Below are 51,865 nucleotides of genomic sequence, written 5' to 3' on the forward strand. Positions count from 1 at the left end.
TCCAAGGACTGAGCCCTGCGGGACCCCACTGCCCTTCCAGGTCGATACCAACCCATCCACTACTACTCTCTGGGTACAACCCTCTAGCAAATTTGCCACCCACCAGACTGTGTAATCATCCAAGTCACAGCCTCTTAACTTGTTCACCAGTATGGGGTGGGATACCATATCGAAGCCCTTCCTGAAGTCTAAGTAAACTATGTCAACCTCTGTTCCTGCGTCCAGGTGTTTTGTAACCTGGTCATAAAAAGAGGCTAGATCAGTCAGGCATGATCTACCTGCTACGAACCCGTGCTGGTTTCCCCTCAGCATAATTTTTCCTGCTGGGCTCTCACATATATAAGCCTTAATAATCTTTTCAAAGACTTTGCCAAGGAGGGAAGTGAGACTGATTGGCCTATAGTTGCCTGGATCCTCCTTCCTCCCCTTCTTGAAAATAGGGACCACATTGGCCCTTTTCCAGTCCTCCAGGACCTGTCCTGTGTGCCACTAGTGCTCAAATATTCTTGCCAGTGGCTGTGCAATGACATCAGCCAGTGCCTTCAGTACCCTCGGATGGAGCTCATCCGGGCCTGCTGACTTAAACGCATCCAGTCCTTCCAAGTGACTGCAACATCTCAGGGTCAACGCTTGGTAGTCTGGTGCCCTGCTGTTGCCTCTCTACAATCCCATTGTGAGACTTGTCTTGCCCCTTGTTTAGGAAGACTGAGGCAAAGAACTCATTGAGGAGTTCAGCCTTGTCCCCCCTGTCTATCACCAATTGCTTTTGCCCATTCAGTAGTGGTCGTATTCCACCCTGGGCCTTCCTTTTACTCCCTATATATCTGAAAAATAATTTTTTGTTATACCCCAACAGGGCCATCCCCATTGGTGGTGGGGATGGCCCTGTTGGGGAGGGGGCCTGTGCTCCCCTGCCCCACTAGTCACTTATGCTTCCAGGACCATGACAGAGCTGCCCCTCAAGCCTTTGGGCTCTGAGACTCTTCCCAAATGATTTCAATGACACTAGGATCTGACTTTTAATCCCTAGGGAATTCTAGTTGTGCAAGATACCCAACACTTGTTCTTAAAAGAAATATTTTTTTTAAAGAAATATTCCTATCAATAAAAAGAAGGCAGAAAAATACAGAAGATGCTGTGACATAGATGTAGAAATGTTTCCAAGCAGAAGAGTTATTTTGCATTATCATAGGGTCCCTTTAAATGCTTAAGTTTTAGTTAGCTTGTGTATGTGCCGCCATTCCTTGTTGGGTATCAGCAGAGCTGCTAAATGTGCATCATATACCCTCTACTGCTAACAGCATTATTTTTCTGTTGCAGGGGTGTCCAGCCCACAGTATGCATTCCACAACTGCTACACAACTGATCAGGAAGGTAACCAACAGACAGGGCAGGGAGCAAAAAGCAAGAACAGCAGATTAGGCAGGTGAAGGGGGTTGGAGTGGCACTCAGGAAGGTGCAAGTCTTAGCTAGTGTTATGCTTGCCACAAAGATTGGTCCCCACGGCTCTATTTATTTGTATTTCTGTAGCATGTAAGGGCTTCATTCCTGGACCAGGAAGCATAATGCTCAGTGACATATGAACACAGAGAAAAGAGGTGGTTCCTGTCTCAAATTGCTTGCAATTGAGAGAAACTATCCTTTTACCTTTGGAGTAGGAGCCTGAAATATTAGAACAGGAAAATCTGTGTTTTATCCTGCTGCTATCATCCAGTTCTGGGTGTGACATAATGAGAAATATAAAGATTTATTTCAAAATTATTTGAAGCAATCTGGACACCAAAGAGCACTTGCTCTTTGGACTGCCAGGTAAAAGAAGGCCTTCTGGATGACCAAGATTAACATATCAGACCCACAGATATTAAATATAGACACCTGGAGAATTAAGGTAGAGGCAACTCTGCTTAGTGCTCTTAATTGGTTCCTGGAAAACCATGTGTTAAGCGAAACTAGCTTTAAGAGAACCTGAAAGTATTTGATGACTCGATAGCGACTGCAATTGCCTTTAATGGCCCAAGATGGAGACCGCGAGCATTATAACAAAACTTGCTGAGTGCTAAGTGAGATCAGGTATCAATTTAAAATGAGCGTTATAGCGAAAGAGCGTTAAGCGAGGGTTGCCTGTACACAAGATGGGAATTAATGAAGATTGTGGAATCAGTGAAGGGCCTCTAAGACAGCGCTAACACACAATAATAATAATATAAAGATTTTGGTGTTTAACATGCAGCGTTGTAATCTGGAAGTTTGATCTGTGATCACGGGAAATGTCCCCTTCCAAAATTCTTCAACCAAACCTTTAGTTTAGATTTTTGGAGGAGCAAATAGTTTCCTACGTGTTAGAACCCACTCAGAGAGTCTTCAGGGTGTGCCTCTAACTTTTGCTTTAATCAGTTGCACTTCAGTGGAGGTTTGGTTAATGTTACAGACCAGAGGTGCTCATTCTTCCAGCCCCACAGGCTGGATGAGTGGCATGAGGCTAGTCTGTGGGCCAGATCTAGATTACAGGGTCCTCATGTGAGTCCAGTCCCATGTGCTAGATCCAGCCATGTGTTGACCCCATTGTTGATTGGTGATCTGATCTAGCACACAGGGCCTTGTTATCTGGTGCATGGGGCTCCCTATGTGTCCAGAAATTTGGCAGCAGGGGAATAGTAATAAACACTACTCCCACACTGTCAAATTTCTGGACCCATGGGGAGCCCTGCAGACTTGATAACATGGCTTAATTGGCTGGAAGCCGTGCACCACTGTTCCAGAACACGATGTATCTATGCTGATGGTAGAAAGAAGACATAGTACCTGAGTTTATAATCTTGGTTAAAATATTAAGACCATAGTTATCTGAATGCCTAGATTGAAATAACCTGCTCTTCCTCTCTCCTTGTGTTTCCCATTTTGTTCTAGAAAAGCAATTTTCTATATGCTCTTTTAGGAGAAACTGACAGATTATGCAAGCTGAATTAAGGCAAAATATTTTGCTCTGGGAGTTAAGAAGTCTTTTTATTACTGCTTGTGTGACTCCTGTATCTGTGCCCAGGAATTATAGAGGGTCTGAGTCTCTACTCTATTACACTAGTTTTATGTCACTGTAGCTACATTGATTTCTCTTGAGTCATTCCAGCAAAAAACTGGTATGACATGACAATGAATCATATCTAAAAGCTGTTATGGAGCTTCTCTAATTAACTTCTGCCTCTAGGCCATTCCCAGGTCTGTCACTGGCCTGTTGGGAGGAGTTGGGCAAGTCCCTTTACCTCTCAGTTTCCTCATCTGTAAAATGGGGATAATGATCCTCACATTCTCAATAAAGTGCTTTGTGATCTATGGTTGGAAAAAATGCTGGTTAGAAGCTAGGTATGTTGTCTGGCTAGAACTTAGGAATGGTGGAGCTCAGACTTCTGTGAGCCCCAGAGATTTAGTGTATCTGTGATCAAAGGCCATTCTCTAATTAATAAACTTTTTTTAAAAATCTGGGTGTGCAACCCTGCCTCCACTGAAAACCCAGAAGAGCATTGTCATTGTCTTCAGTAAGGGCTAGGATTTTACCACAAGCCTCTGCCTAAAATCTTAAAGCTTGATTTTTTTGCTTGCTCTGGTTTTGCTCCACTGTAAGTCTGTTGAGTTCAGTGGGGCATTTCTCCAAATGAAATTCTATAGAAGGGAAAAATGCCCATTTCAGATCTTGGTGGATTGGCCATGGGGAATTGAATACCCTTCTGTGAATACAATTAAACTCTTCAGTTCATGGTTGAAGCAGGACAATAGGGAAGGTGAGGGAAGCTTGTACTGCTATTGTCTGTGTTGTATCCCTTCCGCAGATCTCTATAGCTTGTCTAGATGAAGAGCAGCAGCAAATTCCAAACAGGCTGGACCTGCTCACCTGCAGGTCCAAGCCACATATGGAAGTTCACCAGTGAAGTCACTCTTGGGCTTGCTAGGTGGCCTCCTTGAGCTTCCAGGTTTGGAGTGCGTCTGCGGAGAAGGGTAGCTGAGACTTGGCTGTCCCCTTGTCAGGAGTTGCCACTACCTCTATGTAGACAAACCTATGGTAATTATTCGCATTCTCCAGGGATGCAATGTAATAAATATTACATTATGTACATTATCATATATTATATTTATTAACTTGGTGTTCAACACAGTCAAGTTCTCAGCTACGCTGCTTATGTGTACATCAAGCAAAAAAATACTTTTCCTTCAACCTTCATGCTTACTGTCCTCCAGATTTTTTGTGACTCAGTCTTGTCATCCACGGGATGACTGAGGGTTCGTTCACATGAGAATTATCAAGTCTTCCAGCATGTACATAGAAGAAATTCATTTGACAAGTAAATCCTTCAGTCAACAGACCTGAGACTCATCTGTCCATTTCGTTAAGCTCAAATGTAAGGTTGATTGGACTGAGGTAGCAACTAACTATCTTATGTGCTTATGTTTCTAGAATGTATTCTTAGTATTTTGGTTAGAAATTGAAACCATCTGCAGTCTGTTAGGGATATTGTTTTGGAATTTCACCCAGAACTTGCACTTCGTTCTATATTTTGTTCACAAGCATAAATTAATCAACTTCTCCTTTATGGCTGCAGCTGCCTTTTGATATCTTTGATATTTAAACAGTTCTTTTTTGGCATTGTTGCTATGAAACTGGCAATTAGCTGGCACCACAGCTGTGACAAGCATTACAAACAACAGCGGGACATATTTGCCCAGTGTCCACAGTGCCACCAAGTGGTTATTTATGCATAATTGGAGAAGGAAAATGCCTAAAATTGTCTGCTTGGTTAGACAGTAGAAGGCAGGGTAGATTTGCACCTTATAGACTAAATCACACATGTATATAGCATGAACTTTCATCAGCCTGAGCTCACTTCATTGGATGCTGTCAGTAGACAGTAGAAGTCATTAGATTTCCAAACTTGGGTATTGCATTTTGCAAGCTGGATGTGCCTGTATGTGTGAGTCTATAAATTTGTTTATATATTATATTGACTTAACACGGGGTCTAGTCTTGCATTTGGTGCGTATGCAGTCAGCTATATATCCTTATGACTGAATACGGATTAAGGAATTGGGCCTGCAGTTTGGGACCTTGAAATAAAAAGAGCTAGGCTTGATCAAGCTGCACTTTATATTTTTGTCATGCTGACTTGCCTGTATTGCTACAGGTGCTGGCACAGCTCCTAAGGCCATTGTGGGTAGCCACCTCCAGAAATGACACGCTAGAGTAGTACTTAGAGAACAGGGCCCATTTACATTTTCCTCGGAATTATCCAGTTTGTCATAGACCAGATGCTGGAACAGAATGACCATTAATTGAATCTGGGGTTAATGGAAGAGAGAGCAAGGGACTGTCACTCCCCTTCTCTGCTACAGGCAAAAAAAGCCTCTTCCTGTTTTCTGGGGAGGCACAGCTCTTCCACTTCGGCTAGTCCCAGGAGCACTAGTTGGTTGCTTTGTGTCAAACGTACATCTTCTGTTCCCTGCATTTACAGAAGGATAAGCAGGAGCCATGTTTACCCATTGTGAAGCCTACGTGCCAGTTGTTTCTTGTAACAATTCTAGTAGGTACATATTATATAACATCTGTCCGTGTTGGTGCCGTAGCAGGGAAGGGGGAACCAGGGAGCCCTTCTCCAGTGCTCCTATCCAGCAAGCAGCTAAAATGTGATGGCAAATGCTCCCTGAATGCAATGCTGTGGGGTTTTTTCATTGCTGGGACTACTATGTCCTTGGGGATAGATAAGGAGCACAGCTATGTTTCTTTCTCCCTGCACATAAGCCAAGAGGCTGTTTTGATCAAACGGGGAATGCCAGCTTACTCTGGTTTTATACTGGCAATAGTAATAGAAGCTGGTGAAAAATGTGACAGTTCTTATTAGTAATCATATTATTTGGCAATGTCTATTGCCTTTGATGGCAGAGAATCAAGAGAGAGAAAAAGAAAGATGGCTTTGATGTATTTGGACAATTCTTGTCATACCTTAAAGGCAACACACATTTGTAAAACATTACTGGGTTGTGGAATTTGGTTTTAAAACACTTACAGAAAATACCATGAGTGCCTGAGGCTAGCTGTCAAGTCTTTTTAATAATCACTTGGTTTATAGTAGCACCTAGTGACTCCACTAGGTCAGGGCCCTACTAGGCAAGATGCTGCACAGAGACATGGTGAAGAGACAGAGCCTGTCTGTGGAAGGGAAAGCACTAATTCTCCTCTTCCTCTTGCGTATGTTCCTTCCATATGCCCTCTCTTTTGGGCAGCTCCGCCTCCAAGGTATCAGCCTAAAGCTCCTTTCAACATGAAAGCTCCACCTTTCAACTGACCAGGCTGTTCTTTCATCATTTGCTTTGGGGTTGGTTCCTATCTCAGCCTTCCTTTGTCATGTGGGGGTGTAAACCCTGTCACACCATCCCATGGAGCTCACACATGTGACACAAGTTCCTGTGCACGTCCTTGGTCTTTTTTTTCAAAGCCTCGATTTCAATTCTAGTTCCTCTGAGGTACATAAGGACTGAGTCCGTATCTTAAAGAACCTTATTTTACCCATAGAAATCTTACCCATAACTTTTCATAGCATCTGACAAAGTAGTGTGTCCCCTACAAAAGCTCATGTCTCTCTGAACCCCTTAGTCTCTCAGGTAGCACCTGGCCCTGCCTTCTGCCTTATCCATATGATCAGTTCTAATGAACTTGTGTGAAAAATCTTTGTACGTTTGTAAGTCTTTGTAAGTTGCAGACTTAGTTTTGTACTTCTTCCATTGATCAAGGTGAAGGGAAAAATGTTTCATGGGCCACATCTACACTGCTGTCAGGGGTGTGATTACAGCAAGTGTAGGCAGATGCTGTAATCTGACAGTTGTAAAGATGAATCAGCATAGGGTATGCTTATGAAGTGAGGACTCAGTGTCTTCACTGGAGTGACACCTGTGAGGCAACAGCTAGACTAAAGCTAGCTCAGGCATGTCTCCACATGCTGCTATTACACTTTTGACTGCAATGTCAATGTAGCCTTATGAATGTTAAGAAGTCAGACAAAAGTGACAAGATAAGGGAGTTCCTCTACAGGAGACCATGACAGATACCAGGTGGGATATTCAAATACATTCAGCCCCAGCTTGAGCTGCTGTTCCCACTGAAAGGTGTTTTATCATTAACTTCAAGTGGAGCAGTTAGTTTCAAAAGATACAATCCAACACCTCAGCAGGGTAGTAATAAGGGAGCCAATGTGGACTCAGTGGGTTTACATTTTTATATGTAGTGGCCAATATACAGTTGAAAAAAGTGTTTTTCCTTTCATTTACATGCAGATAGTGTGAGATTTTTTAAAAAGATTGTTCCATGAGTCTAATTGTTCCAAAAAGCAGAATGTAACTAAATAAAAATACTGTATGCAACAAAATTAACGCATTTAATAAAATAAAGCATCTTTTTCTCCCTAACAGTTGTATGCCAAAATATGTAAATATACATCTGTTCCAAAAAAAGAGATAAAGCTCTTTGATTTTGTGGTGCATAATAATTATTCAAAACAACTAAATCACTCAAACAAATGTATTTGGTGGGTTTGAATTGATAGGCCAAGCAAGTTTTTTTTCCTTTGCTTCTCTGTCAAATGAGTCATAGATTGAATCTTTGGTCACTGTTTTTGCCGGCACTGGGATTTCTGAGATTCCAACATAATTTTTTTTGGCTATCCTTGAACTGGTAGTGATGGTGTACGCGTTGCTTCGGTAGCATTTCATGGAGGACATGCAGAATGTTTCTTTCATCCCCCTCCTGAAGTTTGCATTATACACAGAGTACAAGGTAGGTTTCGAGGCTGAAGAACTAAAGGATATCCAAGTGATAGCCATGAAAACTAAGGAACTCTTTCTGTAGTCTGTCTCCTGGGGGTGCCACAGCTGCACCACATAAAAGGGGAGCCAGGTCAATAGGAACACTAAATTCAACATCAGGAACATCTTGATGGTTTTCACTTTTGTCCTTGGAACAATATTCATGGTCCTCCGGACTGTCCTGCCATCAGTGCCTATTCTCCAAATGTACTTGATGACCTTTTGGTAAAACAGGAAGATGAGAATGGAAGGAATCAAAAACCCCACCAGGAGATGCATGATGCTGAAGATAGTTCCATCCCAAGAATAAGGGAGAAAAAAGTTGCAATGATTGTCCCAGCTGGAGCCATAAAAAAAGAAAGCTGGGGACACAAAAGCAGCCTCAAAGACCCAAGATGCTGCAATCATTTTCTTGGCTTTTTCTCTGGATACTTTGAAACTTAATGGGTAGACAATTGTGTAGAACCTATCTATGCAGATAGAGAGCAGCACGTAGATCTGTACTCCAGGGGTGAGGTACTGAAAATATCTCACTAGCTTGCACATAACGTTTCCAAGCATCCACCTGCCAGAGGTGAACTGGAGCAGTGCAAATGGAGCACTTGCCACACTAATGAGAAGGTCAGCACAAGCCATGGAGACCACAAAGTAGTTGGTGGTAGACTGAGTCCTCCTGCTCCTGTGGATCACTAAGCAAACCAGGGAGTTCCCAAAGACAGAAAACAGCCACAGTGCTCCAAAAACTAGGCTGGCAGCTACTATTTCCCCTGGCCTCAGTTCATAATGCAAAACTGTATTGTTCTTCTCTGGCCTGTGCTCCTTGGATGAATCTCTCATTTCATGGCTTGCCAGAGGCATGGAGGTTTCAGTGTAGCTGATATTCTGTAGTGGTAGCAATAATGTAGGGAGAACAAAAGCAGCTTTGTTGTTATCCATACCATGGGCCAACACCATAGTCATGTTTTCTGCTCAAGTTCTGCAGAAAGAGAAGCAGGAAGATTATTGCTGAAAGGTGCACAGGGGGAAAACTTAGTCTGAATTTATTTTCTGTCAGAGAAATTTAAATCCAGAAAGAATCATTTGATAATCTCACCTGACCTCCTGCCTCTCAGGGCTTGACTACACTGTGGTGATGGTACGTCTTGGCCAGGATGTGTCTGAACACACCCTGCTCCCTGTAAAAGCAGGCATGCTCTGAACTTTACATTTGCTGACAAAGGTTCCTGCAGGTGTACCTCTTGAGGCAGCTCTTGAGCCTATATTCTTTGGTGTGCTTGAGAATGGCTGTTAGGGATGAGTCCAGGACTGCCACACTGGGGTACAGGCCTGGGTGGTTGGGGCAAGGGCAGGGTATTTAGCTCCATCTTGGTCAGGACACACCACTGGGGTGTAGATTAGCCTGCAGAGGCCTTTAATTTTCAGCTTACATCAAGCCCAAAGACTGTAGTTAAGCCAAATATGGCAGTCTTCAAAAAACAAAACCAGCTAAACTTGAACAATACTCCCCTACACATACTCCCTCCCCTGGCCTTCCTCCTCCCAGATCTAGTGTGACATAGGTAAAGATCAAAGCAATCAGTGCCTGAAATCACTGTTCTGGTTGGGTATTGATTAGGTGAGATATTTCTAAATGACCCTACTGGTGAGCTAGACTTTACGATGCACAGATGGTAAGGGTTTTATGGCCTGGATTACAAGGAATCATTTCTGATATTCAAAGATGGGGGGAAGTTACATTATGTTTTCTCATTGTGTCCTAAATCTTCCCTAATCAGTATATTATAGGCCATAATCCTACTATCAGTCAATAGGAGCTTTGCTATACTAATGTACTGTGAGTGACAGGAGAAATGGGATTGAAGTTTGGACCTGAGTGCATAGAAAGCTACAGTAATGAGACCATCACAGAGGAGACAGTGACTAGTAAACACAACAAATGCTGAATGCTCCACACTTGGTATTTTATTCATAAACTGTCCATAGACTCACTCCTCCTAACTCCCTTGGCTGTAGGCTGCCCAGCCCACTCCTTCTTGTTAGCATTTTTTAAACTGCAGTTTGCAGAGTTGTGCAAATGGCATCCAGAAGTGTCTGAATTGATTTTTTTTTTGTTTCATGGCATGTTTAGGGAGGGGTAAAAGAGAACACGAGGTATAAATGCTGATCTGCCAGGGCCTGTACAGGGCTGGTTACCTAGATCCCTCTCAGGGGTCAGGGAGAAAAGACTCCTCTTTCCGCTCTGCTTGGCTGAGGAGATGCTTCTGCTTCCTGTAAAGACTCAAGGGAGAAGATTCCTATTGCTTCCACTCCCCTTTGGGAGAGGAACAGATGATTCTACCCTTTACTCTTGGAGGAGAGAGAAATCAATGGAGTACTATGAGTGACAGGAGAAATAGGGCTGTGTATGGCTGGGTGATGTGCTGAGGTAGTGAGTGGTACTGGGGAAAGAGCCTGAGACTATAAATAGGGTTAATAAATGGAGGACAGTCTGGGTGAGAAACTGACAGTGATCAAATATTGGGCTACACTACATTCTTCAGCAACTGGAGTCACTGGTACTTGAAGGGACCATCTGGACACCCTGGCCTTGCCTACCTTCACCAAGTTCCTGCCCCTAGTTCTTCTTCTTCCCTCAGTCATCTCACTTGAGGATGATCTGGCAAAACAAATGGGAGTTAAAAATAGTTCTGTAATCAGCCATAGGACCTTTGTATGTATGGAAGAATAAGAGAAAAAGGAGGAATAGGAGGAAAATGTGTTTAGGGGCAGCAAGAGAGACATGCTTTGTCTCTTGCTCATAGTATCCTTCCTTAGATTTTGCTTACTCCTTTTTATTCAGTAGGAAATGTAGGCATCTTTGAGTACTGTGTGTTATGAGAGCAATGTGCATGAAGGCTGATGTTTTGAGTATAATCAGGGACTCCAAAGTAGGACATGTGAATTTCTGCAGCTAGAACTAATGAGGCAGGCTATCCAGCTGAGAGCTGTGAGGGAGGGTAATATGTATAGTCACACACGGCATTTGAATGAAATCCTAAAGATGTGCACTGACCTTTTCAGGGATCTGCATGCTGCTTATCAAAACACACACCTGACATTTCTGGAGCACTGCCCAGCCCAGCACTCCGTCCTCAATTGTGTGTCGTGACTTTGCTTAGGAAAAAGAGAGTGAGTGGAGAATATGCTCATCTCTGCTGGAAAATCCTGTAGGTATATGACCGGGTTACTGACTGGTGCAGTCAGCTGTTGCACATAGAATATAATCACTGAAAACCTGAGATTTCTTGAGTAGCTGACAGCTATTTCAAACTGGGAAAAAATAGAAAAGCGGTGTCTGGTTTGGAGCTGTGATAAATGATTTTCTGTGTTTTAGAGTCTACATTAAAAATCAGCCCACCAGTTTATAGTTGCCTGAACTGATCATTAGAATAGTCTGCATTTGACCTCAGTATCAGGGGCTGAATTCAGCCATGTCAGTGGCTTGTTGCCTTTCTCTCAAGCATCTTTCTGAGTTCTGCTAGAGCTAGGCAGCCCCTATATTTTCCCCAATTCATAGCAAACCCCTGCCTAAGTGCCTTAATGAACAGGGTGGATTGGATTTGCAGAGGGGGCTTGATACTGTGAGGTGCTGAATGCTGTAGAATTGTATTGAAAATAGCAGGATGGGAGGGTGCCCAGTATTTTGCAGTCTTGGGCTGCCAGTCATTCACAAAGCTATGCTGAGCACTGTTGCAATGGTCATGGTTCAACCTTCAATGCTAAGTATAAAATTGAACTTAATAATAAATGCTTACTTTTGCAGATAGATTTTTTCATTTGCCTGGAGGCCCAGATGCATTGCAGGGGGCCAAACCCCTCCTGCACCCCTATTCCTGCACCATGCCTTGGAAATGGAGCCACTTCTGGGATCAAGCCACAGCAGTTATTCTCTGCTAATTACAGAGCACACCTTTTCAGGAGGGAATAGGTCATGACTTTTGTAGCTAAAACAAAGGGGTAAATTTTAGCTGGACAGAATTAAATTGCCCAATTTGGGATTTAGCTAAAGGCACCATACCAAAACAGCTAATCCTGAAAAAAAGAGCCATGAAAGCTTTTATCACATCAAGCGGCCACAGCCTGGGTTTCATATCTCACAAGGAAAGTAGCAACATCAGCACTGCAGTACCCCTACTGCTTTGTTGGGGCACTGATTCCGTATGGATCTTGAAGGAAGACAGGCATTTCTGGAGTCACTGACACAAGCCAAAAGTCACCTGACTTCTCCTGGCTGGTTCAGGGAATGACAATATTTCAGCTCAGGTTGAGGACCATTTGACTGAAATGAAGACATTCAAAAGGTGTAATGTTGGCTTTTGATTGCATATGTTGCAGTGTTAAGGAGGCAGCTCTGGACAAGGTGCCATCAGAAAAGGCCTATATTGTCTGTTGGACTGTTAAAATCTACAACACCCTTAGCTATGGTGCACATAATTTTCAGATTAGCCATTGATACAATGGCCAAGATGGCTCTGTGGGATCAAGTCACATCTCAGGATGGGGTCCTTTATACTTTTGCATTTCCTGAGCTGCCAGTTCCTTAACCAGGAATCCCCAGCATCCAACGCAGCAGCAGCTCCACCATTTACCCTAGTCAAAGTGAGAAGTGGAGGAACTGCTATAGTGGATTTACACCCTCAGAGCATCCTCCCAGGCTGGAGGGAAAATCCCTTTGGCAGCAATATTGGCTATTTTTTGCCCACTTTTTCCTGGCAGAGCAGCGATAAGCGCTGGCAGCACAGCCCACTAAATTGCATGTTAGTATAAACTGTAATAGGATAATGCTATGAAGTGGGATCTAGTTAACCAGCTGAAGAAGAATGCTTCGGACTAATATCCTTTCCCTTTCCTCTTTGCTCAAAAGTGTTACATTCAACTGTGGCTAGCAACTAACTGTGCAAGATATTGGGCTTAATACAAGAGAAATGAAATTCTATAGTCTGTTGTTACCCAAGAGGTCAAACCAGATGACTTAATTGTTCTTTCTGGCCTTAAAAAATTCTCTGTCTATGAAAACCACTCTTGTCTTATCTCCCTAGTGAGCCAAATATGTCAGAAACATCTGTTTGGGCAAAAGCCATCAAGAGAGCATATCCAATCCAGCGCTGTGTCATCCCTAAACATTCTGGGTCCTGATGTTCACACAGCAGGCAACTCTGTTGCTTTCTGCATTGATACATGGAGTACCACTGTTACAAAGAAGCTGTTTACAACCAAATGCCGTGTAGTCATGGATGCAGCTTTTAAATGAGTAGGATTATGCAGGACTTCACCAGTAGGCACAGCAGACAAGGAAGAGCTGTTTGGCCCAAGACACAAAAAACTGTCTGATAGGTGTCCTCAAAGACTGGAGAATGGCAAGAAATTGCTTTGTCGGTGGGAAAGGAGAAAAGCAAATTACTTTGGACAAGTGCCAGGATCCATTAATTCTTATTCCCCCAAATGGAGTTGGAAACTTTTGGTGTGGACCCTATATTTGTGGTTGCTACCTGACCAACAAAAATTGCCAAACATAAAATTACTATAATACTTACTGTCTGGAAGGACCTGACATTTTGGCACACATCACCAATGCACTGCAACTAGTTCTGGTATGAGTGGCTGCTGCCAGGAAGGGCAATGGTAGTACCCAATTATCTCTCAAGTAAAATGATAGGAGCAATGTTACATTGGATATGATCTGTGTCATGATCATATAGTAGCAGATGTATTCTGTAGAGTTACATACAATGCAGTTGGACAGTCATCTATTAGGGTCTGCCTATGCAGGTAGCTAGTCCAGGATAGATATTCTTGATATAACATTCCTGATCACTTCCCTCTGTGGAAGCTCTTATTCTAGAATACAAGTGAGAGAGAGGACTCAGGAGGAGCTATGACTGTAGCCTTGGGATTGGGAAGATTTAGGTCTCTGGCCCTGCTCTCAACCTTTGTCTATATTTTATCCAGTTGCCATTTCATGTAAAACAGGTTGCAATGTAAGCTGGACTGGCAATACAGATCAGTATGTTTTAGACTTGCCTGTAAAGAATTAGCTTACTGAAGGATGAGGTCATTAGAGCAGGAGACCAGGCTAATTTTAATAAATGCTAGGCATATACTCAATGTCCAATAATTATGTTAAACATATTTGGTGGGTAAGGATATTACTATAGCATAAACCAAGATTTTTTTTTATGTGGAGTGGCTGGGAATAGCCATAGTGACCTGAATATTTTCTTCATCATTAAGCTTCTCTGTTTTTCTGCCTTTCCCCTCTCCCCCTACTACTCCCATTACAGCAAGATATAAATGTCAAGAACAGCTAATTGCAAAGGGCAAAGTTTTAGCCAGAGGAGCTGGCCCCCAAAATGAACACACTACTTTTTCAGGTGCCAAGGGGTTTGTGTTTTGGTGGTGTGGACCACAGGACAAAGGGCAAAGACAGCCCTGAATCCTTAATCAGTTTTGAAAAGCTTGGCTATAAAGTGACTGGAATATAGAAAAGACCACATAAGTAATCAAAATTAGGATTTACTCCAGAAACATAGTAGTGTCCATGGTCTGCTTGTTTACTGTGCTGGCTGTTAATGAAGATTCCTCCTTCAATCCATCAGGGGTCTTATTTATAGAACTTTTCCACTATTTCCTCTTTTTTGAGCATGAAATATTTGTGGTTTTTTTCTTCCTTCAGGTACCCAAACATCTGAATAAATTATTTTGAAATAATACCTTTTTGAACATCAGAAATGACACTATCCATCCAGTGAGCTTCTTGATATCACACACAGGTGATTCTCCTAAAATAGCCAGTGCAGCCACATTATTTCAGACTTCTCTGCCCTGCTGGAAATTTTTGTTGTTGTTGCCTGGATACTGTGTACGAGTGTTTAGTTTACATAGTCTTGAGCAAATTTTTTAAAATGTGGGCAATAAAAGAATAGTGGCCATACAAGCAGATGGTGGTAGGACTAACAAATATTGTGGGCTGTTCCCGCCCTATTAAATCCCATCTCTTCAACTTACTTTCCTAGTTGGACATACACAACTGCTTTGGATGCACCAAAATTGGCCAGCGGAAGACGTCAAAGCAGCAAATTTTCCTCTGTTACCCAGACACATGTTGGGAGTAATTTCCTTGATTTCCTAAGAACTGTAGCATTAGATGCAGGGGTAAGCAATTGTTTTGGCTGGAGGGCCACTTACTGAGTTTTGGCAAGCTGTCAAGGGCCACATGGGTTGCCCTGCCCCCTGGTAACCATCTTGGGACTGGAAGTCTCATGCCCTCACCCTCAACCTTTGCCACCAGAAGTACCTCCCCTTGCCCCCAGGAGTACTCCTTTCAGCAAGGGGTTTTGCCATCTCAGACCCAGAAAAATACTAAATTATATTCTAAAAACTGAACATCTACAACATTAATTAATTTGATTTAAAAAATATTTTTGATTTACATGCGTTTGTGTAGTGTACATAGGTGATTAAAGAACAGCTTAAAATTAAGTCTTACTTTTGTATATTGTGGGGGATTGGGGGTCATGGGGATAGATTTGTGGGGGGCTGTTAGGTGTGGGGATGTGGGTGCGGGGGAGGGTGTGGGGGTGTGAGTGTAGGCTGAGGGAGCATGCGGGTGAGTATGGGGCTTGTGGGGGGGTTTGTGTGGGGGCAAGAGTGGCTGGGTTGTGTGAGAGAGTATGGGTGTGGGGTTCTCCGTGTATGGCATTGCAAGGAGGGGTGTAGGTGCATGTGTATGATGTGGTGTGTTTGTGGGACTCACCCTATGACCACACATGCACACACTCTCTCTCTCTCTTTCCCTCCCTCCCTCCCTCACTACACATACACACACACTGTGTGGAGGATCTTATTAAGGCTCCATTTAAAACCTGGGGGCTTTATTTAGCACCTAAGAATAATTTCTGTAATGAAATGCAACTCTGTATGCATATTTATGTTGTCAAAAATACCAAGATGATAAGTGGATCTTCAGGTGTCATGAGACATATAACATAGCTTATTCATACAGAAGATAAGATGTTTATGGTAGGAGCTGTATGAAATTAAGTCCAAACTAACCTAGTGTGCTGAGTAATGGTATATTTTGTGTGGACTTGTTGCCAATTGTATGAACCGTAGAAACAACTTGCTGCATCAAAATGGGAAATTATTTGAAGACATTTACTGAATGTTCTTAATAGAATCAGAGCCATTGTGGTCAACAGGACCTTCTGTATTGGCTGGAGGATAAGCAGAGGGATGGCAGAGCCCAGAGATCCTGTGGTAGATTGACAGTTTTTCTCTTTGTGTGTTTGTTTTTAGATTGGTGTAAATGCCTAGGCTTCATTCTATTTAACACTTAAGATGAAGTTACATTTACACTTAGACCCATGAAGGGCACTTAAAACATGAGCATCTGCATGTTAAAGCTTGTTAACTCATGCTAAAGAGTCCTCTTAGCATCTCAAATTTATGTTACTTCAGGTGAGGATTAACTCTGGGCCATGTTACCCAGTTCATGTTAGTAACTTCAGTCTGATTCATGGAGATAGAATGAGCACTTTGCAGTCCTTCATCATCCGAGGATGCACTGCTCCCAGCACCCCCTCTCCATCTAGAGCAGGGATAGAGTACAGGTGTCTTGGCTTCTAGCCATATCCCTGCTTGCCAGCTCTCTACTGGCAAATCTGAGCTGTGCAGGCAAGAAATGGTATTAACCCTTAGTGTGTAAATGCCCACAGTGTGTTGTAACTTATGGTCTAATTATAAGGTTTAACTTCACCCTAAGCCTGCTTTAGACTTATTTCTGGTAGTGTAAAGAAATGTAAAGTATCTGTAAGTTACATTTACACTAAATTTTAGGGTTCCTTATACTGCCAGAGAGTGTAAAGTATAAGCAGGAATCAGCCTACTAGCAGCAAACTACATCCCTCAGTGAGTTCAAAGAATGAATGCAACTGTCTTGAAACAGGGCTGTGTCAGATAGTGGTGGGCTGTGCCTATACTGCTTACACCCTGCACAGAGCTCAGCTCCTGAGAAGGGATTCCTACTCTGAAGGATGGGCTGGATCTGCTCCTGGAACCATTTTCATCCCTCAGCCACTACAAGTGGTGGTATTTCCTAAAAGCCATCCACCTATAGCATCCAAATGAAACATCACTCACAGTCAGTTGTGCAGGTCTATGCTCTTCCCTCTTCTTTCTGAATGAAATGGTTAACAGCATTGACACTCAGATTATCACTGGACCTCTGAGTTAAACCTGAGTTGAACACAGAAGGTCATGCCCCTTACCGCTATTGTTCCAGGAACTTTGCTGGCTCATCTCTGCATCAGTCACACGGTTCATATTTTTGATGTTTCCTTCATAACCATAGCAGGTAGGGACTGGCTTTTAAAATAAAAACTGCGATTCTTTGGAAGATATAGTTTCAAGCCTGTGCTAGTACAGCCTGTGGACTCCTTTTGAACCTTGTCTGATTCCCTTGTGTGCCATGCAGTTAGTAGAGTCCAAAGCTTTATATTTTTAATTTTATCAAGTGTCTGTGCTATACTAATATAAAAGATAATGCATCAAGCAGCTATTCCAAGCATTGCATTTTTCTTACCCGGCCCCCACAAAAAATCTTTTATTTTTCTAGCTCTTGACACTACAGTATAGGATAGCAAGTAGTAGGGTTGCAATGAACTGAGGAAAGCACTTTTTGCTTGAAAGCTTGTCTAACATTTCCTCCACCTCTATGGTTGGTCCAATTAAAGGTATCACCAAAAACCTGTTGTTTCTCACATATAATATAGCAAGGCAGACATGAAATGATAAGTCCAGTTTTTCCATCTAAAACTCTTTGGATCTAAAACTGAATAAGTTCAATTTATTAAATAAAATGGAACTAATTCTGATCTCAGTCTTTATAGTGTAAATTGTGAGTAAATTAACTGGAGTCGATACAGTTGTACTGGCATAAGTGAGATTGAAACTGAGTTTGCTGTTTTTTTCCAGACAGCTTTATACAGTGCAAGAGGGGAAGCTTTTGTCTGGAGAGAGATTTTGAAATTAAGTTGAGGATTTGGGGAATGTTTCCTGCTTTTTTTTTTTTTGTGATTCACCTCTCCTGCAGGGTTTTTTGTACAGAGGTGTAGCGATGTGGCTGGGGGAGCTGCCACAATCAAGTGGCTGCAGTGACAGGCTGTCACTGACAGCCATTTTTTCCACCCCCTTTGAAGTCCCAGAGCAGCTGCCCCTGTTGCCCGGCTGTTGTTACACCACTGTTCTTGCATCTTGCTCTGAAAGAGATGGATGCTATCTATTTATGGCTGGAGACACAAAACTAGACTGGATGGGGTACTGTTCCTGTACAGAATGGCACTTTCTATGTAAAATATCAATGTGTTGCACATATTACATTTCATAGTCATCTTCTGTAATCTGAAATGAGTGAGACATGGACACCATATGCTCTACTGGTAGGAATAGGTATAATTCCATTGAGGACAATGAAGCTGTGATTGTTTGCATCAGCCTGGAATTTGGTTGTTTATCATCACCAATACAAAAACTCACATTAAGTTACCAAAATGCTGTTAGGTCAGGGCTTTTTTCCTACTGTAATTTCTAGTGGTTTTTAAATAATACATTTATACATTATGAATGAATTTTTGATGACAACTTACTAGAAGTGAGAGGCTGCTAAGGATAGGGGACTGGTGCTGTATAAGCCCAGCTGTGCAGGGATTGGTGGGAGTTACAGTTTATAGTGCTCATTGCATCCTCCCTTCCACCTCCCACTCCTGTTCAGGTTTATGTCTCCTACCTGGTGAATGGGAGCTCCTGGGTGGGGGGAGGGAGGGAAAGAAAGAGTTAATAAGCAAGGAACCTGAGGCATGGAGAAACCTAGTGACTTGCTAAATGTCTAAAAGTCCAAGATATTTAAATTGGGTGAGTAAGCTGGCTGGCCAATCGATATGGGTACCTGAATAAAAGATTAGCTTTGTAAAAATGTTATATACCCAACAGGCTACATTTACTTTGATGGGAGCTGCTGGTTTGTACCAGGACTGCTGAAAATGGGATCACTTATATAGGTGCCTTCCCATGGCCTCAGAAGTATGCCTTCAAATTTCTATTTCTGCAAATCTCTGGAAGAATCAGTAATACTACAAACCATATATGCCTTTTTGCAAGCAGAAGGGAATGCTTCCTTTCCACAACACTGGAGAATCGATGTGCCAAAAGCCAGATGGATAAACTAAAAATATTGCTATGCATTCTTAGGGACCGTGATCCTGAATTAGAGCAATAAAACTCGCTCACTTAATTGGCTGCAGGTAAGCACAGGTGTTCAACTCTGTAAGGCTTTTCTAAATAGCTCCATCCAGTGTCCCATCACAGACCAGAGAGATAAATTGTTACTATTTTCAGGGAAAGGAGAAGAATAACCAACAAATGACAGAGAAATCCAAAAGCAAGTTTTAAAGCAACAGCAAAGGGAGAAAAGCAGTTCTTGGATATAAGAATGTTAATGAGAGAAAGAAAAAACAGATTTTTTTGCTTCATCTACATACAAGTCATTTCTCCTCCTGTTGCACTGGATCATGTCAGTTTTTTAAAAGAACTATAAATAAGTAACCTGACTTTAAAAAATGCTGAGTGTTTATCTGTTTCCATCAATCATTCCCTGTGGTGGCTTTCTTCTGCACTGTGCGCTTTGTTCTGTTCTCAGTATAATTGGTTGAAATTCAAGCCACAGAGAGCTCCTGACCCAGTGCATCAACCCTCTTGCTAAAGCCCATGCAGGCTTTAAAGATAGGATAGCAAAACTCTGACAAAAGAAAAGAAGAAATGAAAAAGAATACCTTTTACATATTCAGACGGAAAGCTCTCTCCTTTAACCATGACATTGTTCAATGTTCAGTGTGCAACAATCTACATACCTGTTTCCAAACATAATCCCAGAGGTGCACTCCTGCTTCTTTTTTCTTATTAGTAATCCCACTTAACAGTGCTGTTTGGAGGGCACCACTCATACTGGAAACTGCAAAGCATGTTCATACTGGCTCAGTAGCTGCCTCTGCCTGGATATATAAATCTGTCTCTTGGGGAGGGTGCAATATTTGTGCTTGTCTCTTTCCTTTGATGGAGAAAGGATGACGTTTTGCTGGGCTGGCTTGTTGGCACCCTTTGCTTTCTGAGCTCCTGGAATACATCACATGGGGAATGGATCATGTGGCTATTTTTTCCCCCAGAATCTAGCAATCTTGTTCCTCCTCCTTCCCTCTCACCCTGCCTTTCAAGCAAATTGGCAGCAGTCATGGATGAGATTCTGCCCTTGTCTGATCTTGAGACTGCCAAGTGATTGGGATACTCATCCGCTTGCCAGTGTCCTACTGCCAGCCTCTGGTTTCCATGATCATTAGGAGACAGAAACAGAGAAAGGAGAAAAGTCTTCTTCTGCAGCAGCAAATGCTAATTTCTCTGCAGTCTGCTTTTAAATCCAAGGCAAAAATGTTTCGGTTCTTAAAAGATGTTCAGTACCATGGAGAGCAGCACACTGCCTGCCTGGCTGATCATTTGTGCATATATTCAACAGCCATTGTTACACCGGGGATGTGATGATTTCATTAGCTTCTCTTTCTCTGTCAGTTTTCAAGGCAATGCAGTCACTAGATGAAAATGCAATGTAGCCTTTCCTATAGGTTCTTCAGAGCTGGAGTCTTTAACCCACTCACCTCCAATTGTACTGGAGAATGTCCCCATCATTTTATAGCCAAAATTTCAATTTTGTGGCATTCTTTCCCTGCCCACCCCATTTGCCTCCAAACCCAGTTAGGGGCAACCCTAGTATGGAAACCTGCAGCTGTTCCTGCTGTGTCTAGCTAGCAGTGCTGCTGACGTCCTGGTTGCTATGGTGCTGTGCTTTTTGTTAAAGAGGATGATTGCCTTCAGTGATGGTCACCATGGGACCCTGGCAATTGAAAGAAATGGAGAGAATGAATGAGGGAGGAGGCGAGGAGGAATATTTAATCAGCATCCTCTGAGTTGAATTTCTTCATTTTATCCTGTTGTTAACATACAGTTAGTTACATTCCCTTTAAAACATCAGAAATCCATGGTTCAGCCCACACTCTAATCTACCTTGCTGCTACATGGCACCTTTTCTTCAGCAGAAGGCATTGCACAGACACCATCTGCCTTCTGTTCACTCTCTAGTGCCCTCCGTGCAGCAGGATAAAGAAATTATTGCCCTTTCCTAAATCCCCATGTGCAGATAATGACAAATGATTGCCACAAGCCACTGTTGCCTGTGTGAAATATGTTGCTGTGACTTTAAGGGAAAAATAAATAATTTTGATTGCGTTTGGAGTTTTTCCCGCCTTTCATCTGCTGAAGGGATGCCTGTGTGGGCAGCTTCTATCCTGAAACAAGAAAATTCATAACCAAGGAAACTGTGGTGTGTGGCTTTTCATTGCCCATTAGCCAATGCTATAGGTGCTATTGTCAAAATAGGTATGTATGGCTATATGACTATAAAATGCCCCTACAAAACTACAAATAGTTTTGCAGCTTTGCCTGTCACAATCAGCAATACCTCTTCATTCATTATGAATCAGCTAGTGGATAGATGTTGTTTTCCATGTTAGTGCTACACAGCTGTGAATTCTGGGGGGAAGTTTCCTTCACCAGATTTGGAGGCATTTTTTTGTGTTTGTCCAAGGCATTCATAAATAAATGACTCTAACCACAAGTATGGGAAAGAGTGCTGCAGCCTGCCAGACTGGCAGGCACAGAATATATTGTAAAGATAAAGTAAAACTATATATACACTGGCATTAGCAGATTCAAAAGAAAGTAATTTTAGTTCACACATGCAGAGTCAACACGTTTGCATATCTCATAATATTCTGTGCCTCTTCCTACCCTATCAAAAATGTATTCATCCCATTATTCCCCCATGATGCCCCAAAATGAGACTTGCTGGGGCACAGGCCTTGTTCCATTCAAAGAGAAAGGGGTGAACTTCACTCATGAATAGTCCCAGTGATAACTTCTGACTAAGGATTAGTGGCCCAAGATAAGGGTCCCAACACTGGATACCTGGGGTGCGTCTGGATGAATGTGCATGTGTGGAGCGTGATGTTGCACATCATCTGCAGCACCACAGACTGCACACACTGTGATCTGAATAAAGCAGAGTGGTGCACATGGAGGCAGCATGTGCCACCCAAAACCGGAGCCTGGCCAGCTGGAGCCACACTCCAGCTGTTGGCCAGGTTCCACATACCAGATCGCTGCTGCTGGAGCCCCAGGAGGCTCCCAGGACTCCAGGTAAGGCTGCTGGGGCCAATCCAAGTGCTGGCCCCAGCCCCTCCTTCCCCACTGGGGTCAACCTGCTGTGCACTAGAGTGCATGTGCACAGGGGTTCTCTGGGTACAAGTAGTAGTGGCACAACTATGTGCTGCTGCTATTTGTCCCCAGGGAAATACACATGCATGCTCATCTGGATGTGCCCCTGGAGTCCATTCTTCATTCACCATAAACTAATTGCTCCAACCTATGGATAAGACCCATCCCTAATAAAGCTGCCCCTTCAGTATTACCTGCATTAAAAATGGTTCAGTTTGTGGTTAAAATTATAAGTGACTTTTACTTGCAGGTGTTTGGTTGGAGACAGAGTTCTTTCATTCTTTCAGTGCTCCTGTCAAGACAACTGGCTAAAGGAATATTTTAAAGTATAAAGGCTTTGAATTCGGTGTGGCTAGGGACTCCAAAGTTTTCTTGCTTCTGGAATACATTTGATGTTGTTACCAATATAATGTGATGTGTGTGTGCATATTGCCAAATATGCCCTATGGAGTTATAATATTGTGTTCTAATGAAACTTCTTGTAACATTTCAGACTATCAGATGAAATATAAAGTTAGGTGGGGGGCAATCATTTTATTCTTTTTGCTCACTATCTTCAATCTTATTGGTGTATTTCTCCTTGAACTGTAAACAGGGGAAGGAAATTCTTCTCACCACCTGCTTTCAAAGCACAACAATGAATGGGGCTCATTCCATTGGGAAATGGTTGGTGGGGATAAATTGGGCACTACCAAAATACAGGTAAAATATAGTATTTTTCTCCTTAGCCAACCTCCATTTCAGATACTGCATCTTATAACTTAGTTCAGTGATTATCAACCAGAGTGCTGTGGCACCGTGGAAGTCTTGAGATCCTTTCAAGGGTGTTGTGGAGTGCCATGCAATGTGTGCACTATTAGATGTTGCAAACATGATTCAGAAGAGGAACCCAGAGATTTCACATAGGAATCCATTGTGTTACAACTGTCCTACCCTGTTGTGATCTTTCTGAGTTTGCTGAAGAGTGCCTTAAATCTAAAAGTTTGAGAACCTCTGACCTGCTGGAGCCTTGGTGGACCATTGAGCTAGCTTGGTTAAGGTGGGTCAGTTCCTGCAAGCAAGGGCAGGCAAGGGATTGATGTGGCCAGCTGTCATATATTTCCCAGCCTGAATGATTAGCTATAGCTGTATTGGCAGGGGCAGCCTTCTGTGTGAGTCCAGATAGAGCAGGGGTTGGCAACATTTTTGGGCTGAGTGCCAGAAAACCCCACAATGTTTTAAAGATGTTGGCATGCCAGGGACAGACAGCAAGGATGGTGCTAGGGGCCCAGTCTTTGTCTTGGTAGTGCAGCCCTGGCCTCTTTTCTGCCATACTCTCTGAGGCATGCCTGCAGCCGCTGCCAGCAATGAGCTGGACTGGGGCTATGGACCCCGGTGCACCCACTTGCAGCCTTGTGGTTGCCTGCTGCAAGCAGCCTGTGCTCTGGGCAGGCTTCTGTCCATCCACCATGGCTTCTCACAGTACGCAGCCACAAGTCTGCAAGCAGCTACACTGGGGTCTGGAGCCCTGGCTTAGCTTGTTGCCAGCAGTGATTGCATGTGCACCTTGGGGAGCATGGCAGAAAATGGGCCAGGGCTGCACTGCACCCAGCTTCTTCCTTGCTGTGTGTCCCAAGGTGTGTGTGCAGCTGCCAGTGACCATGGAGCCAGGCTGGGCTCCAGACCCTGGTGCAGCTGTTTGCAGCCTGCCTGCCCCCTTCTGTGAGCATCCTGGGCTCCATGGTAGTGGCTGCTGTACACGTGCCTTGTGGTGTGTAGAAGGGAAGGGGCTTGAGACAGTGCAACCCTGGTCCCTTCCCTGCTGTGCACCCTGAGGTGCATGTACAGCCATCACTGCCACAGAGCCAGGCCTGGGCTCCAGACCCTGGTATACCATTTGCAGCCTCCTGGCTGCCTGCCAAAGCTGGCCCAGGCTCTGGGCAGGTGCTGTCTGCCATGGAGCTTGGGCTGCTTGCAGCAGGGCTTGCAGCCTCCTCACTGCCTCCCGTGAGCAACCTGGGTTCCGTGGCTGGTGGCAGCTGACCAGAGCCTGGGCTAGCTGTGGCATGTTGAGCAAAATGACCTCATATGTTGTGCCCTGGCATTTGTGTGGGGGGTTGTTGATCCCTGAGATAGAGACTGAAACTCATAATTTTGGAGCAGGTGCCATAACTACATGAACGCCATACCCTGATAGTTTGGACCAGTAATTCAGCTGATGACTAGCTGTGGTAATGCAGGGTGGACAGGGGAGAATAAAATCCTTAATGTTTGCATTCTTTCTATTTTTAAATAAGGAAATACAAATATGCCTTGATTGTTTACACTACATGGGGGGAGGGGAGGAATGCATTCTGAGAACAATTTTCACAGAAAAAGAAGAATTAATATATTTTATATGATGGGCATAATACTATTGTATCTCTTCTGTTACTGTACATTAGAATGTGGCTTACAGAATAGTATAACAGTAATATTGGGAATCACATTTAAAGTAGGGTTTTACTGAGTTTAATGAGACTATTTAATTTATATTATTTTATTCTATTGGCCTGCATAAAAAAATTGCTCCATTTTTCTACTCTGTGGTATTCCTCAAAAGGCGACTTTTAATTGCTTAAATTGAATGGAAATATTATTGTTAAGTTAATGACATCTCTGGGGTATAACAACAATACTGAGTTCCCACCCAGTGTAGCATGGTGTGTCCTAATTAGCAGTCTCTTTTTCCCAAGAGACAACCATGGCAAGAGCTTCAAGAGCCTTACAAACTCAGTTTGCTTTTCATTAGCATGTCTATGTGTGCAAGCTGTACAGTGCAGATTCATGTACTCTATGACTCTGCCAGGCCCTCCTGGTGCTTCTACTGGTAACAAATTCATGATGATATGTTAATTTTGTCTGCTAATTCCAGAACAGCTTTACAGCCATGCATTGGGTGCCATCCTTCAAGGTACCTGGTGGTGGTGGTGTTTTTGCAGAAGTCATGCACAAATACCATGCAGGTATTATAACCACAATGATTTGAGGCATGAAATGTTCGTAAGTGTGCCAGGCCTACCTGTACATATACTGCTTGGTTCAGGCAGCTTCTACAGCACAAAACACAGTGAATGCCATAGAAGGCTCACAAACTGATTAGATACTGCACTAAACACTAGCTGTTATCCATACTGTTTATCCAGAGAGGAGTTTACCTGAGGCAAAGAGTTAAAGGTATCCAGTTCCATTGACTTCAATGATGTACTAGTAACTACCACCCCTTCACAGGAAAGAAGGGAGACTGAGCCAAAAGTTAAATTTGGCCATGCTTTAATACAAGGCTGTCCAACTTCTGAGCAGCCTTCCCTGGTGTACCGGCTGTAGTGGTCTCTTTCAGACCCCCATGGCCACCCCACCCAGATGCGAGTGCAGGCAGCAGAAGCTGGAAGAGGGAATAGGACTTGGAGATCCTTGCAGCAGCAGTAGCCATGGTGAGGGACAGTGCCTGGACAGCCCTAGTCTAACAACTCCAATCAAATGAGCAGGATTCAGCCATGAGTAGAAGCGAATAGTGCCTGGTGCCTTAGCTGCAGTTTGTTACATACAGTTCAGGTTGTATCAAATTTTGCTGTTAATTATTCTGTTGCAGCCGGTCCAACTCTGTGTGAGTGTGTGTGTGTGTGTGTGTGTGTGTGTGTGTGGTGCAGATGGAGAATGCTTGTGTGGGAACCTGTGTGACACTGGGGTCTGATTTTGAAGGAGACCTCAATTCAATATGCCATTGTTTGAGTGCACATAAAGGTAGCCACAGTTTTGCAGTTGTGAGTGCTTTTGGGTGAGTCCCACAATTATTTTCTACCTCTATCAGTACTGGCATGTTCTTAAGATTCTGCAAAATTGCAGGCACAAACTGTGAGGGATTCTTAAAAACAGCCCCCATCTGTCTTTGCACAGTTTACAAAACGGGATATTGATTGCAGGTTGACCACTTGCCAGTTTCATTTCATAACCTTTTGCACTTTCAGGGACCTATTACCTCTGTTTGCTGTTTCCCCCTGCATCTCTATCACAAAGTTTTCCTGCATTTGTGCAGAGATAAAATCATGCTGCACCTTCATTTCAAGCTTATCTTCCAAAGTGGAGGCTGAGGGAGGAAGCAGGGGAAGGACTTTTGTTACCAGGTGTTTGTTGTATTAGACTTTTCCATAAGAGCCTGGGAACTGTTGGACTGCATCACACTGATGATCCATCAGTTCAGGAGTGCAATCTTTGGTCTTGACTAATCATAGAATCACTGAATCACAGAAAATTAGGGCTGGAAGGGACCTCAGGAGGTCATCTAGTTCAACACCCTGCTCAAAGCAGGACAATCCCTAACTACATAATCCCAGCCAAGGCTTTGTCTGTCTGGGTCTTAAAAACCTCCAAGAATAGAAATTCCACAACCTCTCTGGGTACCCCATTCCAGTGTTTTACTACCCTCCTAGTGAGAAAATTCTTCCTAATATCTAACTTAAACTTCCCTTGCTGCAACTTGAGACTGTTGCTCTTTGTTCTGTCATCTGCTAACACTGATAACAGTCTAGCTCCATCCTTTCTATTACCACCCTTCAGGTAGTTGAAAGTTGCTATTAAATCCCCTCTCAGTCTTCTCTTTCCCAGACTAAATAAGTCCAGGTCCCTCAACCTCTCCTCAGAAGTCATGTGCCCCAGCCCTCTAACCATTTTCATTGTTCCCTGATGGACTCTCTCCAACTTGTCCACATCCTTTCTATAGTGGGGGGCCCAAAACTGGACACAGTAGTCCAGATACAGCCTCACCAGTGCTGAATAGAAGGGAAGAATCACTCCTCTTGATCTGCTGGCAACAACCGTACTAATGCAGCCCAGTATGCTGTTAGCCTTCTTTGCAACAAGGACAAACTGTTGTCTCATATTCAGCTTATTGTCCACTGTAACCCCCAGGTCCTTTTCTGTAGTGCTACTGCTTAGCCAGTCAGTCCCCAGCCTGTCAGTCAGTCCCCAGCATAGGATATTCCATCCAACATGCAGGACTTTGCATTTGTCTTTGTTGAACCTCATGAGATTTCTTGTGGTTGAATCCTCCAATCTGTCAAGGTCTCTCTGAATCCTAGCCCTACCCCCCAGTGTATCTATTACTCCCCACATCTTGGTGTCAACTGCAGACTTGTTGAGGGTGCACTCCATCCCATCTTCCAGATCGTTGATGAAGATATTGAACAAAATCAGCCCCAGCACTGAACCCTGGGGCACTCCACTTGATACCAACTGCCAACTAGAAAATGAGCCACTGATTATCATGCTCTGAGCCCAATGATCCAGCCAGTTCTCTGTCCACCTTGCAGTCCATTCATCCAACCCGTACTTCCTCAGCTTGTTTGTGACAATGTTGTGGGAGACTATTAAAAGCCTTGCTAAAGTCAAGGTACATCTGTCACCTAGTCTTCCCACATCCACAGAACCAGTCACCCTGTCATAGAAGGCAGTCATGTTAGTCAGGCATGAGTTGCCCTTGGTTGCCCATGCTGTCTGTTCCTAACCACCTTCTTCTCCAAGTGCTTAAGAAATGATTAGTAAATGAATAAATAAGGAACAGCACTTTGGAAGAAGGCATCATGTTTGCCTTTTAATTAGGTAACTAGATTGTTTTATATTTTGGGGGTAGAGACTTCTTTCCTGGCCAGCTCTGGTGACAGTTTTATGCTCTGAAGCACATACTTTGTCTGCAGGCTGTGATTAGGAGACCTGCATAGTTACAAATATTAATATTAGTCATAACACAATCCATTATTTTATAAAATCTCAGTGACATTATTTGAATTATATTCATGCTGGAAGATTGCTGAGGCCATGAGCCTTATTCAGTATTTTCAACGAGGCTGAAACTGTTCTTATTATTCTGAGATCATTTACCCTATACAGGACATAATCATATACTTAAAAAAATTTGTCCTGAATGACCTATGCTCTTTCACATCAACTATTTCACAGTCTGTTCCCAGAGCCACATTTGCTGCTGATTATTTTGTAACTGTCTTGGCAATGCAAAGCCTTTCTTGCTAAGAGTGGATCTGTTTTGAATTAGGCATTCATTACTGTAGGGTCTGAAATAAATCTCATGTTCTTTTCCTTGGCACCTGTCACATTCCCGACTGATAAACTCCTTTATTTCTGTCAATGAGTTCAGTGATAAAAGCAGACATCAGGTCTCCCAAAAGGTACCTGACAGGATACAAAACGCCATGACATGCCTAAAGCACTTGGGTTTATTTTCAGTGAGGCACCATAAGGAAATAAATTACATATGACTAGATATATTTCTATTTGTAGTTAGCATTTCATACAGTATGTCATGTCTCCTACATTTTGGACCATTATCATGAAGATGTTCTTAATGGTATGTAACTGGCTTGTCAGCCAACAGATATAGTGGAGGTATCTGTAGAGCCGGACAGTAGGAAAGCTACTTTGTTGTGCAGTAAGAATGGGACAATGACTTGGCCCTTCATGAAGCTTTTCGATGGAATTCACTGGGGCCAGAATATGTCTCCTACCACTCTGCTCAGTGATTAAGGCATGAGTTTGAGCCTTGGTATAGACCTTCAGTCTTGAAGGCCACCCATGTTCAACCCAGCTGCCAATGAGTTCCTGGCCCTTCAAGGTGAGGAGCCAAAGGTTGCTGGATATGATACTAGACATATCCCTCTCTTGTGTGATTTAGGCTCAGGATAGGCCTTTGATTTTGACACAGTTCCCTCTTGGCTTAAGGATTAGAGCAGGGGAGTGAGACCATGCAGTCCTGAGTGCTATTCTAATTGCTGCCATTGATCTGAGGTGTAGCTTTGGATAAGCCCATTTTAGCTTCTCTATGCCAAATTCTGATTTCAGTGAGTGTGTCTATACAAGATGCTTTACTGTGCAGTAGATTAGTCTATGACACAGTAAAGCATCACTGTCTACATGTGCTCACATTTACTGCACAATAAATCAGTCCACTGAGCACTTAGCTACTACCTTTAAATACAGGTAGTAAACTAACTGCGGTAGACACCGTGCAGTAAAACACATGTAGATACTGGCCGTGAGCAAATTTGCTCCTAGTCAGCCCAGCTAGCAGGGGGCCGCTGAGGAAAGGGAGCTCTCTGTCCCTGATTCTGGTGCTGCTCGGCTCCCCAGCTCCCCCCAGGAGCTGGAAGCTGATCAGAGCCAGGACTGGGGAGCTCTTTGCCTCTGTCCCTGCTCCCCGCACTGAGCTGGTTGCTCTGGGGAGCAAGTGGGGTCTGGGATTCCAGCTCTTGCTTGCCCCTAGAGCAGTCAGCTCTGTGCAGTGGGGAATCCAGCTGGCTGCTCTGGGGAGTGAGCGGGGACTAAGAATTCAGCCCTTGCATGTCCCCTAGAGCAGCCAGCTCCATGCTGGGTGGAGCTGGCTGCTTTAGGGAACAAGCCAGGGCTGGATTTTCAGCCCCCACCTCCTCCCCAGAGCAGCTAAGTCCATGCCAAGCAAGGCAGCTGCCAGCAAACCCCATGCCTCCTCTTTCCACCCCACTTGGCAGGAGGCTTACCCATAGTTGCCCCACATCCCAGACAGTTCCCAGCAAACCCTCTGCCCAGCACTAATTGCAGTGAAATCAGATGGCCAAACTTACAGCTAGTTTCACTCTGGTCTGCACTTGGAATGAGTTTGGCCCAGACACTTCAGAACTAGGTCCAGCATGTTATCTATTCTATTTACTCAATAAATTTGCTGTAATTTTCCAGGTATAACTGGAGATTTGCCTTGAACTTGTCTCCCCCTCATGGCTACAACATGGAAAATAAATCTGGGGGTTCAGATAGCCCTCTTATCCTCTACTTCCCTTCAATTTTATTCCCCTTCAACCCCTTCTCCTGCCCTTTATTGTCAGACCCTGCTCTTCCTGAATGCATGAAAGTGAGGAGCAACTGTGAAAACAATGACTTTGAAATTAAACATAGTTGTAGTAATTTGCACATAATACCCATAGACTTAGTTCATCCAGAAATTATGCATGCTACCTTGTCTTGAAAGTGCAGCAAATTTGATTACAGGTACTCCATATACATACTTTTAAGAAACACTTTTTGGCATCAATTTGTATATAGAACAAACTATTTTTTTTGCAAATATATAAATTTATATACATACACCTAAACAGGTGCTATCCTGTCTCATGGTTCACTTGACAATCCACACATTTACAGCTTACCATCATCATACCTGTTACAATAAATGCAACCATGAATGAATCCATGCACCAGTGAGCCTGTGTGCCCATTGCCATCTTTTTTAACTGTTACAATCATGCAAACCACTTACGCATTCCCTGCTCTCCCTCTCCCACTTCTCCCCCCCTTGCAACCCCTCTGTTTCTTTCCCCAGTCTCTTCAGTGCTCTGTTGTCCCCCTGGCCCCATCTTCCTCATCATCTTCTTCATCATCATCTTCTTCCCTATCATCATCGTCAGTTTCTTCTTCATCTTTGTTGTCATTTTCTCTGGAGGTCCTGCCCCTGAACAGTCTGTGCCACAATTTCTTCTTCCATCAGTCTTCTGCTGTCTTTTCCCCATCTTCTTGTAATACAGCTGTAGCTCACTCACTGCCATTTTGACACAGTCCTTGACTGGGAGGTTCCTGTGTCTGTATATGAGCAGGTTTCTGGTCTTCCACAGGAAGTTCCTGAAGCAGGAGATGCATTGGCTGTTGGGGTTGCTTTCTGTTTGGTCAAGTGGCCTACCTCTCTGGAAGGGTCTTGATCCCATTGCCATCTGGAGAAGTTCACTTACTGTTTCTGAGACCTCCCTGGTGTATGGGCAGCTCCAGAAGAGGTGGTCAGTTGTTTCCTCCTTCCACCAATAGGTTTGCCTGGGACAGTTTGGTGAACCTCTTTGCCCCTCTCTGTGTCTTTGGGCTCACACAGGGGGTGCCTGTTGTGCTACCTGCCAGTTCAAGTCTCTGTGATCCTTCTGCAGATCTTTATGGAAGATTTGTTCCCACACAGCTTGACAGCTGTTGCCAGGTTGTATATCCATGGGTGACAGTCTGTCTCTTGCCCTTATCACCCCCTGCATTTTGTGGTGGTTTGTCAGTGTCACTGGGGTTTTATTGTAGTTTGGTTCCCAGGTCCACGGGTGCATGTTGAGTGGTGAGTACACCTGCCAGCATTGCAGCAGGTTCTCTGCATAGTATTTCACAAAGCAGGTTGTTGTGGTGTCTGCCCTGGTTGCCAATTTGTAGATCTGGCTTGTATATTTAGTCCAAAGAAACAGCAGGAAATCTGACATTCCTTGGCCCCCAGTCTTTTTCTTCTTGTACAGTGTGGTCTTTGCTACTTTCTCCCATCTGGAGTCCCAGAAGAAGACATCCCTTTGGACGGTTTGCTCTGAGGTGGGGAAGACCAGTGTGGTGTATAGAAGACCAGTGCAGTGTACTCATGAGCACCAGGCACTCCTCAGTTGTCAGAAGGTGTATGTTCTACAGTCCCAGTCTCTGCTTGACCTTAGCCTTTGTCTTCCCCATGCTTTCTGTCCAGTCAGCTCTGGTTGGAACCCCACCCTGAGGATTCTTACCCCCTCATGGGGGACAGAGACCTCCAGGGTTGACAGGTCCTTGAGTTCATCCAGTGCCAGGCAGTTGCTCTTGACCACATTGAGCTTGGCTCTTGCTGCTGCTCCATACAGTTGGGTGTGTTTTAGCACCCTTTCCACCAAGCACTTGTTCTTACGCAGGATGTTGAGGTTGTCTGTGTGGGCCGGGACTTTCATCTCTGCCCCCTCTTTCCTTGGAAGCCTCTAATTTATGGACTCCTGGGTCTCTTCTGAGCTGCTGGACTAGCAGTTCCATCATGCAGAGGAACAGGATCGGTGAAAACGGGCAGCCCTCTGGATGCCCAACTCCATTGCAGTTGGGGTGGTCAGGAAGCTGTTCACCAGAACCATGCTGCTCACTTCAGTGCATAGTGTCTTTATCTAGACAATGAAGGTTGGGGGGACCCCCCTCTTCTTCACCATTTCAAAGAGGTACCTCAGGCATACTGAGTTATAGGTCTTCTCCAGGTTGAGGTTCAGCATGGTGACATTCAGCCCTCCCTCCCATTGGTATGACTGCATCTCACAGCTGCAGCAGGTCTCCATGGACTGGCCTCCCTGGTTCTGCGCATGTCTGGGCATCATGGATCACTGCACTTATAACAGACTTAAAGTACTCAGCCAAGACTTTGGCCATCAGTTTATAGTCCAAATTCAGGAGAATTATAGTTTACTAGTTCTTCAACTCCTCCATCACCCCCTTCTTGTAAAGAAGGGTTATGAGGCCCTGATCCATTCCAGCCCCCAAGTGGCCCTCCTATATTTGTTCCCTAAATACCTTCAGCAGTTCTGGTTCTACCTGGGCCCAGAAGGTGATGTAGAACTCCTTTGGTAGGCCTTGTGCCCCAAGACTCTTACCATTCTTGAAGCCATGGAGAGTTTTGGTGGCCTCTTCTGGTGTCCACTCCTTCATCAGCTTCTGTCCCTTGTCCCCCTGAGGACCTTGGTGAGCTCCTGCAGGGAGCCCTGTATGGCCTCCTGAACCACTGGATATGCTATGTAAAGCTCCTGGTAGAAAGTCGCTGCCATCTCCAGCATCCCTTCATTTGACTGGTGCCGCACTTCTACTCCATCTAACAAGGTGGTCATAGCCTCCTTGGCTTTCTTTAACCTGCTAAAGAAAGCAGACCACTCCTCTGCCTTCTCCATCCTGGGGGCCTGGGCCTAGAAGTTCTTCTTCCAGGCCTGTTCCCTGTACCAAGCCCCAGTTTAGGTCTTCACCTCCCACATGGCCTCCCTCACATCCCAACCTGAAGCTGCCTGCTTGTGAAGGCTCTCCAACTTGTGGTTTAGGCATTCATGGTCCTTCTCTGGATCCACCCCTGCTGGCCTACTGTCCCCCCACCTCTGCCTTTACTGTCAGGAGGCAGTGGTCCAAGAAGCAAATAGGCATGGTTTTGGCTTTTGCTATGAAGTCTCTGCGCAATCTCATCTGCCCCTTGGGGTCTACCTGGGTGAAGTTTCCACCAGGTCCTTGGGTTCCTTTGTCCACATCCACCAGGCTGTGGTCACAGACAAGTTGTTTCAGTAGCCTGGAAGATCTGTCTAGACCCAGCTTGTGGCTTCTGCTTATTCTGTCTCCCTCACTGATGATGCCGTTGAAGTCTTCTGCAATCACCACTGGCTGGGTACTGGGCATTGCCATAGTCAAGCTTTGCAGGACACCTCCTCTCTTCCTTATTAGCCAGTTCATAAACATTTAGGAGATTAAATTTCCCTGCCTCTCTTTCAAAGTTGGCTTTGAGTAGCCTGCCTGCAATACTCTCTGTATGCTGTAGGACAGAGTCTCATTTTGTCTCCTTCCAGCATGATGGCCACCTCTGCTGATGTATTGTCATTTGACCCCAAACACATGGAGTGACCATGTGACCAGTGTTTTTCAAACAAAGTCCAAAATCAAAAGGCTTGTGATTTACCATACAGTTCATTGGGCTGGGTCCCACTAGAGTCAACAGTATTTCAAGCCATCACAGCTCAGCACTGCTCAGTATGTGTGTATATTCCAGATAACATCCAAAAAGGATCTATCTGCTAATTACTCCCCCACTCGTGACTGGAAACAGGTGTTTTTGTCATGACTGCTGGGATGCTCCAAAAATGTATCTGCAGATGAGGTTAGGACATCCTGGTGTGGTGATTAATGTGGCCCCTCATGTAGAACTTGGCCACATTAATCATATGTGACAGGCTGAGAGAGGGAGTGACAGAAGGATTATGGGTGAACTGTTTGGGGCCATGTTTGGTGATGGTCGCTAGACATTTTAGGTTGGCAAAGAAACAGGAATAATTGGAAATGGGAAAGAAAGGAGCAGTTCAGCTGCAGGAGTGAGAAAGTCAAAGGGTGCGTCTACATGTGCTATTAGCATGCAGCAATAAACTCCAGCACTTATTGTGCTGAATCAGTAGACTCTATTATAGGTGTAAAAATATAATTATATGACTATATATATTGTTACATATAATTATATAATGTTATAAATGTATTTTCCTATATATCTGGGCTGATATTTTATTTTGCATTAGGCTTTATCATCAACTGTTCCTCAATTTTTGAAAGCCATGTCTTAATTAAAATAATAAGACAAAAGTAATTGCCATAAACACCTCAGCTTGTCCTGAGCTTCATCTGGTGACATCCTCTCCTCCTTAAAGTCAGTGACTGATCTCCTTTCAGTGAAGTCAGGATTCTACTTGTGGACTTTAAAAAAATGTAGACAGGGATACTGTGGTAATATACACTGGAAGTACAGCATAGGCCAGAAATCTTCACATCTAATGCTGTCATTTTGACAGGTATACTTGCCTGGTTGGCTGCCAAATGACTGAGTTTGAGCCATAAATGGTGTGCTGGTTTTAGGTGTTCAGCATGTTCAAATTGTCATGGAGTTGTTGTGTTTTTTTGGTATTATCAAGCTTGCTTGATAGTAATTGCAGGGAAAGCAGTTTTCATCTGTTTCTTTCAGAAGCAGCAATCAAATGATTTTAACAAGGGGAAAGGCATCATAGTAAATACCACTTGCTTAGTTTTTTCCAACCTAACCCTACTCTTGTTGATGGGAATGACAATGCTCCTACCAATTTCAGCAGAGCAGGATCTTCCTTTAATAATTCACTAAGGAATACTGATCTTGGGGGAATTTTATGCAAAGGAAATCAAGTCATATTTTATTTTAAGGTTGTATTTATAGATAACCTGTATAGGTTTAATAAATGTCTTAATACATGCCTAATTCATTGTTATATAGACCCAAAAGGTCAGTATATTGATTGATTGTGATTGATTGATAATTTGATTGATGTAGCAAACTTCTCTTAGGTAGGTAATGAGGTAGATAAAATCTTTGTGACTGGAGCTAAATTCCTTTTCCCCCAACTTTTTCATTGTGTAAAATCCTTAAGATCAAAGATGTTTTATTCTACTCAAGAATGGGACCAACATGCTCAGGAAAGGATAGCTTCTATTTACCCACTTGGAAATCAGATGTCATCTGTGAAGCACTGTGTAAAAACACTAGCTTGATTCCCCTCATACTCTTGCTAGGGTCAATCAGATGAGTAGCTTCTTTTGAAATTATTGAGATGACACTCCTGCAGACAGAACTGGAATTAAGCCTTTTCTCCCCTGCTCTGGGGAAGCAGTAGTTGCACAGAGATAAGCCATCACAAATGGAAAAAAGGGCATAGACAAGGAATCCCTGGTGAGTGAGGAAACTGGTGAGTGTGATGATGGTCTGTCTTCTGAGTCAAGGCTGAGCTGTACTACAGCATGGTTTTAAGACAGATTTTCTGATTGTGGTTCAAAATTTGGGATGAGATGGAAAAGTCATTCCTACTCCATTGAAGATCCAGTTGCTTTGTTCAGGAAAGCAGGGGTGGTCTTCTGGATAAATACTGATTTGGGCAATAACCTTTTGCTTACTTAAAATTTCCCTTGTGGTTACACTGGTTCAACCTTTTTCTATTCAAGGCACCCTTCATCAGACTCTAGGGCCTAGGCACCTCTCAGAAAATGCCCACTCTTAGATTTCTCTCAATTTTTGACTACAGAAGAATAATAATTTTTCTGTTGCAAAGACCACAGAAAGAACGTAACAGGTCAGAATGTTTTCTGACACTCTGGATTCCTACTTGAAATCTCTGGGTTTATCTTCTGAATCATATGTGAGTGTCTGCACATCTAATCATGCTAATATTGCATGGCATTCCATGACACCCTTGAAAGGTTTTCACAGCACTGTGGCACCCTGGTTGAGAACTGCCAGTTCATGCTGTTTGTTGCTTCCTGTCCTCAACTCAGGCTTGGTATTGTGTGTTGCATTCTACCACAGTGGTGGCTGTGACAGGGGATGATTCTGGTTTATAGTTTGTATAAACTATATGGAATTGGGATGAAATAAGTGACAGAGTGCAAAGCTCAGCAAGTATAAATTGGTGCAGCTCTTTTGACTTACATAGATTTATGTTGATTTACACCAGAGGAGGACATAGCCCTTCAAAATCATTACAGTTAAAAAGCAACCCTAGGCTGTGGCTCTGCAGCATGCATGGGAAAATGATTTTCTGAAGACTCTTATTTTGTAGCATATGCATTATGTTATCAGGCATACATCTAGAACCAAGTACAGCTGGCTTTACTTTACCTGGGCTACTCAGGTAAGCGAGTCTGAGATTTCTTATCCAATGAAGAATGCAGATGCCTCCCACAAAACAATTATATCCTTAAGCTACTTTAGGTAGAAGGACTGTAATGTCCATGGCTGAAGTCAAGCTGTCTGTATTTGCAGTTTGTCACTTTAAGTCACTATCTCTCAGGCAGCCAGGAACCACCAAGTGGCGGGACCTGCTTGGCAAGGGCATAGCTGGGGATGCCCCAGTGGCTGAGTCTGTACTCCACCCTCATGCCATGAGCTAGTGGGGACCTCAGCTGGCTGCTCCTCCATGGAGCCATTGCCACAGGTATGTATGCGGCAAGCTTCACAGACACCCCGGTCTCTTGCCCCTTCTGCAGGCAGAGGGAGACCCTGGCACACATGGTACTTGAGTGTGCCAGGCTGCAGCCCCTCCACTGTTCTAGCTGAACTTCACCCCACACCTTTTAATTTTTGGGTACCCCATCCATGGCCCCACCAAGTCCTGGGACCTCCTGGTCAACCTCCTCCTAGCCCTGGCCAAGTGGGCCCTGTACATGACCGGGAAGGAGGCTCTGGCCAGGAAGGTGCCCGGGGACTGCGGAGCTGCTTTCCTCTCACTCATCTGTGCACGTTTCTGGGAAGAGCACCAGTGGGTGGTGTCCACCAGCTCCTTGGATGTCATCAAGGACCAGTGGGTGTGGCCTGGGGGGGCTGTGCTCGGTGTTCCCCTCAGGCACATTTATTTTCATGTTTTGAACCTTCGACCCACACGAAACTCCTTTCTTGTTTTTGCTTTAGTTGTCCCAAGAATTTAGTTGTAGCACTCATTCATTAGCCCCACAAGGGGCTACTAGTTAGCCAGCTGGGCCTTAAGGCCCACTCTAATTGGGTGTACAAATAGACAGGCAGCCTGGAACAGCAGTGAAGTGGCATAGCAAGTGCAGACTTGGTCTGTAATGGAAAGGTCAGTGGGTTGAAGCCATGGGATCTGGCCTCTTGAGTTAGCGACCGGGGGGGGCCCCCCAGCAGCTGATCCCGCTGACCAGGGTGAGGGGGAGGGCTGGTCCCCTGCTGCTGCTTTTGCTGGCAGCCCCACTCCCCAGCCAGTACATGCAGGGGGGACATTGGTGCTCCTGCCTTCCCGCCAGCTAAACAGGGAGTGCGGCTTGGCAGGGGGTGCACTGGTGCACGTGCACCCCCTATGCGTCACCCCTGGTTGAAACCATTCTTTGCTTTCTGTGCCATCCTGCTTTGGCATCAGATTAGATGATCAAGATGGCTCCTTCTGCTCTTAACATCTCTTAAAGTGGGTGAAGCTATGAGATGCTTGTGGCAAAATGCAAGTATGTTTTCAGGAATGCTGGTCTCGTGTCTCTCTTGTTAGTTCTCCATATTCCCATTTGGCAGATTGAGGCATAGGTCCCTCATCTACCTATTTATTCTGCATGCCATTAGAAACTGAGAGTGTTATCAACTCAGCTATTCAGCACAGAAGAACAGCTGATACCACTCTGCAGGAGCCTCTGGGCCTCATACTGTGGCAACTTGCAGATGGGCTCTTCTGCTTCCTTCAGGAACTGTTAACAGCAGAGGGAAGGATATAAACTGAAGGAAATTCTCATGGAGACATTTCATTGCTACCATGGACAATGCTTTCACATACAGTAAAATTACATGAGGTGAGAGAGAGAGAATGAATGCCAGGGACCTGCTGTTACTTTTTGATTGGGGTCAGCGTTCTTGTCACTGTTCAAAGGACATGGGAACACATGCTTCTTGCTCCACAGAAAGCTATCCCAAGGATGAATTGGAACAGAGGTATCTAAACTTCCCTGGCACATTGCACACCAGAAAACAAATGGGTGTGTGCAGACTTTCTCAGTAATAATGATAACTCCTTCTGCTCTTTCAGAACAACAAAAATTCACTACACTTTTCTTTCATATTATTTGAAAAATGTGCTTCCTTTTAAAAAGAGCTCTGAACCAGAGCAACTTATGGCCAGTGAGTTGGATCCAGCCCACGGAGCCAGCCTGTAGAACGGGTGGGCTTTTGTGGCGATGGGGGGCTTAGGCAGCATTTCTGCTGGTGGGGGGGAGGCTGTGGTGGGGAGAAGTGGTGGCAACACTGTGTGAAGTGGTAGGGGAAGGAGTGATGGTGACTGCATGGCTGCAGCTCTGGTGGCTGTGTGGACTGGCTTGGAAAAAGGCTGTGTGTAGAGCTAAGCTTTGTTAAAGTAATCGTCTGCTACAAATATTGTAAACATTTTATAAAACCAGATGAACTAATATTTTCCCTGAATAAACAGAAGTTGAGCAAACTCTGAGTCCCATCCACTCCTGGTCTCTGCCCCACAATGTTTTCAGTATTCCTATCCAGAAAAGATGGCCTCTGACAGGAGATTTACAATGTGTCCTGAAAGTCAGTGTGTTCATGTTCTGACAAACAGGGATGGGAAGGAAATTCCATAAACAAGGATGCCTCATTCTTCAGACAGAAACAGAGCCAGTTAACCTAAATGCCTTAGATGCCATGAGAGAAAGAAGTGGTTTCTGAGCACCCACTACTGTCAAGTCTTTATTGATTTAAGCTACTGGGGATTTGATTGCAAGATACTTACTTTACAGTGGTGTATATTGAAAACTATAATCATGCTAGGCTATACAACATCTGTATAGGAAATAGTATGCGTGAGCATGTGCATTCCAGACTTCTGATGGGGGAAACACATCCAGCTCTTCTCACAGCAAATCCAGTCCCTTCTATGTAGCTTCTTTATTCATCTGTCCATATGTTGTGCACGCACACCCTGGGTTTTCACATTAGATAGCTTAATACCTCTTGGCATTCATGAAACATTTATTTAGTAGGAAAAAGCAAGGCTGCCATCCTGTGGCCCAGAGCTATAGTATTGTGCTAATCGATAATATTTTACTGTAATTATAAAAAAAAAATAGCTAACTGTGTATGTGTGTGTGTGTGAGAGAGAGAAGAAGAGAGAGAGAGGGAAATGAGACATCTGTGTGGATGTAATCTGTGAATTCACATAATGGCTTCCTCTGGGTTCTGTTTTAGGCCTGAGTACTTGTGTAGGATTCCTCAGTGATAGTCTATAGATTGTGTCACCTCTTCCAGAGGATTTGCTGTCTCATTTATCAGCACTGTTCATGCAAGCACAGACATTCGTTGTACAAAAAAATTCCGAGGACATCCTGATCACACATCTCTGTTGTGCCCTAGGGCCAATAATGCTCAGTATTTTGAATTGCTCTCATACTGTATTTTCTTGAAGATAAAACAAACCTGGTTATAAGACAATCCCTCAATAAATAGATTCTATATATGGAAAATTTATAAAATTGTTCTAATTTTCCAGGTATAGAATCTAGTTATTGGAGGTTTGCCTTGAATTTGTCTCTCTCCCATCTACAGCAGGGAAAATAGATCTGGGGGGTCAGGGGCCTCCTTGCCCCCCAGCTTCCTCCCACTGCAGCCCCTTCCATTCCCATTGTACTCTCAGACCCTGTTTTCCCTGAGGACATGGAAGTGAGGGGCAAACTTAAAAATGCTGACAGATGAATTGACCATTTTATTTTTTAAAAAACTGATGCAAATATCACTTGTAGTACACAGGTACTCCACAGACGCACTTTTAAGCAACACTTTTGTACCTACTTCTATAAAGTACAAATCTTTTTTGCAAAAATATATATTTCTCTATATATAAATATATATCTTCACCTATACATTTAATGTCTTGTCTCATGACCAACACAGTTCACTTGACAGTCCATAACACACTTCTACAATTAACCATCATCATCCCTGTTATATAAGTACAACCGTACCCCCACGCGCCAGTGTGCTTGTCTCCATCTTCTGTACCCTTTACAATCAAAGAAACTGCCTCCATGCTTTTTCCCTTCCCTTCCCCTCTCCTCCCTCCCCTTCTCACCCATCTGTTTCTTTCCCCAGTCCTTTCATGCCTCTGTCACTCCCAAATCTCCACTGTCTTCATTGTCCTCTTCCACCTTGTCACCTTTGCATCCTCCTTGTCACTGTCATTGGTAGTCTTATCTGGTGGTCTCATTTTTGAACAGTCTGTGCCATTCTTTCCTTTTTCATGTATATTCCTTCTTCTTCTTCCCATTGACTCCTTTCATCTTCTTATAGAACAGCTGTAGCTCACTCATTCCCATTCTGATGCTGTCTTCAACTGGGAAGTTCATGTGCTTGCATGTGAGCAGGTTGCTGGCCTTTCGTAGGGTGTTCCTGAAACAGAAGATGAATTGGTTCAAGTGGGCTGTTGGGGACTTTGCTGCTTGTTCAGGTGGCCAAACAGCACTGCTTCTCTGGTCAGGGTCTTGACCCCTGTTACCATCTGGAAGAGTATGTTTACTTTCCTCTGCCCCTCCTTGCTGTACAGGCAGCAGAGCCATCCCCGGGGGTATACAGGGCCCAGGGCATATCACCCAGTGTGGGGCCGGGGGGTGGTGAGCAGGGGGGGGCTGAGTGGCCAGAGCATGAGCCGGCAGCGTGTGCCAGCCGCGGCGAAGCTGGCGGCATGCGGCAGCTGCAGTGGAGCCTCTAAGGCGCTGTCTGCGGGGCCCCCAAAGTGTGGAGCCTGGGGTGGTTGCCCCAATTCACAGCCACTATTTTTCAAACAAAGAACAGTCTTTGGAGCTGGGCAGGCCACATTCTTAGAGGCAGATAATATCTGCTTCTAGCTGGCCAGGTACTGCTATATCCCGTTCCATCTCTCTCTCTTTAGCAGGCTTCTCACATTCAATGAGACCAGTAGAATCCCCACAATGAAACCAGTTAGCAGGGGCAGGACTAGCCTTTTTCATGTCCTTGTGATTTTAAGGTCTCTGGTAAGGCTCAGACTTTGCTGTTCTGCAGAACCCCACCATGGGAATCAGACTCCTTTCGCCTAATTTTGGAGGTGGGGTGGGGGTTCCTGGGGCCTCTTGTGCTTCTCTCTACCCAGTCACCCTGATTGTCCTGGTCTGTCTCTGGGCTCCCTGGGGATTTTTCCTCTTGGTCTTATTCCTCCATTTCTGCACTGGATTTCTCTTCAGTATCTGCAAATTTCTCTGCCCCAGCCACCCCCCTGGGGTCCGATTCTCCCCCTGCTTCTGCTCCCGTTGAATTCTTTTAAGTTCCTCTTCTATCTAATTTAGGGCAAACTTGCAATCCTGGAAGGTCCCCAGTTTTGTTCCCTCCCATGTTCTTTCTTTCTCTTTCTCCATCCCCTTGTTCTCTACTGCTGCTTGGTGATTGGGGCCAGGAGGGTTGAGGCCACTCAGGCTGGCCAAAGGGGCAATTGCCCCTTTGTTCTTTACCATGTTGCTGAAGGATTCGGGGCAGACTTTAAAAGCATTCCCCCTCTCCCTGCACAACCACAGAGTTAGTCCTGCTTACTAGGGCTGTGTGAAATTTTGCTGGATGTTTCATTCTGATGCTGTTTTGACTCATTTTGAGCTCAAAACAGCAAAATCAAAATGAAATGAAGGGCTTTGAAACAGCCTTAAAACGCAACAAGGGCAGTCAAAAAGTGTTGAAATATTTTGAGTTTTGAAGCAGCCCAGCTGAGTTTCCCTCCCCAGTGCTAGGATCAGGATGAGTTCCCTTACCCAGCCCTACTGAAACGTTGAAACAGTGTCAAAACAGCTAAACTGTTTCAATGAATTAGAATGGAACAGTGTTTTCGAGTTGAAACAAAACTCAAAATGAAACAGTGTTCTGTCACAATGGATGTTGAAGCATAATGCTGCTGTTTGGCACAGCCCTACTGCTTACAGTCTTTGGCTTCATGGTCTCTCTCCTTGCATGCGGCACTGATTTTGCTGGGGCAGTCAGCCACCAAATGCCCCTGCTCCTCAGTGGCATAGGATGTACCTGTGTTGGTCTAAGGACATAGGCAGACAAGGTTCTTTGGGTAAATCCGATATCTTTTATTAGACCAACTCAAATAGTTGGAAAAATTAATCTTTGCAAGCTTTTGAATATTGTCACAATATGGCCATCCCTGGGATGGCTGTGATGACCTTAGGGCACCATGACCGTGCTGGCTCTGCCTTATGGGCACCTACTAATCTTTCCTGCCATGTCTTGTTGTTCTGAATCATGGATTGGGAGGCTACCCTCAAGTTGCTGCTTAGTCACAGTCCTGACAGTCTCCCATAAACCCTGTCAGTTGCTGGACCTCTTTATTGGGCCCCACACTCAGGAGGGGTCTTATGATACACCCCCCAGCCTTATGTGCTAGATGCAGGTCTCCAAAACCATCCCTTTATCATGCCTGATGCCTCACAGATGTTATGTAAACATTGTCTGCTTGTGTTGAGGCCTCAGCTTAGTCTGGCCTCAGTAACTATGCCCTCTCTGGCACTGGGGTCTGCTCACCCCCCCCCCCCGTCATAGCACCACACTGGTACTGGGGGCCCACTACAGTGTGGGGACCTCAGTGAGGCCTCTTCCTTCCCCACTAGCCTCAGTCCAATCCACTGGGTTACAGACACAAATCAAAATATGAGCCCCTGGGCTATAACATAATACAAGCAGTTCAGGGTATGCTCTGTCCCTTTAAAAGCATAAAACCTCCCCCCTAGCACTAAATGCCTTGCAAGCCAGGGTCCCTAGTGAGCTCCTGGAGCCTCTTAATCCTACTAGAAGTAGAACTGGAAGGCAAGCATCCCCACTTAGCTTTCTTGAAGAGAGCTCCTTCCCCCTTAGCTGCTGACAGAGAGCTGACTATCTGGTCCCAGCCCTAGGATTTATATATGCCCAGGCCCTGCCTCTTCTGGTCAGCTGACCACCTGCAGGTGTGGGCTAATTCCCTCATTCCTGCTGCCATAGTAACCTGCAGCTGAGGGGTTCCTGCCTGACTGCTAGGGCCCTCTCTCTAGGCAGTTTCTGCCCCTAAAGGAGCAGGCACATTAGTGCCCTGCGACAGATATAAATACTTTTTGTTGGGCTGAGGAAGCACCTGCATTGTCTGTGCTCTTCCTAGATGGAATAAATGGTAAAGAAGCCAGAGACTGGTATGCAGACAAGAAAGCCAGTCAGTGAAGGTGTAAATTGAGGGGTCAGCTGGTGAGAGACAGTCTGGGTTGTGGGGAGGGGAATGAATGCAGTTGGTAAATAGTGAAGAGGTTCCTGCTCTCCACAACATGTTGGGATTTTGTGCATAAGCTTGCGCTGCCCCTGGTAGAAAACAAAGCCCTGGTGGGGGCCCAGGGTAATTGTTGTGGGGAGATGCTGTACCTCGCCTAGATTCCCAGGCTTGCTTTTTAACACTAGCCTGGCTTTCCAGGCTCCAGTGCACAGTCCTAGTTTGTCCAGGATTGTCTTCACTTTTCCCACTTTTTCAGTGTCTTTTCAGTCAAAAAACTCACATCATCTTCCTTTACTAATCCAGAGTACATTTGAATGGTGACCAGACATACTCTCTTTGTTCCTCCCATAGCAAAATCAAGGCTTGTAGCTGGGGATTTGTCCTGGTTGCCTGGAGCTGCTCCCAGAATTCCCCTCTGCTCCTGGGGTCTGTAAAGCAGAGCTCCCACTCCCAGCCTGCAAATAAGCCAATGCAAATTGGCTAGTTTTACATTAAGCAGGTCTTGGAGGATTTTGATAATGAAGTCCTCCCTCTCCAGCTGCAGTTTCCCTGGGGTGTCCAGATGTTCTTTCTTTATCTGGAATTTCACCCAGGAAGATTCTTTCACTTGCCTCCATGTTTGAGGTGTCTCCTGTCCTAGGGTCCAGTGACTCCTGGTTTTGGGGTCCTCACTCCTCCTGCATAAGTGCAGAGGTAGCTCAAAGTTTCATATCCAAAACTGTAAGAAATGCTCAATCTTAGCACCTACTTATATATAGCATACATTTTTTAAATTGTTGTCTTTTTGAGGACCAAACCAGCTCTATGCAGAATATTAGTCCAAAGGCTCAGGATTTACTATTGTTACCAGGTTTGCCTGTCTCTTTGGGGTGCATTCATTTATAAGAGTTACGTTTCTGGGGTCTCTGTAATTCTATCAATGTGCTGCTTGTGTTACTTGTATTTCTATACAGAGCTCTGTCTCTAGTCGTCACCCTAATGGAGCTACCTTGCATGGCTTAGTTCCTCCAGCCACCAAATCAATCAAACACATACACAGGTTAACAGAACACATCTGAGTCAGGCTGGGTTACTCAGCACTTCCAGCTGACACCCTCATATGCCCTGAACTCAGCACAGGAACAGAGTATGTCTGAGCCAGGCTGGGTCAATGAACATTAACAGGCTAACACCTTCATATGCTCCAGCTCAGCATTTCCCAGTCTCTTGTCCCAGTTGTCCTGGTAGTAACTCCCTTGATGAGCAAATCTCACAGGATTTTTGGGTTTTACAGGGATCTTGGCTTAGGTAAAAGAAGCATTGCTGCAGAGCAAATGGGGAGGTTGAGGAAAAGGAAGAGTAAATGAGAGAGACAGAGACAGTATGGCAACCAGGTTGACCATAAAAGTTATTTTATTGCCAGGTTTGTGAAACTTATAATGACACTAGTAGTAATAGTCATACAAGGAGAGACAGACAAACAAAGCAGTTACAATATTACACAGTCTCAATTGGGTATTTGGGGAAGTCTAGCTCAAGTTTGATCAGCAAAAGTAAGGTTTAGAAAGTTGTGCCTGGAGTAAGAGAGAGAGGGGGACTAAGCCAAGTCTGAAGTTTAGAAAGTGCTCGTAAACAAAGGGAGAGAGAGAGTTGGAGTCTCACCACACAGCAAAGCTTAAACCAGTCAAGGTTCCCAGGTGTTTGTTGGAGCTTGCAGACAGGCACCGTCCGCACCATTATCAGTAACATTTTTTCACGCAGGAAAGTGGAGCTAGTGCAGCATTTGGATCCAAGCACCAGGACAGAAACTTGAGCTTGGGAAGGGGTTTTTGTAGGGGAACAACTATGGCTGAAGTTTAAGCCCTTCTTCTGATCAATTCTTGGTCAGGCGAAAGTGGGGGTAGGGGAGAGAAAAAGACTTTTGTGAGTCAGACAAGCTGCATACTGCTCCAGGGTTCCCCAGAACACAGAGCTGACAGGTAACATCATACAGTTCATCAGACTGGGCTGCAGCAGAGTAACAGTGTTTCAAGTCATGGTGACACTACTTAGCATGTGTGTGTACTCCATATACCCTCCACAAAGGATCCCTCTGCTAATTAGCACCCCACTCATCACTGGAACTGGGTGTTCTTGTTGTGAGTTTTGGGATCCTCCAATAATTTATGTATAGGTGAGGTGCAGGGCAACCTGGTCTGGCTCCACCTTATGGAAGGTGGGGCTGCACTAATCAGGGGTTGTTAGAGGATTCTGGGTGAACTGTTTGGGGCCCTGATTTGGTGATGTTTGTCAGCTGCTTCAGGCTGGTTAAGAAACAGGAATGGGTTGTGGTTATTGTAATTGGAATGATGGTTAACTATAGATGTGTGTTATGGACTGTCAAGTGAACCGTGTCAGTCACAAGACAGGATAGAAAAATATAGGGATGTGTGTGTGTATACACATAAATAAATATTTCTGCAAAGCAAAATTATATGTATATGCGCGCGTGCACCACACACACACACACACACACACACACACTATTTTTTCAAAGTAGGGTTCCATCAGTATGTTTACCTATTATGGACCCTGCGTTTTATAGCCATGCTCAGTGTTGGCTGCATTTTAATCAGTTTTATAGTTGGTTTCCACTACTGAGCACATGCTGCTTTTGACAGCAGTTTAATGATAGACAGTGTACTTAATGTGGCTTCCTTGTATATGATTGTAAGATGAGCTTTTTCCCCATGCTGACTGGGGAAAAACAACTTATATTCAGATAAATATGGTATATCAGCTCATGAATTCTGCAGGACTCTGTAATGTCTGGGATGAAGTCATACTGTATGGGTGTAGTCTGTTGATGTTATGGCTCTTTTTGTTTTAAGCACAACTGGTGTTTTGTGGAAACAAAGGTTCAATTCCCTGCTTTACCCATGTGTCCTCTATGACCATGGGTATTAAGTTCCTCTTTCTGTGAAATAAGCATTACCATGCTTCCCCACCTTAGAAGGGCACTTGGAGGCTAAATATATAAAAGACAGTATAAAGCAACTAGATACTGGAAGGAACAGAATCCTAACATTACCTTTTTCTTTACGCTTTCTTTTGCATTGTGCCTCCTGAAGTTCATTGTGTCCCAGTGCCTCTTGTTTCTACACACTGAGTCAGGTACTTCTCCAATTTAGCCACATGGTGTCAGTGAGACTCAAACCACCACTTTAAACACAAAAAGACATGCCTGCCTATCAACTGTACCCCTGTCCAGAAAAAACACTGTTGAAAACCAAAGGGAATATTTGGCAATAAAAACAGTGGAGGATGCAGCTTGAAGTAATGTGATAGAGAGAAGTGGTGTTTGGGAGTTTTTTGCAGTGAGTCAGAGTAACCCTTGACTGTGCGTTGTGGAACCCTGACATTTTGGCAGGGAATTCTGGATCTTGTTAAATAATATTTAACCACATGGAAGATTTCTTTGAGCAGGGGTAGCCAGCACATGGTAAAGAGGCCTGTGACGTGTCTACAGGCACTCATGTCTCCTCCCGCCACAAAAAACCTATTTACTCTGCCTACCTTCAGGGCTCAGGTACATGCAAAGAAGGAATGAGTGGGTGGGGCAAATTTCCCCAAAGGTGGTCTTGGGCTCAGCAGTGAGGTGATATAGACAGAGCCTGAATCTGGTCTTTGTTTCTCCATCTGTAAAATCAGGATAACAACACTTATCCACCCACCTCCCAGAGCTGAAGTCCAAGTTACTTAATTCATGGGCAATGAAGTGCAGTGGAAATAAAAGTACTGTCGCATGAGATAGGCATATTTGTTCAGCATCTGTGCTCAGAGCCTCTTTTGTCTAAACTGCAAAAATGATTGCTATCGAGCAAATATGCCTGCTTATAGGGTGAGATGATAGAGAGAGGGAGACAGTACCACTTTTTAAAATCCATGGTGAAACATTTTTAACCGCCCATGCTAACTGTCTGTTTAGATTGAAAGAAAGTGGTTGCACTGAATTGATTGTTCTTAGAGTGTGTAGATAAAACTGTCTTAATTTCTTGCTGCTGTATTCTGTCCCAGAAGCAGCAGCATCCGGCAGTCTGATTTTGACATTCTGGTACTCATAGGCCATGTTTACATGTGCGCTTTACTGTGGAGTAGGCTAATTAGCTGCAGAGTAAAGTGGCAGTCTACACATGTGACACTATTAGGCCGCAGCAAACTAACGAACACTGGGGCAGTAGTATTTTACAGCGGAGTAATTAACTGTGGTTAAACACATATAGATGCTGACCATGGGGGTAAATTGCACCTCATCAGCCCAGCCAGTAGGGGATTAGCTGCCTGCCTACCACCTAGCCATGCAGTGGCTCGGCATTTTGAGCATCCTCATGCCCCAGTCAGCCCTTTTGCTGCCCTACACCTCCAGTTGGAGCCCTGGGCAGAGCAGGGCAGGAGCAGCCCTGGTGTAACCTGCTTCACCTCAGCTCAGATTGCTGCTGTCCCAGGTGCACATGTAGATGTTGCACCTGGGAGTATACTTTGGCTCAAACTGCTCCGGAGATTATTGCTTCGAATTAATTGCACGTGTAGATTCACCCACAGTATATAGGTTTTAAAATAGTGTCATATGCTTTTGCAGGAATGAAATATTGGTAGAAAGGATAGACTGGAACTCCTGAGATCTGGGCTCAGTATCTGGTTCCTGCCATTGTCAACTTGTATGAGGTACTTAGTTGCTCTGTGACTAAGTTCTCTACCCCCAAAACAGGAATTATAGCACTGCCCTACCTCATAGGGATGTTACAAGGATTAATATGTGAAGGAGAGTAAGGTTGGAGGAGGGGGAATATAAACAAGCCATATAAGGTTACTCTTTAAGAAACCACCTAGTGACAGAGGATGCAGAAAAGGCTGAGGTACTCAATGCCTTTTTCACATCTGTCTTCACAGGCAAGGTCAGCTCCAAGACTACTGCACCTGGTAGCACAGTTTGGGGAGGAGATGAGCAGTCTACAGTGGTGAAAGAACAGGTTAGCATTGGCGATGTATAGGGGGTGTACATGGGTGCATATGCACCCCCTGAGATTGGCCGCTGCTGCTGGTGGCATCTGTGGGTGGTTGCCGATTGCTACTTGGCACTCACCACCCCCCTCCCCTGACCCTGACACTGCTGTGACTGCCTGCAGGCAGTCCTTGCTTGGCCCACTCTTGCCACTGACATCACCATGGCCACCTGTGGGCAGTCTCTGCTCACCTTGACCACTGCCGCTGCTGCCTCAGCTCTGTGCCCCCCCAAGTCTCAGGAGGCATGAAGCATTCATACAGGTTAGGGACTGTTTAGAAAAGCTGGATGTGTACAAGTCCATGGCCTCAGATGTGATGCACACGAAGCTGCTGAGGGAGTTGGCTGATGTGATTGCAGAGCTGCTGAACATTGGCTTTGAAAGCAGGGATTGGGAGGGAGTGGAACTGAGCCAGGCCCAGGATCGGAATTGGGACTGGGGTCCACTGTACCCATGTGGCCGCCCCTTCCCCTGCACCTGGGGTCATTGCCCGGCACCGGTGCCCCCCACGCCAGTGAATCTGCTGTCCCCCAGCCCTGCATTGGCTCCAGATGCCTCCCTGTACTGGCCCGGGCCCTGCACTGTCCAGGGGCGGCACAGCAGGGCCAGCCTTGGCTGCTCTGTCAGGCTGGAGGGGACAGAGTCCCTGGGATCCCCATGCCAACCCTGCCCCAAGTTGTTGTTGCACTCCAGGGGAGGGGGGTGCTAGGAGGTGGTGGCTCCCAGTGTTGCACATGTTCCAGGAGTGCATGGGGGGCATGTGCCCCCCAGATCTGCATGGGGCAGAGCAGGGTGCCACTGCGGGCTGGGGCAGAAGCTGTGCTGGGCTCTTCCCAGGCCAGCCCCCCACCACTAGGAACAGCCTGGAGCAGCCCTGGCCCCAGCCTGCAGTGGCAGTTTGCCCTTCCCTGCACAGATCTGGGGGTACATGTAACTTGTGCCTCCCAGGGTTAGGATAGCAGCAGGAGCCTCACCCCCCAGATGAGCCACTCATGGTTCAGTCCTGTGCCCCACTGACTGTGCAGTGCCTGCCCCTCCTCTAGCCCCAGCCCCAGTTCCACTTCCTCCCCACCCCTGCTGTGCCAGAAGCTCTCAGCTGGACTGCTTTGAGGCCCTACCGCTGCCCCACATTTGGGGGGGCTAAGCCCCATTAGCACCCCCTTCCACTGCCTATGCTTCCAACCCTAATTTTCTATGATTCTAAAACATAGCATACATTTATTTAGAGAGAGAGAGAGGCAGCGAAAGAGAAAATATTCTTGGTTTGGGCTAGGGAAGGGGAAAAAAAGATAGCTTCTACCAGAAGTATAACAGGTTAGCTCTGTTTCCTGGGTAGAAGCAGTGCAGGGGCAGTGGTCACTCCTATCTGTGGCCAGGCAGCTGGTTAGTAGCTGTGGTACTTTTACTTTTGTGCCTCCTGCCCCATGTTAGCACCCAGGGTTACTGCTCTGGTCAGCCTCCCCCCCCCGCCCCGCAGTTAGGTTATTGCCTTCTACCTTTCTGGCTACTGGAGAAATATTGATAGATTTGGGAAGGAACTCTGTCCAGCTTCCTTTAGAGTAATGGTTACCACAATGTAGGCTTTGAAGGTACTGAGGATCTGGCAGAGGGTGATTCTGGAAACCCTCATTCCATCACGCAGCCCTTGTAAAAATCTTACTGGACATTTGTGTGCAGATGATTCAAACCACGGCAGAAGTACTGTGCTATTATTACAAGCCTCAATGACTTAGAGTGTTATTGTACAGGAACACACCGAATATTTTACCTGAGGAGGCAATGACATAATGTGGCAGGGGAGTGGGGGTCAATGGGTGATAGGGTCAACTGCCTTGGGCATCAACTTGCAGGAGGGCAAAAAAAAGTGGTTGCTGCCAACAGCCTCATGTTCATGTTTGCAATCATGGTAGTAACTGGAAGTTACCATTTCCGCTTTGACTTGGGTTCCCAGCTGCATCCCTATACTGCTGAGAGGAGGTATCCCAGATTATGGTCCAAGCCTATCCCAGATACGTACAGTAGGTCTGTGCAAAGCTTCGGTCCCTGATTCAATTTGGTGGAACCCCTGCAGAAGGCTGAGAAGCAGGGATCAGTTGATCAACAGGGGTGGGACTGGCCAGTATATATAGGTTTACCTCCAGGACTAATAAATTATTCTAGCCTTGGATTCTACGGTGAGAACATTTCTGAAAACTGTAGGGCACTTAAGTGTACAAGGAGAAGAGAAACTGCTAGTAGGGGTCGGGGAGCCTGTCCTTATTGGTGAATGTGCCTGCACAGGTTAAAGATTTTGGTTAATGTTTGTTTCTGTTCACCCAGTTGCTAAATACAGATGTTCACCCAGTTGCTAAATACAGACAGTCAAAAAGCCCAAGGCTGAATTGATTCAATTTTTGCAGGCTATTCTAAGCTGTGTAGATGGAACCAATAAGCACGTAAACAGACATTCATTCACTTTTGATTCCAGAAATGCAGCCACATGCCTGCATTGCCCTGGGGTAGAAACTGGGGGCACTGGAGCACTTCTCAGTTGGAGCAGACAGCTTAGGTCAAGGCTAGGCTGCCCACCCTGTGAAGGGGATTTGTGAGGGAGGTGCAAAGCATCCTGGGATGCTGGGGGAATGTGAGTTAACTTGAAGCTGGAGGGGATCTGGGACAGAAGTTCAATAAATTGATTTAACCTAAATCAGTTAAGTCTGATACTACATTCATCCAAGCTTATCTAAAACAAGTTCTGGCCATTTTGAAAGCAGTTTGTGCACGGACCAGTGGGGTTATATTTTGGTCCACAATCTATTTATAGGAACTGAAGATCTGGAAGTGGCTATACTGAGTAGTTCAGAGGTCATGCAGAGCAGAGGGGCAGAAGCCAAAGGCATGTCAAGACATAGCAGAAAAGTGCAAAGGGAGGAAACACCAAAGCTAGGGACAGAAGTTACATAAACTCGTTTAAGTGATCAGAAACTAGATTAAAGCTGTAATAGAACAAAAGCTCAGTGCACATAAACCAGTTTCAAAATGGCTGAAACAGGTTTAAGATAAACCTGGCTGAATGTAGTATCAGACTTAACTGATTTGGGTTAAACCAGTTTATGCAACTTCTGTCCCATATCCCTTCCTGATTTAAGTTCAGTCAGTCCCCCAGCACACTTAGCACAACTCAACCCGGGGCTGCAGTCAGCTCCAGAGAGCAGGGTCTGCCCCTCTGCTCCATAGCTGGAGAGGTGAGGGTTGGCTGACAAAGAGGTGGGTGGGTGG

At 44.8% G+C, this 51,865-nt stretch overlaps 1 protein-coding gene across 1 annotated transcript; it reads right to left on the reverse strand.

Moving 5' to 3' along the window:
* Nucleotides 1–7,274: 7,274 nt before the first annotated feature.
* On the reverse strand, nucleotides 7,275–20,708 carry GPR19 (G protein-coupled receptor 19). The gene is made up of 2 exons (XM_019515973.1): nucleotides 19,782–20,708; nucleotides 7,275–8,815 (listed from the first exon to the last, which is right to left on the reverse strand). The coding sequence occupies exon 2, from the start codon at nucleotides 8,797–8,799 to the stop codon at nucleotides 7,546–7,548; it is 1,254 nt and encodes a 417-aa protein (XP_019371518.1). The 5' UTR covers nucleotides 8,800–8,815; nucleotides 19,782–20,708; the 3' UTR covers nucleotides 7,275–7,545.
* Nucleotides 20,709–51,865: the final 31,157 nt, after the last annotated feature.

This window comes from Gavialis gangeticus, unplaced genomic scaffold (genome assembly GCF_001723915.1).
Source record: "Gavialis gangeticus isolate Ggan-Ray unplaced genomic scaffold, GavGan_comp1, whole genome shotgun sequence".
NCBI lineage: Eukaryota > Metazoa > Chordata > Crocodylia > Gavialidae > Gavialis > Gavialis gangeticus.

Excerpts from the sequence above, each read along its gene's own strand:
- GPR19 (XM_019515973.1), bottom strand. The coding sequence starts at position 8,799 with ATGACTATGGTGTTGGCCCATGGTATGGATAACAACAAAGCTGCTTTT.